The sequence below is a fragment of the Stegastes partitus genome, unplaced genomic scaffold (assembly GCF_000690725.1).
Source record: "Stegastes partitus isolate 25-593 unplaced genomic scaffold, Stegastes_partitus-1.0.2 Scaffold968, whole genome shotgun sequence".
NCBI classification, from domain to species: Eukaryota; Metazoa; Chordata; class Actinopteri; family Pomacentridae; genus Stegastes; species Stegastes partitus.
The window spans coordinates 127,715-198,544 of NW_007578699.1; the positions used below are offsets into that span (position 1 = coordinate 127,715).

General features: G+C 42.8%; 5 protein-coding genes across 14 annotated transcripts in view; 2 read left to right on the forward strand and 3 right to left on the reverse strand.

Moving 5' to 3' along the window:
• Positions 1-7,455: 7,455 nt before the first annotated feature.
• On the forward strand, positions 7,456-12,344 carry LOC103366713 (G-protein coupled receptor 55). Its single transcript, XM_008294517.1, has 3 exons — positions 7,456-7,489; positions 8,417-9,152; positions 10,296-12,344. The coding sequence occupies exons 1-3, from the start codon at positions 7,485-7,487 to the stop codon at positions 10,500-10,502; spliced, it is 948 nt and encodes a 315-aa protein (XP_008292739.1). The 5' UTR covers positions 7,456-7,484; the 3' UTR covers positions 10,503-12,344.
• Positions 12,345-12,855: 511 nt separating this feature from the next.
• Positions 12,856-19,210, reverse strand: itm2cb (integral membrane protein 2Cb). The gene is made up of 6 exons (XM_008294516.1): positions 17,819-19,210; positions 15,606-15,743; positions 15,295-15,486; positions 15,086-15,196; positions 14,770-14,920; positions 12,856-14,077 (listed from the first exon to the last, which is right to left on the reverse strand). The coding sequence occupies exons 1-6, from the start codon at positions 17,903-17,905 to the stop codon at positions 13,986-13,988; spliced, it is 771 nt and encodes a 256-aa protein (XP_008292738.1). The 5' UTR covers positions 17,906-19,210; the 3' UTR covers positions 12,856-13,985.
• Positions 19,211-19,986: 776 nt separating this feature from the next.
• LOC103366710 (transcription cofactor HES-6-like) lies at positions 19,987-21,988 on the forward strand. The gene is made up of 4 exons (XM_008294515.1): positions 19,987-20,383; positions 20,476-20,562; positions 20,672-20,753; positions 21,082-21,988. Exons 1-4 carry the CDS (start codon positions 20,309-20,311, stop codon positions 21,483-21,485), a joined length of 648 nt encoding a protein of 215 aa, XP_008292737.1. The 5' UTR covers positions 19,987-20,308; the 3' UTR covers positions 21,486-21,988.
• A 1,991-nt stretch (positions 21,989-23,979) lies between these two features.
• On the reverse strand, positions 23,980-57,834 carry per2 (period circadian clock 2). 10 transcript variants are annotated; one of them, XM_008294505.1, is made up of 24 exons: positions 57,690-57,834; positions 49,157-49,705; positions 40,878-40,970; positions 40,583-40,737; positions 39,881-40,002; positions 39,550-39,751; positions 38,471-38,522; positions 37,726-37,931; positions 37,416-37,494; positions 37,189-37,295; positions 36,949-37,102; positions 36,727-36,841; positions 36,395-36,544; positions 35,828-35,918; positions 35,516-35,696; positions 34,929-35,053; positions 34,553-34,759; positions 32,288-32,551; positions 30,567-31,474; positions 30,050-30,166; positions 28,915-29,125; positions 28,216-28,423; positions 26,278-26,428; positions 23,980-26,194 (listed from the first exon to the last, which is right to left on the reverse strand). In XM_008294505.1, exons 2-24 carry the CDS (start codon positions 49,603-49,605, stop codon positions 25,997-25,999), a joined length of 4,545 nt encoding a protein of 1,514 aa, XP_008292727.1. In that variant the 5' UTR covers positions 49,606-49,705; positions 57,690-57,834; the 3' UTR covers positions 23,980-25,996. The 10 variants fall into 10 exon arrangements, with proteins under 10 accessions (XP_008292727.1, XP_008292736.1, XP_008292731.1 ...); XM_008294514.1 differs by having other exon boundaries at positions 28,297-28,423; positions 35,516-35,693; positions 37,789-37,931; positions 49,157-49,722; XM_008294509.1 differs by having other exon boundaries at positions 35,516-35,693; positions 37,789-37,931; positions 49,157-49,722.
• Positions 57,835-69,668: 11,834 nt separating this feature from the next.
• LOC103366714 (solute carrier family 12 member 9-like) overlaps positions 69,669-70,830 on the reverse strand; it is an 8,895-nt gene continuing 7,733 nt past the window's right edge. Inside the window, exons 13-14 of the mRNA XM_008294518.1 lie at positions 70,718-70,830; positions 69,669-70,600 (exon numbers count right to left, since the gene is read on the reverse strand). The exon at positions 70,718-70,830 is cut by the window's right edge and continues 34 nt beyond it. Coding sequence (XP_008292740.1) covers positions 69,669-70,600; positions 70,718-70,830 — 1,045 coding nt within the window. The remainder of the gene's footprint in view (positions 70,601-70,717) is intronic.

Genomic DNA, 70,830 nt, shown 5'->3' on the forward strand with positions numbered 1-70,830 from the left:
AAGTATTTAATAGTTGAAATAGTTAAAGTAATAAACAATTAAAATATTTAGCTAAGTAATGGATGAACAGTGGAACTAAGCAGATGATTTTGCTAAAAGTAATGGATAAGGAGTTAAAATATTTAGCTATCTGTAAATAAATAAATTAAATAGCTAAAAAAAAATCAATATGCTGTTGAAATATTTAGCTAAAAGTGATGGATACACAGTTGAAATAATTAATTAATGCATAAATAGCTTAAAATACCTAAAAAGAAATACTGGCGATAGTTCGCTAAAGCCTACGCTAGCTTGGTGTTATAGTTAGCTAAAACTGAATAAACAGTAGATAGTTACATAAAATAAGAGCTAATTAGTTGTAATAACAAAAAAAAAAAATGTTTAAGCAGTTGAAATAGTTCACTAAAATCAAAGATAATTAGTTAAAATAGCTAATAGCCATGAAGAACTCGCTGAAATAATTAGTTAACATGGATAAACAACTGAAAAAGCTAAAAAATAATGTATGAACAGAATATTCAGCTAAAAGTGACGGATGAATGGTTGAAATAACGAAAAATAATAAATGTAATGGATAAACAGTCAAAATAGCAAAAAAAAGAAAACATCAAATAAGAGCTAACTAGTTGTAATGGCCAAAAAAAATAGTGGTAAAGCAGTTTAAATACTACAACCATAGATAATTAGTTCAAATAGCTCATAGTAAAGAATAACCAGCTGAAATAATGAGTTAGCATGGATAAACACCTGAAAAAGCTAAAAACAAGGTTAGAAAAATAAAATGAACGAGCAGTTAAAAAAGATTTTTTATTACATTTTTATTATTTTTTAAATGGATTAACAAAATATTTAGAAAATGAAGAATGAACACTTCAAATTGTTTCCTAATAGTAAAGAATAAAGGGTTCAAACTAACTGCATCACTTCAGCAGTATAAATGCAAACCTAAATAATAATAAAAGAGTATTTTCTGTGTATGAAACTATATTGTAATAATAATAATGATCAACTTTCACATAATTAACACACTTCATGATTCATTCGTGTCGTTTTTGGTCCATGAGCTCGTATGACAGAACCGTGGAGACATCATAGAGAGCCTTCATGTTTGTTTCTCGAAGCTTCAGTCATGTTAATTCCAATTGAGCAGAAATTACAAGCCTGAGTGAACCCCTCCTCATGGAAACAAACACCAACGGAAAACATCGTGTTATTATTTTTTGCCTTCTTATTAAATCAGGCTGTCCAGAAGGCACAGCCTTTTACACACAGGGACTATTTAATAAACAAGTTTGTTTGACATGCAGTGCCCAGCCGGTGCCTGGTTTGGGCCTGGCTGGTTGTTACTGGTTGCAGCCTGCCGCCCTGCGTGACCGCACAAGCTGCCTTTTGTGCCCTCGGCTGAAGGCCTCATTGATGGCTGAGCTGGCGGCGGGCCTGGGCCTCCAAACCTGCAGCCAGCTACAGAACAGGAAGCGGCGCACGGCTCCGAGTCAACACAGCGGTATCAAAATACTCACATCAGAAGTGCGTATCAGGACCGAGGCGATAGCACATCTGACACGCTGATTTTTCACATTTGATGGTTTCGTCCCACGCTCTGGTTTGAGTCCCTCTGTCACCTTGTCTCTGCTCTGGTGGAGGCTGTACATGATGCTTCTTCAATAATGACACAGCAGAGAAAAGATTCACTGAAGGCATCAGAGGCGACAGAGTCAACACGTAGCCGAGCGTAAATATGTTTGGATTAGGGTTTTGTCGGTATGCGTAGCGCTGAGGATCGGATAAGTGAATTAGTGAGCGTCTGAATGGGTGGGCTTGTGCACCAACGGTTTGTTTTTTCAGGAGAGACGACGATCAGATTTTTCCCTCCTGTTCCTCTAAAGAAAAAAGTCTTGCAGCTGTTCAGTCACCAGAAAAACCACAATCACAAGAAGATTTAGACTCTTCTGGGCTCGAGTTAGGAAAAAAAAAGAAAAAAGGCAGCCCAGAGAGACACCTTGTTTCTCTGGCTGCCGCAGAGGTGTGAAAAGTCTCATGCTCACAGCAGAGGAATGTCCAACGAGGACAATTTGGGATGGAAAGAGAAGAGCCTTTTATGCACCGTCAGCAAATCGCCGCCATCTCCTGTTTGTTTGTTTGCTCTGTTTGAAGTTCGGTCGAGTGCCTTGTGGAAAAGAGGAACATGTTGAGAGGCTACCAGCAGCTCAAACGGACAAAATGTTCATCCTCCACAAAGGCATCCTTATGCCCCGGAGCCGAGCTGTTTGACCCGGCGAGACAAGAGCGGGGCTGTTGGAGCGGCTACAGAAGGGCCCATGCATGCAGCCCGGAGGCCTCGGCGTCCACAGAAAAGGCAAACAGGCCCATTAGCGAAGCCTGGTCACTGACACGGCTGTTCTAGGAAAACGCACGGTGAGCCGACACTTCGAGATTAAAGTCTGTTTCTTTGTCCTGCCGCAGAGACAGCCAGGGACAACCAGGACACCATGTCCGGAGAGCCGCCCAGCGACGTCACCACCAGAGTCCCCTTCCGGGACATGACGGAGCAGTCCTTCACCTACGACTACGAGGACGCCACGCACTCCAACGCTCTGGACGAGGAGGGTAAAAGTTCCTCCCGCCAATCCAGTTCACGCAAACACCAGTTTTGAACGCTTAAAATATTGTAAAAATAGTGACTAGTGAGCACACAGTTGAAATGTTTAGCTGAAAGGAATGGATCAGCAGTGGAACGAGCTGAAAAAAAACAATGATGTACCTGGAAGTAGTGGATAAAAAGTTGAACTATTGGGGCGCCTCTATAGCTCACCTGGTTGAGCTGGTGTCCCATGTACAGGTCATGAGTTCAAATCCCGCTCATGACCCTTTCCCACATGTCTTCTCCCCTACTTTCCAGTCTCTCTCTGACTAAAACTATCCAACAAAGGCCAAAAAAGTAACTTAAAAAAAAAAAAGTTGAAATATTTAGCTATCTGTGATCAATAAATAAATGAAATAGCTAAAAAATAATCAATACGCTGTTGAAGTATTGAGCTAAAAGTGATGGATACACAGTGGAAATACTTCATTAATGCATAAACAGCTTTAAATACCTAAAAAGTACTGGCTAAAGCCTACACTAGCTCGGTGTTATAGTGAGCTGAAACTGAATAAACAGTAGAGATAGTGATGTAAAATAAGAGCTGGCTAGTTGTAAAAGCAAAAAATAGCAACGTCACCACCAGAGTGCCCTTACAAGACATGACGGAGCAGTCCTTCACCTACGAGGACACTCCAACGCTTTGGACGAGGAGGGTCAAAGCTCCTCCCGCCAATCGAGTTCACGCTCTATCAGATTATTAAACCTACAGTCGTCCTCCAATTTATTACATTAAAGAAAATCCAAAACTCACAACAGTCACTCGAATAACCAGAAACTGAAAAAAGTAGTAATAAATTTTAAAAAGTTGCCAATTGCTAAAATTTGCTTTTGAATTGTGGTTGAAAAGAATTATTTTTTCTTTTAATGGCAAATGAGAGCATGTTGCTGATGAGCAGTGAAATCCAAACACCTGTCAACAGGTGCAGGAGTCTGACTGAGAGTTACAGGAAACACCTGATGATGGCAGTGATTGGCTCAAAGGGTTGTTCATTAGTTCACGGGTCCCATCATGCTTGGTTTTTAAAAAAATATTTCTATTGAACCACAATTCAAAAGCAATGTCATGATTTTCATTACATTTTTACTTTATTGTTACTTTTGTCAATTTCAACTTCTTCCAGCTGATTTTTTTTCCCTCTTCCATGTCTTGCAGGAGTCCTGGGGCCGGGCGCCATCACAGCCATCGTCATAGCGGTCTTCCTGGGAGCGTCCGTCCTCATCGCCCTCATCTGCATCGCGCTCCAGAAGTTCACCGCCTCCTAGAGCGGACACGTCCCGTTTTGTGTGTTCGTGTGTGTGCATGTGTGTGTGTGTGTGCATGTGTGCGTGTGTGTGTGTTTGTACAGCACGAGTGTCTGCGTGTTCGTCTTGAGCCCCGAGTGTAAATCCGTCAGCTCTAAACTTGCCCGCTCGTCTGTCTTTCAAAGCCGTCTGTGTGTTTTTTTGTTGCTTTGCTGTAGATGCTGAACACTGTGGCAGGTCCCCTTCACTGACTCTTTAGTAAACACTCACGTCGTTGCTCCACTCGTTAGAAACTGGCTGGTTCCTCCAGTGCACTCGTAGCTGTTCTAATGTTGCTTTGTTTTGCAAGATCTCGCGTGCATGCTTTGGGAAATGCTCACAAGTTTTGAAGTTTGTATTACGCCATTAACAAACATTTGTAGAGTCAAAATAAGAAGAGAACTTTTTTTTTTTTTTTCTTCAATGAATGTAAACAGCAGCAGGGTTATTTGTACCTGCAGACCAAACATGAAGGTAGAAGCTTGGACGAATGTGTGTTTGCACTCAGTTCAGTGTTTTTTCTTTTTTTTTTTTTTTTTTTAGCAGCTTTTCTGTTTTGTTCTGGCCCTTCAGCCATACAGCTGCATGTTGCCATGGTAACGTCACTCGTCCAGTTTAAGTTGAACAAATAAATAAATCCGATGCCAAACAGCCGTGACTACTGTGTGGTTTTCAGCACATGATTACGTTGTCAGCAGGAATATTCCTACACAGTTTCCTTTTTTTTATTTTATTCTTACACCATCTTCTTATTCTTTGTTAATCAGCAGAGAAGCAGTTCATGGCATACAGTCTGTAGTCCATCCATCCATCATCTATACACCGCTTGATCCTCACTAGGGGCTTGAGTCTGTCCCAGCTGACTCAGGGAGAAGGCAGGTTCACCTGGACAGGTCACCAGTCTATCACAGGGCTACACTTAGAGACAGACAACCAAGCACACTCACATTCACACCTACGGACAATTTAGAATCACCAATTAACCTCAGCATGTTTTTGCAAGGTGGCGCAGTTGGTTAGCACTGTTGCCTCGCAGCAAAAAGGTTGCTGGCTTGTGTCCTGGTGAGGACACCTGGGATCTTTTTGCGTGGAGTCTCCATGTTCTCCCCGTGCAGCGTGGGTTCTCTCCGGGTTCTCCAGCTTCCTCCCACAAGGTCCAAAAACATGTTGAGGTTAATTGGTGATTCTAAATTGTCCGTAGGTGTGAATGTGAGTGTGCTTGGTTGTCTGTCTCTAAGTGTAGCCCTGTGATAGACTGGTTACCTGTCCAGGTGAACCTGCCTTCACCCTGAGTCAGCTGGGATAGGCTCCAGCCCCCCATGACCCTAGTGAGGATTAAGCGGTGTATAGATAATGGATGGATGTGTTTGGACCATGTGGGAGGAAGCTGGAGAACCTGGAGAGAACCCACACTGCATGGGGAGAACATGCAAACTCCAGGGGTGTCCTCACCGGGACACGAACCAGCGACCTTCTTGCTGCGAGGCGACGGTGCTAACCACCGAGCCACCTGCAGCCCTGGTCTAGTCTAGTCTAGACTCATACAAGTGATACATAATTAACTGAACATATGCAGCGTATTTTACCAAAAGATGCACAACATGCAGTAAATTTGCATCCAAACATAATCACTTTTTAAAAAAAATTTATTTATTCTGTTGCTGTTCTGGTAATTGAGACACAATAAGAGCAATTCGTGTGTCTTAAATCACTAAAACTACCCTGACATGAAAGCAGACCAGTGTTCAGAGACAGCTGACACACTTCCTACCCAACAGTAGGTGGCAGTGTGACTGGCAGCTTTATTTGCATTTACAGAAAAAAACCTTTTCTTTTCCCAGAAGTGAAAGTAACATTTCTCTCTAAGGTGGCCTTAGACTCCTCTGAGTCATTCCAATAGAACAATATTTGTCTGGAGGGGTAAGTTCGAACCGTTAAGTCCTACAGCTGATGAAACGCAAGATTCTGTAAAGTCATCTCAGCACCTGAAAGCAGGAAACCCTCAAACATTAATCACAGTCTAAATCTGCTTCTGCAGCTTCTCACAGCCTTGAGAACACCCACCTTAAAGTCGGGCTTCAGGCTTCCTATCAGTCCCAGAATCTGCACTAATAGCAGCACCAGCACAGAAATCAGTGTTGGACTCGTCGTGCTTTATTAGCGGATGCAGACCTAAATATCTAAACCCTGATAACTCACAGACACATGAGGTCACATGGTCTGTTTTCATGCACGTTTCAACACCAAAACACATGCTGCATATTAAAAATAGTCCCGTCTGACAGCAGTTTAGTGAGCTTACATTCACGAGGTGCAGAAAACAACCTCATGAGTGACTTGGTGTTTTTATTATTTTTATTTTTTACGCTGATGGAAATTCCACTCTGAGGAAATCTAAACCACACTTAGAAACACTCACCGCTCTCAGAAGCCTGTTGCACTGCAGTTTCCTCAATTTGATGTCATTTTACTTGGTTTTTTTTTCTCTCGTTTGAAAGTTCGGCTTGTTACTCTTTCACCCAATGCTCATGTTGTGGCCCTCGGTGAGGCTGCACTGGTGTGTAGGTCAGGAGGTCGGTGCACCGCTTTGGTGACGCATCTTGACAAGCGTCGAATGGATTCGGATTACATTTTGCACAGACAGTCGCAGCGTCCAAGGGGATGAATCCTACCGAATCGGATGACTTTTTCTCGAGGTTGGTGGTTTTTAAAGTGTAACGTCTCATTAAACTATTGGACAGACTTCCATGAAAGTTAAAACTGACCACAGACGGTGTGTAAAGACGTTCATGTTCCTCTCAAGTTCAAGTTCACGATCCGTTCCATAACAAGTCTACCACCACAATCAGGCCAACGGTTAGGAACGTTGGTTTAAAACCACAAACCTTCTCACACCACCATCAGCCGTAGCTGTACTTAGTGTTTGGTGTTCGTTAGCAGGTGCTGGCATGCCAAAACAGCATGCTGGTATCACATTTAGCTCAAAGTACCGTCTATTCTTCTGCACTCAAAGGCTTTACAAAAGCATTTATCTGCGACAACCCCGATTCAGCCAAAGATAGCAAAATTATACCTGCCACAATCCCTCAGAAGCCAGCGTCTTTATCTGGTTTTGTGCAACCAGCAGCTAAAAAGTCAATAATACTCAGTTTATAATGAGACAAGACTCAGGAAAGCAGCAGACCATTGATTTCTAGAAGGAATCAGCCAATCATTTCAGTGAAATTCCTCTCCAGCACAACAACGGTTCTTATCACTGTGTTTTTATTACTGTTGATTTCCTTCTGATGTTTCCACAAACAAATGGAAAAATCTACCGTTCCGGCCGTTTGCGTCCATCACCCGAGTGTCACGTATCGGAGTGGAGCAAAAACCTGCTGGACGAGTTCACCTCTGCTTTGATTTTAAGCAACTATAAGGCACATCTGAGCACACACGCATGATGTGTGGCATTACTCAGGAAGTGGTGATGAAACAACAAAGGTAGAAAAGCAGAAGTGCGTCTGGCACAGTGCAGACAGTCAGACAGAAACACTGAAAATTCAGCAGCGAGACGGGCATGAGGTAAGAGCACGGCGAGATTTCACGGATTTGCACCGTTTATAATTTATTATATATACCTGATAGTAAAAGCGTGTAAAGCTGCATGTTTGTAGTGTTGCAATGAAATGTTGAGTGCAGCTATTTTGTTTAAACGTTTAAACTTAGAACTCCTTGCAAGTGGTAAGATGCAAGTACGGACTAAGTATAAAGACATTAAAAAATAGCCACTACTTTCTGTTTTATAGGGTGTGAGAAGTCACGTCTGTTGTCTGCAGCACAACACTTACAGCCTCCACCTGGTTTATGTCACTTGTCTTGATATCTTCTCAGACTTACGTTGCTCAGGAATTTATTTTGGTTGCTTCAGATTAGTCATCGCTCAGTGCTTCCACCTGAGATGATTCAGCTCTGTTTCAATAAAAAAAAAAAAACAGATTGAGAACAGACTTTTGTTTGTGTTGAATTCAAAATGGGTGAATTGGAAAAGTTAAACAGGCGACTGTGTTCAAATATACTGACAGTGAGAACACGCACTGCTGCATCTAAATCAGACCTGATGAAGGAAGAGATGAGATCAGGTTGTTTCCGTTCCAGTCCTGGTGATTGTCATGTACATTAAGGGCCCAGACTGATCACCGGCTACGTCAGCCTGGACCTCATTCACCTTTACTTTTTACCGCCAATGTAATTTTGGAGTTGTAATATTCAGAAAGTTCTCATGATGTCTTTGACTTTTAAACCAGAAACAAAAAAACGTTCTCAGCGTCTGTACCCACGCAACTGAGAGGTTTCAGGTGGCTGGGTGCAGCGCCGTATCATACACATGTTTCTGTGTGGGAACAAACGGTGATGACAGGAAAGGCTCATTCATTTCACAGACATGTCTCAAAGTTAAACTTGAAAATCCTGGCAGAGCTGCTGAAATCAAATCAAACTGTTTCCCTGCAGTGGCATCATGACAAGCAACTGCTCCTTTGAGGAGGTGGACCACCTGATGAGGTATCTGGAGCTGGTCATCTACATGCCCATATTCCTCCTCGGCCTGCTGCTCAACGTCGCCGCGCTCTTAGTCTTCTGCTTCTTTCTGCGGAAGTGGACCGAGTCCACGATCTACATGACCAGCTTGGCTCTGATGGACCTGCTCCTCCTCTTCCCTCTTCCCTTCAAGATGCACGCCACCAATCACCTCTGGCCCGTCGAACTCCAAACCCTCTGCTCGGTCCTGGAGAGCCTGTATTTTGTGGGGATATACGGCAGCATTTACACCATCATGTGCATAGCTGTGGATAGATGGGTGGCCATCTGTCACCCGTTCAAAGCCAAGCAGCTGCGATCACCCAAAGCGGCCCGGGTGACCTGCGTGGGGGTCTGGGCTCTGGTGCTGGCGGTGATCTCTCCAACCACCTACCGGTTCAGGCAGGACAGCGACAGGGACTTCCACTGCTTCCACAGCTTTTCTCAGAAAGGCTGGAGCCCTCCGTTGATCATCAGTCTGGAGGTGTTTGGCTTCCTGCTGCCCGCCCTGGTGCTGATTTACTGCTCAGCTCAGACCATCTGGGCTCTCCGGCAGTCGGGCCAGCGCAGCGCCCAGAGCCGGGCCTGTGTGAAGATCATCTACAGCGGCCTGAGCGCCTTCCTGCTGCCTTTCACCCCGAGCCACCTCGGCATCCTCCTGCAATTCCTGGTGAGAAAAAGTTTGTTTAAGTTATTTATTTTTTAATTCAGGGAAATTGCTCTGAAACAGATGAAGATTGTCACCTTTCAATTTCCTAACCTCCTTCTCGTCCACTGGGTTTCATTCACAAATTAAATATATTCAAGATTAAAATCAATCTGACACGTAACAAGCAGGGACTGAAAAATAAAAATTGTGATTCAGTTTAAAAGAAAATTACTCACATGGTTTAGCTCTTGATGATTCATGAGAAAAAGAAAAAAAAAAGTGAAATTGCTGTCAGAAGTAATTGCTTTTTAAAATGAACTCCAACGAATGACTACGCTCTAGATTGGGTCTAGATTTTAGAAATACTGCTTTGTTGTGGATGATAGGATTATTTTTCTTTTCTCCGCCTGTTTTTGGTACGAGAACTGCAAACCAACCGACTTAAGGTTTTACTATTTTACAACATATTTATTAACCCTACTCAAGACTTTCATGCTGCCATACGTAGAAGGTCTGTTATTATTCATCACAGCCTTTTACACTACTTTACATAAATTTTCTGTTTCTATTTTTGGCTCCAAATGCTTGACAAATGTCCCTCTTTATATATATATATATATACACATACAAAATACAATCTTCAAAAATAAAAAAAAACAATACCTGTCACCTAAACCAAATGACCCCAAAAGTCCTGAACAGGGTTAAAACATTCAGTATCTCAAATTTTGTTGGTACAAATGTTTCATAAAGTGAAAGAAAAAGTGAGAGAATTCTTTATTTTACTTTTCATTTTAGTATCGTACTTGGCATCGGTGCCAGAAAAGAACACCCTCATAATAAATCCAACCAATCCAGACTTTTATTCACCAACATTGAATCCAAAACATAACAAATTACAGTTTAAACTCTTGCGTGTATTAACTCTGATACCAGCAGATATATTTGAATATTAATGATCTAATTCTGAAATCATACAAAAAAGTGTAACAAGCCGTAACGAGTAAACGTACGTCAAAAAAGCCGCGTGAGTAATTGCAGTATAACAGCTCAAACTGCTGCGTCACGTCTGGTGTCGCAGGAAGATTTTAAAGATTGAGATTCTCGCACAAGTTGAGAAGATGGTGAACTAATGCCTCTGTGTGTAACCTCACGTACTCGCAGGTGCATCAGGGGGTGATTCAGGACTGCGGCGCCAAGACCAGGATCAGCCTGTTCATACAGGTGGCCATGTGTCTGTCCAACATCACCTGCTGTCTGGACGCTCTGTGCTACTACTTCATCGCCCACGAGGTGAGGAGCACCAAACACAGCTTCAGGATGTCAGTGATGAGCCAAAGAAGAGCCACCAACAGCACCTCAGAGGTCTGAGAAAACATGATTCATGGTAGTATACGATTTGACCCCAGAGGACTTCTGGTAGCGAAAACAAGAGCTGGCATCCTGTTTTAGGGCACCACAAGAGCCAGAGCTGTTTCATGATGCTAATGAGCAAATGTGGCATGCACTAAGACGAGCAGGTGGAAATGAAGCAGGTCAGAGTGCAATCTCAATTAACCGCTGAGCTCAGACTCTCAGGCTATGTGATGTTGTTGAGCAGCAGGAAGCCTGTAGGCATCTCTGTAACCTCAAAGAGCTCTGATATCCAAAAAGTAAGCTGCAAACAAAAAAGTCCACCACCGAGCCACACAGTGACATGTTCCTCAAATGACTTACGGGAGATTGCTCTCAGATCACCGAGTCCTGGAAACTGACGATGAGAGATAAAGTGACCTGTGAAAACCTGAGCGGGCAGCTCGTCGCACAGCTTCGTCGATCATATTCTCAAGAAGTTAAAGATGTACAGAAGGAGCTGTTAGCATTCTGTAGCTCTGGTGAAAGACGACAAGAACAACGTACACCTGGGAAATTATCATATTAAATGTATGATTAGTTAAGACACAACCAATGTGGTAATAATTATGGGTTTTATTTATCGACACATGAAGCATTTCTAATGAATAAAATACAGATTTACTTAATAGCCAACTTCAAATAAGTACAGAATAAATAAATTAAACTTACAGATTGTTTCAAATATTAATGAACACATTTCCTTCTTATGAATAAATCTTGATCTGTGAATCACATTGACACCAACCAAGGACCTTTAAACACATAAATGTAATTATTATGACTTCATGAATTATAATTAGTAACTTAACAAAACAATACTTAAAACATTTTTCAAACTTAACACTCAACATTTGGTTCATCTGCAGATTTTAACAAAAATTTATTACTTATAACAGAAGTTGACAAAATATTAACTGTAAATATTACATCAGATTTACATTAAGTAATAAATTCTGGGTACTTATGTTTGTTTTTGGGAGAATTTAACACAGAGAAAAGCTGTATTTATGTAGCCACCCTATAAATCATTCACTGAGTAAATCCTGATTTTACATGTTGTCTTGGACTTGTTCATGCAAAATTAAACAATATTCAGGATTATACTTAACATACTTCTAATAATTGTTTAAGCTAGTTTTGCAGTTTAATGGATGCAAACTGACTGCAGGTCTTGTAAATGACATGTTGTTGCTCGTGACATATGTAAATATTATGTACATATAATTCATCTTCCATCTGAAATGTTCAGAGTTTTGTTTTTTAAACTGTAGAATTAAATGTGCAATAATGTTTTTTTATATATTGTTATCAGCCAGTTGTTACTGTTAGTCAGCCTGCGTGCTTCAAAGCCTGTTCGTGTGTTGACGGGGGATTCATGTGAAGTCACACCTAAACGAAGAGTTGTGAAGCGCACGAACCTTCATCAGCCGTGTGTGCTCCTAACGTTTTGGTAACAGCAGAAGGTGTTGCTGAGCATTAATGCTGTTCTTATTGAACGCAGTAATCAATGACGAGCTGTTTTCTTCAACCGGAAACAAGACGTGAAACTATCGTGTGTTTTTCTTGCATTACTTGAGTCTCGCTACTTTCATTTTGCACAAGTATCGTCTTTGTTGACTTTCAGTCTTATGTGTTTGTCCTCGATTCTGTTTTATTTGTCCATTATTGCATTTTCTGTTTCTTTCTTTTTTTTTAGTAATATATTTTAAGCCAAAGTTGTCTCTGTGAAGCCACTGAACCCACACAGTGCGCAGGTGTTTTTTCTGTTCTTTTTGGTCTGCAATAAATGTAAGACAAACAAAAGGTCTGTCAAATAAGTATTCATCAGAGAAAAGAGCCTGAGTGATTTTGCTGAGTCACTAGAGATTTGTTGCCTTCTTGTTCCATGCACTTCACCTTCATGTTTTAAAATTTAAAGTTCAATTTAAACTCTAACATGACACACTGACTGACTTACTTTATTAAAACGTCGTCACTACCTTTAGTTTTGTAAGCACATCTTCCTGTTCACTTTTCAAAGGAAATTTAACCAACCACATGAGGTTCGTCTTGTGAAGTAATTTACCACAAAGACGCTGAAGCGGTGTCTTCTGTAGAAAAATCCTCCACAGACACTTAGCAAACAAATTTAAATATTCAGAGAACCTAAACTGATAAAAGCTGTTTGTTCCATTGACACGACAACGTGGTCCCGCTTCCTCTGCTGCCTCTTCACAGTGATCACACGTTGTCACTGTTGTTCAGACAATCTCTAATTAGCCAAACCCGTAATTTACAGCCTGATTATGTGTATGCTTCGCTGAAACTGAAAAACATTCAGAAGACAAAGAAAGTTTGATCGTTTATTCTTAAAGCAGCAAGATATTACAAGAAAATCGACTGTACAGCGAAATAAAGTATCCGAGACGATGAAATGTGAGCACATATCACGGATCTCTCTCAACAGAGACTGATTTGCTCCGGGTCGTACGTTAGAAAGACACCCCGAAGCTCTCTTAAAGTGGGACGAGTCGACGTTGTGGAGATTCTAATGCCAAAATAGGAAGGAATGGGAAGTGGCTAAGAGCTAAAGACAACAGGCAAATCTGAGTGAAGAAGAAGAAGAAGGAAGAGCAAGACAAAATGGTCCTTTGATATCATCTACAGTAAGTGATCTAAACTATAAAGCATTCCTTATAAATATTTCATACATCCTTAACCCTAAGCAAAGCGACACTGACTACAGACTTTGGTTCCTTCTGTCCCTCTACAGCACTGCTGCTACTGGTTACAGTCTAAAGCCATTTAAATCCAAGGAGTAGGAAAGTGTGATACCAAAGGAAATAAGAGGCAAACCATAAAGACATGATCGTCCACAAAACAAGTCGATTTCAGATAAAAATCTATGCGTGTAACAATATGAAATTAAAAAGAAAATCAGTTTACAGTATATATTGCTTAGGAACAATCAGTTATATACACACCATTCATTAATGATAGAAACCAGCAAAGAAACATCTTAACTACATGAGGTATGTTTTGCCATTTTCTGACATTCGAACAAAATAAAACAACAACCAAGAAACAAATATTAACAAGAGTGCACGGTGCAAGCAGCGTCCAAGTATCTTTACCATCAGTGCACTGGGTAACTAAAAAAAAATAAAATACACAGACGAGTCTTAACTCAAGTCCTCTGATGTAAATGTCACAAACTGACCTACATTAACATCTTCTGCACAACATGACAAGCTACAGATATATCCAAACACATCGAGAACGCTTTGAATAGAAAAGACAGGAACGTCGTACATGAACAGAGCATTTTCAAGTTGAGACAGAAAACAAAACGAAAAACCAAAAACTGAAACTAATGGACGAGTACTTGCTCTTAAAGTGCAGTTAAAACGCCTAAGGAATTCAAGAGGTATGGTTTGAAATTGGCTTCAGTGTTGGATGGCTGTGATTTCCGCCGCTCATTTAGAACCTGTCGCAGATGACGGTCTCGACCACAAAAGTGTTCTCAAAGTGACGGATGCTGTGACACTTCTTCGTCTCACGCCTCTCGATACCTGGAAGGGAAGAAGACGCATTTAGAAAAATCTGTTCAGTACTGAAAGTGGAGCTTTGTTCATATTGCTTCTGCTGCTGCCATGCCTACAGCATCCATTCTGAATCAGCAGTGGTGATCCCCACAAATCACATCCATATATGTACGCAGGGGAAGTTTGTTGCATCATTTCTGAAGCGCTCGCGCCAATCAAAGGCAGCGACGACAGAGGTATCACTCATGCGCATCACTGCCTCCTCCACAGTGTGTGGATGTGTCCACTGCACTACAAGTGAGTCACACAGCAGGAAGCTCCCAGGCTGTGCCCACACAAACACACACACACACACACACACAAACATGATAATCAGGCTGCCGGGCTGTTAATGGAGTATTTTACACTGCAGACACGCCGTCTGCAACGCTCACAAGGAAGCCCCTATTTGGTTCTGGTTGTATTTGCTCTCTGTATACGGTCACTCTCGCTCCGCTCCTACACACCGAATGTGAACACTGGAATCCCTGTGACTCAGTGGAGGAACATTTTTCCTCCACAGATACAGAGAGATCACAGTGACCCAGCACATGTCACATGACTCAGCGCTTCACAAGAGTCGGTGTGGAAGACGGGCGATAAATGGCGGAAGTGACCTGGCGCACGCCGCTCAGTTTTTGACACTTCAAGTAGATCGGAAAGCGGATGTGAGAACTCACGTTGGCGCTGGTTGCGACGTCTGAGGCGGTAGGTTTCTTTGCCGTAGCAGAGCCGGTGGATGAAGGGGCCCAGCTGCCTCATGTTCCTCACCCGCCCTGTCACCACCATCTCCTCCTGGACGATGTAGGTCTGAGGAAGGTATGTCCCTCTCTGTGGCAAAGAGACACACATGAATCACTCGGTCAGTTTTGTCTGTGGGAGGAACGCCGCCGACAGAGAGATGGGAACACGCTGTCCTTCGCTCTGTCGGAAGGCCATCTATCTCTCACGGTGCTTCTGCAACTACCTCACCAGCAAACGTATCGAGTGTCTCACCTTGACATTGACAAGCAGCTCCCACAGGTTTCGCGGAGGCATCACCAAGGTTGTGTTCAGCTCAGTGATGTAGCATTTGTCCAAGGCAATGTCATGATAGGCGGTGAGGCCCTGCAATAAAGAAAGAAAGAAACAATCGTAAGCCACGACGGAACATTTCAACAAGAAACTGGAACGAGAGGAAACCATGTGAATAGAAAAATGCCTACCCTCTGAAAATCGTGGATGATATCAGCAGGGTCGCTGCCTCCGAAATGTGGCACAGGTACGCTGATCTGCTCGTAGTTGTCGTCAAGGTAGATGCCGACATTCTCCTCGAGTTCTTGCCGCCCCCTCAGAGGAGCGTACACTGAGTCCTCGTAGATAACCCGGCAATGGAACAAGCTGTCCTCTGGGATTTGCTGTTGGGACACAACAGAGCTGAGTTAGCAAGTGAGGTCTACTTCAGGTTGTTTTTTTCTTTCTGCAACCAGCAAGTTCAAGATGTAATATATTAAAAAAAGAAGTAGGGTTAGCTAACCTGAGGTATAAAGTAGTAGCGATAGATGTAGATAGAGGCCAGGACCAGTCCTGACATGAAAACCACCAGGCCAAAGGTGAGGCAGCACAGGCCAGTTGGGAAAGGCTTCTTGGACCTGACAGGAGGAACCAGCTGCTCCTGTAAAGACAAAAGTAGGGACTGGTTACAAGGCTGGTCGAGGAAAACAGGATTGTATTTTGCGTTGTCAAAATGTGCAAAGTTTTATTGTCGGTTCCAGTGAAAACCTAAACTTGTCAAATAATAGAAGATCTGTGCCAAGTGGTGCACCCAAGAAAAGTTGATTTTAGTTTAATGAAGCGCTGCAAGTGAATCTGTAAAATAAGGATGTCAGCTGAATCTAACTCTGAAGCTGCACTGAAGAAAATCTGAAAGAAATGTGGATAAAAGAGCTTGAATATTAGCTTCCAGTTCCAAGACACAGTATCAGTGGATGTATTGTCCTCTCACATGCTTTCCTATACTAAGTCCAAATTGTAACAGAGCTAATTCTGACAGAAGGCGGTTGCCAAATTGCTAGTCAGGCGAGGAGATCTGGTAGACGTAGGATGGACTGGAATGAGGTACGCCAGATGCCCACCCACAGTCTCTCAGTCAATCTGCTGCCTCTCCTTACTACTGTTGCTATGGAGAGCGGAAGCAGGGAGAACAGACTGTGCCAGGCTCTGACGAAGATGCTGGCACGTGGCCGTCTGGGTCTATTCTTAGAGGCCTACTTCCACACTCCATATTTGCAGATATTGAGTCTTAGCTCCCTCAGTGGGAGCATAAACGAGGACAATTGCGTGGAGCAGGAGCCCCTCAGCAGAGGCGGACGTATTAATAGATCCACACACATTGGCTCTGACGCCTAGACTCCCAGCGCAGCCCGTCTAAATCCACACTACCTTTGACATCCTTCGTTTGACGTAACAAACAAGTAATTGCAGAAGCGGTGGACGCGTCATCGAGCGGTATTCACACAGTACAGTACAGTGTGTTGGGAAATAAAGGATGAGGCTTCGACAGCAGGCGGACATCCACTGTGTGTCAGACATCTAATTATGCTATCTCTTGGGAAGCTGTCCAGAGAGGAGGCTAAGAAAAGCTGCACCTTATGTGACAGTTAACTCAGGTTTAGGCTATTCTATAATCCCAACTCAGAAATAGCGTGATCACAATCAGTAAGGGCCAATTTCAATATCTATTTTAAAGCACTTTTTTTCCCATTCTATTCAAAACACTGTAATACCAGTAAACAACGTCATTTGAGAAGTGAAACCTGAAGGACTGATCTGCAATGTTGCAGAGCTGCACACAACAAGATGTTCAGCCCCATTCTGACCTCTTTGATCTTTTATGTGAAGTCAAATATGAGATTTTCCACCAGATTTACACACGTAAATGCAGAAAATTATAACAAAGCTAGATTTGTGCTCATTACAGATGCTGACTTTTTTTCTACAGCTAATTTTGAGAGGGCGTAAAAGGCTAAGCTGTCTTTAGATAATGCCCACTGTTTTTATTCAACACACAGTAATCCTGGATTACCACTCATTTGCTCCCCAGCGCTGCCTGCAGGATCCACGTGGCCTAACACCTCGTGACATTACTGAGTGGTGCAGTATCTGACTGCTGAGCTGTTCTCTCATTTCCACAATATTTTTTTTTTTAAAAATTAATAAAAAAAAAAACAGAGACTAATTGGACACTTATAGTAAGATAGAAGCTCTGGTTACACACATGCATACTTTATGAAGCACTTAAAGTCATGGTGTCACACTGTGCTCTACACACACAGGACTGCCATCTGCAGTGTGTGTCCACACAAGGTGACGTAATGTCAACATCCCCCGGCTGGGATGCAGCGCTGGGTCTCTCCCCTTGTTACTGCTCCACTACTGCACAATAAAACTTTTCTTTGCAGTCAGAAACAGCGTCTTTTAGTGACTGCAAATGCAAGATAATAAACTGCTGTCCAAGTGGTGTTACACTAAATAAAAAACATAAATGCATGAGTATTAAAGCATATTTACATACACGAGTGTTTGCATTATCTCTTTTAAATCATGGAGCAAAGTGGCATCACGATGCAAAGAAAAACACATCAAGACTAAACACGATCATCTCTGCAGAAGGAGCACCGGCTGCTACACTGAGAGTCAAGAACAAACACCACAGCGTGAAACAAAGAAGGACAAAGTGCGCAAACTCACGTGAGCCTGAGGTATAATGATCTTGTCCGCATCGTTGTCTTTTTCGGGCTTCTGCGCCGACACTGGCTGGAAAGTGATCTTCACCATGTTTGTTTGGTCACTGTCTGTTTGCTTTGCTCTCCTATCTGATTCAGTGCGCTGCTTTCATCCACCGGACCCGGGAAGATTATATAGCGGCGGATCGGTGTCGCCCCCGGTGCTCGGTGACGACACAAGAGCGTTTTCTCTGACGAACGAGCGCTGTGTGGGACTTCGCCTCGCCGATTTCAAAGTAAGAGTCCGTGCCGGTCTTAAACTTTCAGACCTCATATAAAATGCATAATTCATGTTCTTATTATCTATTAAATAAATCACCATGGATTTTTTTCATCTGTTTTGGTCGAAAACTACGAATTATATCTCCCCTTTGTGGATATTAGACTACTTACTGCCCTTATTTTGAAGGCAAGTGCCCTATATGGTAGTGCATTCCGTATTTTATTTAAAGCTGAATCTCTGTCAACCAACACGTTCATCCGGAAATGTTTCAAATTGGCTACTATACTGCAAGATACTTGCAAGAAAGTCATGAATAGGTCACTACTACTGAGCAGTAGTAGCAGCAGCAATATTCATTTATAGTCCACTTATTTATGGGCTCCTCATGGCATGCAGTGCAGACAGTGTTTCACTACAGAACATTGTGTACTATGAAGTGTGTGTGCCTTGCTTGGAGTATTTAATGTATACTATAATGTAATGCAGTGTAATTTAGCCTTTGTGTAGTGTAAACTGTGAATGAGCCTTAAAGCTGATGTAAAATAGGTTCCTCCATGTGGTTACTCTGGATGAGATTCTCTTTCTGACCACCACATCCTATAAATTATCCTAAATGATTCTAAATTTGGTCCACTTGTGTGTTTGTTGTACACTATGCAGGGACGACAAACAAAGCAATCTGGCCTGGAAAGCAGCTAAACTCCATCACAGACTGCATTTCCTGAAATAAAAATCTTTACCATGTCCAACATGCGTCACAGGCCCACCAGTGTATGTACCGATGCAATCGCCGGATTCGTCCCTCCTGTTCAGGAGCTTGTCCTGTTTACATTAAAACTTTGTACATCCTCTGTTCAGCCAATTTTCTGTGGCCTTGGACAATGTGTTCTGAGCAGGCATAATGATGAAGTGGGGCGTACAAAACTAATTTATCAAAGTTGTCTTGGATCTTCCACACATATCACAATTTTTACCCTTTTGATTATTTACCATCATTACATGAAGCTTATGTGATTATATATTTCTACCTGCATGTTAAACATATGGGCCTACACTTGATTATTATTTTATTTTTTTACAAAGTGGAGTTTTAAGGCTACAAAAGATGCAAATATATTTTTTAAAAAATCACTTAACAAAAAAGGTCTAACATTATAAATTATTTATAAATCAAATGGTATAATGGTTAAATGTGAATATCATTTTTTCTCAGCCAGTTTATCACCTGTGCAACCAAACAAATACAACTGCAAAGCAAGCTACATGTACTCGTACACACTGTATGTGACATACGCACATTAGCAACACATGCAAATTAACACACAGCTCCCCTCACCATATGTGATTAATCACGAGAGCGTCCATGTGACTCAGTAAGGACATAAGCCATGCAGCATGTTAAATTTGAACAGTTCAGGAAATTTGAGGTGATGCTAACAAATAAAATAACGCCCTTCTGTAAAGCTCTACTTACAAATTCCACCACAAAAGAGTAAAATCCAAATGGATTAACCACTTTATTCTGTTATTCAGTGCCAGCACTGTTTTAAGGCTTAGAGGCTCCAGGCTCTTTACACATGAGAGTAATATACTTGACAAATGGCTCATATCACCCAATTCACATTAGCTCTTTTTTGGATCTGTGGTCGTGTCCTGATGGTTCACAATCAAGCAAGAGCTGGGCCAAAATAACAAATGATCTAATGTGAGAATTGGCTGAAAATGTGGCCTGTTGAATACTCTTTTAAAATGCAGTACTCAGAGGTGTAGTATTAAAGAGAAGATGCTGAAACGCTATTTATTGGGCAAGGGGAGCTTGCTGGCTATTTTTAGTTTCTTCTGCTAAGTGATTCAGCTACAAGGAGGTGGTGACATTAAACAGGACAACTGTTGGATCATGGTTTGCACGTGTATTTGTGCATCTAGATCACTGGCTGTATGAACTAACACTGTTTGATCTGGCTTCACACAGAAGTTGGGAAAAAAAAGCTAACATGAGGGTTGAGGGGGGGGTACGAGCATTGCGCGCCCTCGATACCTCGCAGGCAGTTGACCCATTCACATGTAAATGAGGCGACGTATATACCCAGTACTGCGGCATTAACAGCCCATTCTCTGGCTGGGATCACCCGGCCATCTGTCCCCCCGACGGGCTCTAACGGCTGTCTGTATTTACACACCGACCTCCTGTCCAGCGGGCTCCTGGCATCGCTTGGGTTAAACTGCAGCAACATGGCCCCCATCCGCAACAACACAACCGGAGTGGACAGAGGTGATAGCTGCGGTGGGATCACATCTGACAGAAAGGTACAGGCCGAAGTTAGCATGTTGATACCAACACTCGAGCGTTTCTTTAAAACTGACCACTCCATTGTTCTTACTGTTTTTTTTCTGGGCAGATGAGGAAACCTCTGGTCGAGAAGAAACGAAGGGCTCGCATCAATGAAAGTTTACAAGAACTCAGAGTTCTCATAGCGGACGCCGAGGTAAGATCATTCGTTTTATGTCGTTTTTTTTTTTTTTAAACTCTACCGACACGTCTTGTTTTAGCTAAGTTAGCTAGTGTTGCTTGTGGTTTTATGTCTCTTACCGCAGTTACAATCAAAAATGGAGAACGCCGAAGTGCTGGAGATGACAGTGAAACAAGTGGAGAGCATCTTACAAAACCGGGCTCAAGGTAAAAACTGTATTTTAGACCTTTTGTTTTATATTTACTCGAGAATACGCCATTGAGCTAAAGTTCGACAACTGTTGACTTAGCAATAAACTTGACAGCAGCAGTACAAAGTCATCTCATTCTTCCGCTGAACAATATAGTTCTCCGGACGCTCGCTTACTCATTAATTTATTGCGGTTAGCGGATTAATATTCTAATCGACTGCGCTTGAGGCCACAGGTGCGCTTCGACCGCGGCTCAGCCAATCAGAGCGGAGAGTCGGAGCAGCCGCGCGTCGGTTGGTCGAATGTTACAAACTTTGTGTCTCACGGTCGCTTCCCATCCGCAGAAGTGGACGCCGTGAACCGGGAGGCCTGCGAGCGGTTCGCCGCCGGCTACATCCAGTGTATGCACGACGTCCACACGTTTCTGTCAAGCTGTCCGGGAATAGACCCGACAGTGGCCGCGGAGCTGCTGAACCACCTCCTGGAGAGCATGCCCCTCAACGACGAGGACCGCCTCCAGGTCATGCTCCCGGACGCCGTGGCAGACTTGTCCGGCTCTAACAGCACTTGGTCCCCGTGTGAGAGCATAGTGTCCCCGTCCCCCTCCAGCACCTCCACCGATGACCTCTCCTCTGACCTGGATGAGACGGAGTCAGATCAGAGCCAGGTTTCTTCCTCAGAGGAGGCGGACAGCCAGGACGTGCTGCCCTGCTTGACCTCCTCCAAGTCGGTGTGGAGGCCCTGGTAGCAGCATGGTTTAGATCAACCAGCTGGATGGGGTGTGTTAGGATGCTGTGTGGGATAGGCTTCAGTACATGACAGAACACTGCTGAGATGGCAGCTTTGGAAACTTGTTAAAATGCATCTGAGAAGCTCTTCTTTAAAAAAAAATATCATTAAACTACAGTTAAACGTATTTAATGACTAAAATATGTAATTAAGTCACTTTTGCAGAGGACGGGGACCTGTATGGTCTGTATTTGGAGATGTGTTGGCCTGGTGTGGGCCTGCCTTCAGTGAAGGGCGTAAAATGCATGTGTAAATATGTACTTGTTGAATATAACTGGGCTGTACAGAAAATAGCTGTCCCACCACAAATGCATTGTTAGTTCTTTGTAAATTATTTCCTATTTAGGATGTCTTTTTTTTTTTTTTAAATAATGTATTTATTCATGTCAAGTGACTGTTAGTAGGCTACCTCGTCTGATTTGTCCTAAATTTCAACTTTTCAATAAATATCTTTTCAACTAATAACTAGTTTTACATTCTATTTGTGCAGGAGACGCTTTAAAAAAAGGAAAAAAAAGACCCATTTCACACACAAGGATCCCACTAACCACCCACTCACGGCTGTTTCCAAGATATTAGTTATTACTCTGCAATTGTGGGCCATTTGTGTGCACTCTCTCTCTCTCCAAGATCCCTTAGCACATCGTAGGCATTTGTGAGGTGTGAAATGAGTAATCCACTCACTCCTTATATAGGCCTGCTGTAGAACTTGACAAATGGGTTTTATAACTCTACTGGAGTTCAGCTTTTTGGTGTTTTCAAATAGCATTTGCACATATCATGACTCTGGGCTCTTAACCAAGGAAGGCAGAGTAATAGAGCATCATTTTATTGTGTTGTATTATATTGGGAAACAATGTGCAGTACTCCGCTGGATTGTTTTGCCAGATAGTAAGTGCACTTGACTGTGTGTACCTGTATAAATATACACATTTTGCCCCTTGTAAAGTCTATTTATATTATCTTTTTAGCAGCAGGATAGGCTCAGGAGTGTCATGCTAATTCACTTTCAAAGCCCGTGTCTGCATTCTCAGCAGACACGACTTCTGCGACCCCGGTGAGATCCACAGACACTGTTCTGCCTCTGCACTGTCAGCTCCTTACAGCCGCAAATGAATAAGAAAAGACGGCAATTCTTAATCTAGCTCTAGTCAAATGTCCCCTCTTGTGTTCCTGTGATGTCCACGCAAAGTGTCACTTCTTACACTGTCCATGGTATTAACACCCACCACCACAACCCACCTACTTAGAGGGACTTCTAGTGCAAATGACAGGAAAAAGATTAATACAGTGAGCTTTGGATAATAGTAGTTTGTCCTTCCTATTTAGCATATACAGTGCAGGGAAGTGATTAAGCCCTCAAGATACTTTGATTTATCTTTACTCTTTAAGGGGAACACACTGTACTTTTTCTGACAGCTGCTTCAAAATGTGCCATCAACATAAAATATGAGTGATTATTATGTAGAAAACTGACCTGAGTGTTTCCATTTTATGCTTTAACAGGCCACTTCTGCTTTATGGTGTTTACACAGTGCACTTTAAAGCCATTTATTGGTGCAAAATGCATCAGATGCATCAATATTGTTAATAAAAAGAGAGAAAGAAGTCAACCCAGGATGATGAACTTGATTCACTGCGCTTATATGCGCCTCTGCGCGGTGATCAGACCGGATTTGCGGGTCCAGAAGTGTAAATGACCGCTGCAGGAGGCCAGCGTGTCACTTTTCTCACCTCGTCCTCTCCGTGTAGTGATTCTGAAGGTGTGAACGGTGGAGGGAAGCAGCGCAGCTTTGATCAGGAGGATCACTCCGTCTGCAGAGAAGTCACAGCTTTGTCTGACAGAAAGCCATTTGCATGACGAAGGTGAAAGTCATGACTTCAGGACAGAAGTTTGGGCGTGTTTCATCATTTACACATGTATTACATTAACTCTTACTGCATTATGATTTATTTAACCCCCTCTAGTGGCCATGCGTAAACTTTAAACGTGACATCCAAAGCCGCATTCTCCAGAGTGATATTAAAGCAAAGGAGTAGTCGATTCCCCCCCAGAGCCCAGCATTAATGTGATTAACTCGCTTGTTACTTCCAAATTTACTAACATCCTTTATCCTTGGGTTCAATTTGACCTCAGCAATTTAAACCTCCAGAAAATATCATAACTAAAATTGTTACCCAAGTTTGTGGAAATATCCCTTTAAATGAAACTGAAAACACATGTTAATGACTTATTTAGAGATGTTAAACATTGAATGGGGTCAAAGCCACCCCGAAGATAATAGGAGGGTTAATCTTTCATCCAGCCCACAAAATCAAATGTGTATTTTGTTATCATATAGCTGCTGAGTCCAGATTTGCGCTGCGCATCGCTGCTGCGCAAACCAGCGCGCAACTGTCAAACCTCGACCTTCAGCAGGTAACGAATATAAAAACATCACGACACACTTCACTGCAAATCAGGCAACATTTTATTCTGAGAAAAAAATAAACATAATAGAATAATCTGCATCAAAAAAATAAAATAAAGAGAAAAATTAAATTAAATAAAAGGTGCATTTAGCCAGATGTCTGTTCAAATAGCAGAAAGACAAATGACAAATTCAGGAAATGTTCAAGTCGCCCAGAAGGAGTTCTGTTTCGTCTCAAATTACAGCATGAACTTCAAAGTGAAGGAAATCTCACTGCACAGCCACTTGGCATCTGTCTCAGCTGCTTTACACCCGTGCAATAACCCTAAAGTCAGTCTGAAGTGAGCACACGTTTGTTCTGAATGGTAATGAGCTTCAGTCATGACGCTCCTCTCCATATTCATCAGACCAGTTTACAACAGGGGAAAACATCAACACTCTCCTCCCACCACAAACAGCACGCAGCTCTGCTCCGCTCCAGTCTGAGCTGGGCATTGTCCTAATGCTGATTATGCAAATCACATTTTCAAAATAGTATATACAGTAAATGGTCCTCTGTTTGCTTATCAAGCTGGATTTTTTTTTATGTGTCATAAATTAAAAACAACCTGTTTATACAGAAACAGTTATTGCATGTAAAAATATACAAGCTATGCTTTGAGTGAAAGACTTTTACAAACATGAACACAAGCATTGAAATACAGTTCCTTACAATGAGAGGAAGAAATAAAAGTCAGTGCAGCTGAAGAAAAAAACAACAAAACGCTGCATTTTGTTATAAGAACAGTGAAAATGTAAAGCTGCATTATGGTAACATGTTATAGAGGCAGAGGGGGAAAAACTTTAAGTGACATAAATTCTCTGACATGACCACAGACCCAGTACACGCTGCACCTGACGGTCTTGTTTCCTCAGTGCTGCCTCAGATGTTTGCACCACCTCCATCGTGTGTTGGGATCAGTAATGTATGCACTTAAGAATTTCCATTTTTTTGCTACATTACTGCATTTAAGAGGGCACCTTTTCCTCTACTACTAGTTGGGGTTAACTTACTGTCATTGATGACATTACACTGCTGCTTACGTGTCACCACATAAATAATAATTCAGTATATGACCCACTATAGTGTTCTGAAATGGGCCTTTCTGCATAGTGAGATAAAAGTGCTTTCAGTACCTAAACCTGAATATTTTTGAATGAATTACATCCACTTGTAATGGGAGCGTTCCTATATTGTGTTTACTTAAGTAAAACAGTGGCTGTGAATCACAGGTGTTGATGGAGGTGGTGAAAAGCTCCAGCCATTGTCGCTGCTCGCTGCTGCGTATGGGAGCCCGTTTGTGTTTCAGTCCTGGTGACTTTACACGGGGAGTCTCATTCACGTTTTTCCTCTCCATCCACTGCAGCCCACAAAGTGCACTTGTGCTCATTTGGTGCTTGATGCGTACGAATGCCAGGAGCGACTGAAACTGATCTGTCTATCACCTTCAGCAACCTGCACCTGTTTCAACCACACGCTGACGTACCATGGCGTAGCCATCACCAAGGAAACGTCACCAAAATAAGGAATTCATTCATTAACCACGACAGTTAGAACACCACTGAGCCACTTCCTGGCGTGTAAATAGAGCAGCCTCCACCACGCTGACGCAACTTTGACCTGGACTCGGCTGTCTGGTGCATGAGCACATGTTGTATTTCCCTTAACCAGTGCGTAAAACACTTTTTCAGTGCCACACATTGCTACAAACAGAGAATAAACAAATGCAGTCATAGAGCCCCCAAACAACAAAACAATCCTGCCTGCTGTACATTATGATTAAAATAAAACGTAGTTTGATGACCACTACATATATATATATAAATATACATATACATATATTCACATTCTACAAAAGTCTGACTTTTAAGCCGTTTTTTTTCTGGTATATAACTTATAAAACAGCCCAACAGAAACAGTAAGAGCCCGTCTAGTGCAGGTCCCTCGGCGAAGGTCGCTCTTCACAGTTCTTCAGTCCAACAGGCTGGGTAACGAGTCACTCTGACAATGTTTAGCAGTTTATTGGCTCGGTGATTGTGTCTGGAGGCTGGAGCCTGGACAAAGCTGGTGGCAGGAGGTGTTTGAAGGCTGTTCTGTGGGCCTCTGCTGGCAGCCGACTTCTTCTGTCTCTGTGTCACCGAGGTCCAGGTCTGGCTGATCCTCCACTGCTGCTGCTGCTGCAGTTGCCTCTGAGATGTTGTCACAGCAGGAGCACATCTGGAAAACAGAGACAGGTGTAAACGTGGCTTTCAGGTGAGAGGAGCCACGTTTGTTGAGCTGGTCTGGGTACCGGACTGTACCTTGACGTCTATGGCCTTGGGTAAACCTCCCTTCTTGATCCAGGGGTGGACCGCGATCAGCTCCTTCTTCTGCTCCTCTGAAAAGCGCGGCTGGTTCTTCTGCATCAGCCTCAGCTTCTCTCTGTCCTCCCTGAGAACTCTCTGGATGTCCCTGCAGACACAAGCAAACGCACAAGCACGACCATGTTCAGTTACAGTCGTATTTAACAAGTGTTCTGATGTCACAAGAGTCCAAAAAGGTTCACACAGTTTAAATGTTGGAAAGTAATAACAACAAAGCTTCTTGTAATTAGCTCGATCCACTGAAGTGTTTTTACAGCAACCTGCTTCATTACATTTCTAAAAACATAAATCCCTGTTGACCGACAGTCATCCAGCAACAGTTATGTCTGCGTTACTGTGATGGTGCCATCTAGTGGCCAAAAATCTAACCACAACCGTCTCGCTCGGCGCGTGTGTCTGACATGGATTCCTGTTTCGATTTACACATTAACCACAACTGACAATATTGCGTGCCGTCTCTCAACGAGACAGCGCAACTGGAAGGAAACAGATTATCAAAACATTCAGTTCCACAGTTAGCTTCTTTTTTTTTTTTTTTGCAGGTTTCCCAGTAACAGCACTTTGACGTGTGTGTGTGCAGGCAGGAGGTAGAAAACAGTCAAGTGCATTGCTGAGAACTCAAGTAAGAGGAGCTTCTTTACTGGATACTGTAGGTAGACGTACTGAGGATGATTTGGCATTTGTAATGTCTTATATCCAGTGACACGTAGAAAAAAAAACAGTCAGTTGGCCTCCAGTGGTGTGGTTTTCATTTGAAGTTGTTGAACTCACTCTTGTCTGATCACATAAGTGGATTTTAACAAGTTCATGAATATTAATCTCTAGAAACTTGTGAGGAAAAAAAAAGCTGGATTTGTGTTTTAACTGCTTTGATAAAATTGACACTAAGTCAACAAAAAATCATGCTTTCTGCATCCACATGTGATGTAAATTTCATCATCCATCCAAGTCCCCAAGGCTCTGCAAAGATCTGCATGCAGCCTAAAATGTGTGACGGCACAGACTGTCCACGCTGCAAGCATGCTGACTGTGCATGAAACAAATCCAACTTGAAACAAATGTTCGTTTTGACGACAGGCTTTATGAGGCGAATCTGCGTCATCCACACCTTTTATAATCCATCATTAAAAGTAATTGCGATTGCAGTTGCACTCGTGGCTGCTGGACTTTGGAACTGCTTTGATCTGGAGATGCTTTCTATCAACGTCACCCAAACTAAGCGGAGGGTTTTAAATTCTCCAGAGATCCTATGTTACGTCCATGCTCTGTGCTTTACACACTTCAGGAATAATCATACTGCACATACGGTGCAACCAACTGCTGTATCCTGTAAAAAGTGCAAAGTCACAGCCGTTTAGAAACGTCCACTGGAACCAAGGGGGGTGTTCAGTGTAGGATATGAGGAGCAATGCTGCGTACTTATTGTAGAACAAACAGAGCTGTCTCCACATTGCTCTGCACAAGCGATGAATTGGCTCTTTATTTGGATGAGGAAGATTCAGTTTGCTATTTAGTGATAACTGAAATACAACTGCATAATATTAGTTATCTGGAGTCAGTGATTTTCTGCTGTGTTGTGGAAAAACAAGTTTACTTCCTAAATTAAAAAAAAAATATTTGTTGACCAAGTTGTTGCCTTCAGATACGACCAGATCCTGACACCTGGGAGGCTTTTGTCTCCTGGCTGCACACACATACTCTGTAATCTACAAACAGGAAACCGTTCTAATATGGAGGAGTAGCGTACAGTTTCCCTCAATGTACGCTCACCCTTTGGCTTCCACAAGAAACAAAAAGTTGATAAGCTACCCAACCACAGTGTCTACAGGGCCTCTATCCTACTCCTCACTGGCTGCGCCCTGTCCTCCGACTTACCGCGAGGGCAGCTGATAGGTCATCATGACCTTGTCATCTGTGTTGGCCATGAGCAGCCACAGCGGGTCCTGCAGTACATACTTGATGAAGTGTTCGTTCTGCTCCATCTCCACCGGGCCTCCTTCGCTGCTGCACGAGTGTCCTTTGACCTTCTGGCTGTTCTGAGATGAGTCCACGCTGCCAAAGTATTTACTACTGTTGTTGCTTCCTAAGAACAGCCAGAGAGCAGAGCATTAGAAGTTTGGTACAAAGATTTACTTCTTTTTTTACTACAGAACTTTGAAGAACCAAAATCACGTGTCAGCGGTTGTACATGATAAAAGATGCTTTTCTACATGGCACAGCAGCTTATGCACATACTGCTGGGGATGAACATGTATGCACACATTCCCTGATACTTATGTACCCCTGTACTGTAAAACAATAAGTAACTTCTTCAACCCATAACACAAATGAAAAATGTGAATATCCAACAAGGATTCCTCCTCTAATTCCCGACTCTATGTTGTGATAATAAACAAACAATCCAAACAACCAGAAATCAAACATTTAAATGAGAACACAGCTGACTCTGTTCACTTTGGTGTTCTCTCTTTCTCCACACTTCTACCTGCGTTCACTTTTCCCGTCTATTTACGCCTGAAGATGAGAGAAATTCAGCGTACAACATCCACAAGACGATGAAACTTGCGTGCAGACCTGTTCCGCTGCCCGATGTGCCACTCGCTGAGGCTCCGCTGCCCGACGTCCTGCTCTTAGACGTCCCGCTGGCCGACGTTCCGCAGCCGTTCGACCCGGAGCCCATGGACCCCGAGGTGGCTGAGCAGGAGTCTTCTTGGAGGAGGATGTCCAACATGTCGCTGGATAAAGAGTTGGCATCGCTGTTGTTGCCGTCGCCGCGTGAGCTTGTCTGCAAAAACACAAAGATTAAAGCGATAAGAGAGGAGCTTGACTACACAGCGATGGCCTCCATGTGTTGTTTTTAAAAATACAGGCAGGTGTAGCATCGCTGGCTGTTTTGCATCCTGCCTCTGAATTTATAGACACAACTGGGAGGATGTTTTTGCTTGGTCATGAAAAATGTCCATTTCAGAAATCACTTGGTCCTCAGTAACACAACAACCAATTTAATTAGATGCATGATCCTAACACTTCATGCCGATTTACAAAAGAGAAAAAAATCACTAAATTCATAAACATTTGCAATATATTTAGAAATATATTTGGGAAAACTCAGCACAGAAGCAGAACTATCACTTCCCCACTTTTGATGCTGAAAAAGGTTTCCACTAATAAAGTTATCTGCATGGTTCAAGCATTGGAGGACCTGCATGCAAAATCAGAGAGTATGTGCAGTGGCAAAATGAGAAAGTAAAACATTTGAACTGACTGCATTTATGTATTCTGTACATTTGTCTTAAAGTATGATCAGATCTTTATCTAAGTAACATCTACAAACAAACGCGGTCCATTTTAACTGATGGCACACAAACCGTTGCATTTGTCTGTACTTAGATGAAGATCAAATCACATTTCACAACCGATTAAAAGAAGAAAACATCCAGAGACTGTACGGATGCTCACACACGTGGGATAATAACTTAATACACCACTTGTTTCCAGGTTACATTACGACTCTTCAAAGTTTCATGCTTTATTTAAACCCAACATCAATCCTGGAAATACTTTCTTCTGGACAGACAAGAGCGGTGAAGGTTAAAATATAAATCATAGGTCATGAAAAGGAAAAAAAACAAGAAGCTGTTACAGTTGACATGGAATTGGGGAGGAATGGGATTTGAAAAGTGTAGTGGTTTTCTGATGATTCGCCTACCTCTTTGCTGCCAGCCCTCAGCCTAGAGCACACTTTATCCCAAGACAAACGCTCACAGACACAGGGTGTGCCCCCGAAATACAAGGGTCCAGGTGGACCAAGGAGACTGAGAGATGGCTAAAGGGTGTAAGGGATAATAACATCATGTGTTAACACCCTGGGCCACATTTCATCTGAGGAGTCTTGATTGACTTGTCTTTACACATTGCATATCAATACAATGGCAAAAAACTGTATATTCTGGATGAATCACTGTGACAATGGCATCACATCCCATAAGGCTGGGAGACATATGATTGCAGGTCTCGGGGGGAGCATGCCACAGCCTATTTAAGGTGCTTTAAACACCCCACAGTGGAGGAGTTCAGAGAGGCACTGACATTTTATCCAGACACTTTAAGAAGCTTACACGTAAAAATAATTAGTCAGGCAGTGGGAGACTTTGGGGGGGAGGGGAAGGGATTAACAAAACAAACAAACAAAAAAGCAAACAAAAGGAGATTATTTCCTTGTTTACCTGTTTCAGCTCTCTCTCCTTTGCTTGGTTGCCACTTGCTCCTTTTTCCCTTTCCGTCGTGTTATTGGCTTGTCCTCCAGAGGAGAGCGCCGTGCTGTCCTGCCGGTCCACAGACAGCTCCAGCTCCAGCAGGTTGAGAGGTGAGCTGCAGCGAGACTGGAACAGAGGCGGGGACGTCGGGCCTCCAGCGCCTCCAGACTGTGGTGTTGAAGAGCGAGACTGACCCTCCACAGGGGGCTTTGGGGTTTCCGTGGACGGAGGAAAGTAGAATGATGGAGCTATAAAGCCCGTTTGAGAAGTGAACTGGTTTGGGGAGTTAAACTGATTCTGACCGCTGAAGGAAGGCAGAGATGTGAAAGTGCCTTGGCCTGGAAAGGCAGCCTGACCGAAAGGCTGTGCTTGGGCGGGGAAGCCCCCAGTCTCTGCGTGGAACACCGGCTGTGGTGGAGGAGGCCCGGGGCCCATTAGAGGGTACAGGTAGTTGGGCAACACTAGAGCCACAATGGGGGTGACCATGGAGGAAGCGTAGGGAGCCGCTTGGATGGATGGCGGGCAGGGAGGTGCTTGGACACCCTGACTGCCCCCAAAGCCTTGTAGAGGGGCATCTGTGTGGTGAGCTATGGTGTCAGGTCTGGGGTAAACCTGGAGGGGGTATCCTGACACCATGGCAGGATAGGCCATGGGGAAAGTGGACTGTGAGGTATCGGAGGTCGACCAGGAGGTTTGGTTAAGGCCGTGGTTTAGCAGAGGAGGCCGCGGCTGCTGCTGTCTGTGATGGGACCCTGTGCTGTCCGAGGACTCGATCTGCTTTGCCCGCTTTGACTTGGTCTTCTTGTTCCGCGTGCCTCGCCGCGTGGTCGGCTGTGCAGCCGGCGCTTCCTGTTTGCCGGGCCGAGCAGCAGGTGCAGCTGAAAGGTCCAGGAGATAAAACAAAACTAATTGAGTGACTCGTGAACATGAATTAAGTGGGATTATTGTTACTTAGAGTCAAGTATGAGTAGACAATAAGAGAGCACGAGAAACATTTCAACTTAGTTTGGAGCTACATTCGTAGTTTTGACCAACAGTTATGAAAATACTGTACTCATCAAAGTCATTTATGAGACCTGGGAATGTGGCAATATCACTGCAATAAAGTCTGACCAGAAGGCTCTTTAAGTATTGGTCTGGACCCTCCGTTACACAGTTAACAATAGAAGAGGATAAAGAATATTCTTCTGCTACACCTATCTGTATGAATATATTTCTAAACTTTGCTTCCAAAAAAACAGGAATATTTTAACGTCTTCGGATTGGTTTCAGTTCAAATGGAGGAAATTTGGAGGGAGAACGTATTTTTGTTGATGATGCTTTAACTGCTCAGCACTAACAGACATGTTAATGATCTAAAACAAGAGTCTTATATCAAAAATAGCTGGAAAATGTTCATCCAAGCTGCTTAATTTGGAGATAAATCTGTGATGTCTGTGTGCACATATCGATGGCATACATGTGAGATTAAAGAAAGTTTGTTATATTCATCTTCACTTTCCAAAATAATCCCGACTAATTAACTGTCTGCCAGCTGTGTGTGTTTTTAGTGACGTTGCCATGTCCCCAGATCTCACAAATTAGTCTGGTGAGTCCAAAGTTAAAATTAGAGCTTTAACTAATGGCCGAAAATTGTACAAACAAATAGAATTGTGCTTCCTATATGCTGGTCAGTATGGTGTTGGTGTTACCATCGCTGGTGATCAGCCCCCTCTGGCGCTCAAGGTACTGTGAGCAGTTTGCTTTGATGGATGTGAGTCCACGAAGCTCCCTAAAGCGACACAGGAAGGCCTGCTCCTCCTTCTGCGTGTGGGCGGCCAAAACCTGCTTAGTCAGCCCTAGTTTCTTGTACGACTCCCTCTCCTGACTGGGAGGTAAAACTGCATGGGGGGGAACCCCGGGGGTCTGGCTGGGTTCTGCCGTCTCCCCTGCACCTGGTACATCCTCTATGATCTCTGCACAAACAACAGCGAGAAAACAGCGTCAACAGGGCGGCAAGCAATGAAACGTGAGGTTTAATCATGTGATGAGGAGAAAAGCAATGTCAGGTAAACACTGTGGTGGCTCGGGTTAACATAATGGATAACGTAAAAACTAGTGCTGCACGATATTAAAATCTCCGACCGATACAGATACTTCTAATATCGCCGATAACCAATATTACCGATATTCAATTTTTGTTAACACTAAAAAAAGAGTATAAGTAAGCACTTTGAGAAAATGAAAACTATTCAGAAGAAGCCCAATTAGACCACATAGTCTTTTTCTATTACGTAACAAAAGTAAAACATATTTAAACATATCTTAACATGTTTAACGTTCATATAAGTAAAAACATCTGTGAAACTGCAGCAATATCAAATGTACAGACGAAGGTGCTAATGTTAGGCAATTGTCGGTTTTTCACATCAGCTAAATTTGTTCATCAGACTGATACCGATATATCAGAAAAAAACACTAATATCGGCCGATACCGACATGGTCGCTGATATATCGTGCATCCCTAGTAAAAACACTTTATTATAAAAAGGAAGGAAGCTTTTAAAAAGTGTCACTAGTGGGAACCACTATCAGTCCCCAGTGGCTGAATGACACTGCAGTGGAACACAACAGTTATATATCTATACACAGTATACAAAAGAAGTGAGTATGCTCCTGTGCAATATCACTTAAATGTAAAATTATTCTAAGTTGTTTCGCCTCACAGCTATTCTAAGTTGCACAGTAGAGTATTTGCTCTCATGCAGCCCCACATCATCCCCCTCCCATCTCCATACTCTACTGGGGGGGACGATGCACTCACTGTGGAAGTCCTGAGCAGCAAACCTGCTAAACCCCATCTGAGCTGAACAAACTTATCCTGGTCTCATAGGAGATAACCAGGCTCATGCCATTAGACTGTTTGGAAACTACTTGTACTCGTTGCACTGAATTGCCTGTATTTTCTTTCTGAAGTATCTGCTTTTGAATGTTCATGAGAGCAAATAATTTACTTGTCAGCTTAGAAATGTTGCAAGAGAGGATCCTGAATCATTTGGCATTTAGGTAATATTCCACAGGAGTCTACTCACTTCTATTGTCTACTGTACATTGTACTCGCTTGGGCTGGAGTCTGACTCACTCACTGGCTGAAATGATTACTACAGTGCCTACAGTGTTTTATATTTGTACTTAATTTGCATCAATTTGTAAGAAGCTTTTTGTTCTTTCCGTTAATCGTTGTCAGAAAGCTTAAACAACGCACCGAGGTACAAAGCTGTGAAACAATAGAACACTTGAGAGTTAGCCGCTGATTAAAAAGCAGTTTGTGCACACTGTGTATCAGAGCAGCCACTGATCAAGCTTCCCCGACACCTACTACTTTTGCTGATGCTCGCTACGTCATGTTAGGCAATGAATACGCACATGCAACACAGGATAAACATGTATCAGCTACGTAAGACTTGGCTTATTATTATCATCACTAGATTACCATCATCATCACTTGTTGTTTTAAGTTAAGAAATGTTCTACAAACTGCCAGATGAAGTGAGAGAAGCGCTTCCACTGATGCAGTGCGCCTCCTTGGCGATGACAGACTTCCAGCGTTAGCTCGGATGGGACCCGAAAATGGGTTTGAGATATTTACCTCAGTGAATATTTTTCAGATATTCAAAATGTAGCACAGCGAACAAAGCGTGTGAATAATACTAATCTGATTCTTGCAAATCTTCAGCTGACTGAGCAGGAGGATTTTTTTAACACCTTGCTGCTGATTTGGTGCAACCTGGTGATGTGCTGACGTGGCCAATATCTGTTCATAGAAATGTTGCTTCTTAAATAAATGAATAAGCCAAACAGTGTGTCTCTTGTGGTCCTTAAAAAAATAAATAATCTAAAAACCTGAGTGTCGTGTTTCAGTATGTACAGATAGAGGAAATCTGGTTGGAGATAAATACGTCTTCACTCCATTGTACCTGACTCGGGTTGAGGTTTCTTGTCCCCGACATGCACTATGGTGCTGCTGTAGCTACACTGGCTGGTTATGGACACCACACTTTCTGGTTTGTTTGGTACAGGGAGGGGCAGCGAAGTGCCCACTACCGCTGTGGCTGCGTCACTGGACTTTTTGTCTTGATCATCCAAAGCAGAGAGAGCGGACTGATCCTTCAACAAGGTTGGTTCTGCCAAAGAGAACAGAGAACAAGAGCTACTAACAGGCATTTCAGAGTCCTCAGAGAGAAGCTTAAAGCGAAGGGCGTGAATGCCGTAGAAAGCCATAGCTTTGTATGACAAGGTAACAATAAGCGTCTGGTATCCTTATATCACATGAGCTGCCGTAACGCCACATACCTTCGGACACCTGCATGCTGTTGGGTCCTTTCTGTTTGTCCTCGTCCGAGTTGGAGGACCCGGTGTTGGAGGAGGACTGACACTTCCTCTTCATGGTGATGGGAACATTACAGCTGTTTAAGTACCTGCAGGAGTCATCGAACACAGCACGGTGATCAGTTTCTGCTTTTTTTTTTTTTTTTTTTTTTTTTTTTTTTTTTTTTACCATCAGGTATTATTCAATGGGTATTTGCAAAAGTAAGAAGCACCACAAAACATGCTTTTTCAGGGGAAACTTCCTCTTAAGGCCAATTTAAAGGAAAATCTAAACATTTTGTTGTCAGTAAACACAGAATATGAATATGTCCACTTGGTATGAAAGCATTAAGTTTGAGAACTGTCTTGATAAAATTCTGTTTCAGAGCACTGGCTGGAAAGCTCATTGCAGTTTAGATGTTTCTGTAATCAATATAAGCCTTTTTTTTTGCAGCATTTTGACTGGTTTCTTTAGGTTTGTGTCGACCACAGTTACTACAAGTCACATTGCCAATAAAATGTAAAGGCTGCATCGGATGAACCGGACTCAAGGCGTACATCCATCTCTGTACCTGATAACACTGTCCAGACAGCTGATCTGCTGATAGGAGTACACAGTCTGATCATTGAAGGACAGGTCCTCCTGTAAAGAGGCTCGACTCTCCTCCATAGGTGAGCCGGCTTCCCTCCAGCTGAGATGGGCGGCCGAGTCTTTGGGTCGCACCACCGCTAGACTCTTTGGTACAGACTCTACTGGAGAGAAGTCAGGGGGTTAGTGTCTGAGAGCAGAGAAGAAATGTCCCATTTTTTTCCACAACAACTGAACGAGTCGCAAAACGACACGTGAAAATAAAAACACGAGGATAATTGTGAGGTGAACTTACTGCCGCTGCCTTTCTTGTTGTCTAGTTTGGCTGTCTGCTGCTCCTGGCTCTTCTGAAGATGAATTCCTTTACAGATTTCCTGAAAAGTTCGCTGTTAAAAAGGAGACACAAGAGTCGATTTAACATCTGTTAAAGGAGCCTGACATGATCATGACAGAGCGATCTGCAACAAGCTGGAACAAGTTTGTTTTGGTCACATAAACTTTGCTGAATATAAATGACAACTCAATTATTCTGGATGGCAAAATGATTGAGCAAAAATTAGGTCTAGCATAGAGTGTTTGTTTTAACCATATCATCCAGTTAAAGTAGGTCCCTGTGTGCAAGAACTAACTGCCCCCAAAGGTGCAAATCTGTAAAAACCAGCCTCTTGTTACTCATTCAGTATTCCTCAAAAGCTGACTCAGCAGCCTAGCAGTAAACTGAGGTTTCGGTTGCTTTGTAATCGTCCTCATTTTGCATCGTCACTGTTGAGTCATGTGACGGCCGCACAGAGAAAGAGCGCGCCATGGATACGCTTGTTTTGGTTCCAACGTGGAAACCGCCCGAGTATTCGGGTTCACTCACAGGTCGGGCTTTGCCGCTCGCTTTCTCTTCCTCCTGCTGCATCTTGGTCTCGTTGCCGTTGTTCAGGCTTTCGCTAGAAGACGTGATGCCCAGAAGGTGGTCGTTGCTGTTCAGGCTGCCGTGGCCACTGGAGCCACTGTTATGAACCGGCTGGTTGTAGAAAAAGAGAGAAAGAGATTACAAAGGGCGCAGAGGATGTAGAACTGCTTAAAGTAGATAGATGAATAGATCTCATGTGTTTGGTCTAAAGGTTCCTTTTTCTTCCACCCCGTTTTCTAAATACATTCATTCCTTTGATTGATTTAATCATTTCTATGATTCTCCTCTCTCACCTGTAACAGGAGTCGATGAATCTGCTCAGTAATCTCCTGGATGTCAGAGTCCATGGACTTCATCTCCTTGGCAGCGGAGGCCGGGGCCACAAAGACGTCTTCATTCACGGGGCCCCTGGTAGAAAAACACATCAGCATGTTGACGTACAGCAAACAGCTTCAAAACCTGACAAACAAAAGAACAACTTCGCTTTCATTAGATGGCACAGGACTGATACTCACATTCGGACTTTGTGTCTTCCGATAACAAAGGAGACCTTGCGGCTCCAGGGGTTGACAAAACTGGACCAGCTGGTGTCTAAGATGATGTATTCTCCGTTTCGTGCACAGAACCGGATGGATGAGTGGTCAAACGGCTGTCCTGCGCACTGAAGAACTGCAGAAGATGTCAAAAGAACATAGTCAGATCGTGCCGGGGACGGACGCAGGACATTCTTTCCCCATTTCATTCTGTGGACTCACTCTTTCTGTGAATGGCCAGCATGATTGGACGGTCGTTGGGATGCAGGTGGAGGAGGACCGGGGTGCCAATAAGGTCCTGGGGGAGGTAGCCGAGGAGGGGTACCGCCCTGTAGCAAAACATCAAACACAAATTGTTCTATCCATGTAAAGTTCAGGGATGTCTGTGCAAATATTCCATTTCTTTTTTTTTTTTTTTTAGCTTAGCACTAAAAGCCTTCGTGGCATACCTCTCGTCTACATCCTGGAACACACAGCTGGGCGTGTGCGTGGTGGTGAAGATGCGCTTGTCTGTTGGAATCCTCGGTGCTGCAAGGAAATAAATTAAAAAACAGAATTACTCATTTGTCCAAAATAGAACTGGGGCTGGTCTCTTTTGAAAAGTCATGGTTTAATTACATTTCAACACACAACATCTTCTTTGAATTCATAATATTTTTCCGCAAAGATTCGACTGTACAGATTTTGCTAGCCAGGAGTTATCAGTGAAAACATTGCCTTAAACAAAAACATGCATCGATAAGCACACTTAACATTTACCATTTGCTGTGATTTGTGTCTGATTCATAATTTGTCCTTCCAAACCTGCAGTCAGATCCTCACCATCATAACCCGAGTGAACTCTCTCAGCCAGGAGGAGGCAGCAGAACTGGTCTTCAGCGTGAACCGTGTCCTGGACCTTCATCCGGTAAGGCGTCATGCGGAATGGATAGTACTGCCGGTCGCCTTGACACTCCTTACCGCCGCTGGAAAATTAATTACAAGAAGAGTTTACTAAATCAGAGGAAGCCAGTACAAAATACTCCCAATTAAAGTGAACATATTTTCAGCTTGTGAACACATGGGGGTGCTGTGCAGCTATCTGTCCATCCATATATGTGAGCAAATAAACAAATGTTGGTGTGAACATTTTCAAAATTCTAGTCTTCTGTTTGGAGTTTAAGTCTTAAACTGACTCTGTCATCACATATGAGGTCTTAAACTTTAAGACCTCATATGTGATGACAGATCAGGTGATTACTAAGAGACCTAATGACTGGAATTAAAAAATTAATAAAGCTAATGGAGCTTCCTAACTAATGCAATATGCGTTTTTAATGTGTAAATGCGCCTGACTGTCTATATGTATAACACCGGCCCGGAAAAAGCATCTGATTACAGTTTCTACGCTTATGATGTCACAAGCTAATTGAAAAGCATCCAGACTGGAATGAAAGCATGAATAAAAACTACAAACAGGTACGAGCAGCAGATGGCCCGACGTCGTGTTTGAACCAACACCCACCTGATCCGGCAGAAAAAGGATTTCTCCTGCATGCAGTCAGGCGGGGATGACTCTGAAATGGGAAAAGGGATGTTTTAATTCAAAAGCAACAGGACCCGGCCAAATGGCAGTCGGTGTCTCGGCTCCCGCAGGCGGACGACGTTTGATTAATTCCATCAAAAAAACATGGTTTAGAAGCGCGGCGCTGCACTTACATGCGATGAATTTAAACAGAGTCAGGCTCTTGATTTGATACGCTAACCAAAATATTTCGAGTCAAATAGGGGACAAATAAAATAAATAAAGACAGCATGGGTCTGATGTGTAGAAAAAGGCAAAAGACACAGTGGTCAATTTGGACGTTATCACTTAAACTGGAGGTACAAACTGACCCCTGTAAAATAAAATAAAACTATTTCATTATCTGAATTCAGACTGTGCTTTGGAGTATTGTACATTTTGTTTGTCTGTGAACCCCACTCAGTAACCCATTGTACTTTCCTAATTACGCTTTAGCAGCCGGGACAGGTCAGTCCATCCTCTCCAGCTCAGTTGAAAACATCATTTTCAGAGGAGAAGGTCAGGTCAACTTGAACAAAATGCACCGTGATGATAGCTGGTTGTGTTTCGCTGTCTTGTACATACAATCCAAGACTCTCAAGTAGTAATTTCTGCATATTGTACACAGTGTCCTATGCATGCACATGACTTCAAAGAACACTTAAAGACAAGATATTCTTATCAACTTTGAGGTTTTGCGGTGCCGGCAGCAGCTGGTAGCAGCTTGATGTCTTCCCTGATTCTACACATCATTCCTACTCAGCTGGTCTCCATATTGCAACCGTTATTTCTGTCTACTCTGCACCTACTGAATAGCTGGCTGTGCTGCAGGATAAACCCCTTCTGGGTGTTTTTATTTTTGTTTCTTATTTGAATTAAGGATCTAAGTGTACAGAGCGTTGTTTGTTTTAGAGACAAATTCAGGATTTTAAGCGTTATGATTAAAATCAGCTTCACTTGTCAGTCTCATAAGCGCAATCATGGTCAAAGACGTCCTTGAAGTTATAACTGAAACTGTGTTAGCCGTGCGATTTCTGTACCTGCTCCGGTGCACATGCTCCAGGAGGGCAGGCGGTAAGGCGTTGTGAAGCTGTAGAACACACTGACGTCCTGCGGCGTCAGGAACTCCACAAACTTGGAGTTCTTGAACACATCTCGTTTGCAGTTGAGGATGGAGGCTGCCTGGTCGGAGATGTAGACTATCCTTCCCGTGATGAGTGACACTGCGACAGCGAAAATGTCCTGTAGGAGACAAAATCCAAATTGCAGGATGATTAACAAAACTTGTCCCCGATTGCTCAAATTTGATTTAAACATCAGTGAACTGTAATTTTATAGCAGCAGTATTTCAAAGCTCATTTAATATCTCACATTGTTTTTGAGGGTGTACTCAGACGTGATGCTGTCGATTTCCTCTATCGTATAAGAAGACACATCCAGGCCTGAAGGCTGACTGTCATTGATCATCAGCAGCTGGTAATACTCCTCATTGGCTGCAAAAAAAGGAAGAAACGAATACAGGATAATCTCATTAAAATACAATGCAGAAAAACAGAAAGCAACAACAATGATGACGCAGAGTAGGATGAATACATAGATGACTTCACGACTCAGACCGATGTCACAGACATTTTTTAGTGATGAAAAACGTCTCAGCGCTCCACTGAAGTGCGTCACGTTCTGCACGAACCAAACTGGACGCTGCACTGTTGAACCGCTCCACGCCCATTTACAGCTGTAACCATTTAGACGGGGCTAATTCAAGCACACACAAACCGCTACTCGCAGGACAGCCAAGAAAAATGTTCCCTCCTGCTCAATGTTAAGTCTCTTTTTTTTTTTTTTTTTTTGGGCTTTTACGCTTCCTGAATACCACAGTAAAGGCATTTTTGTGAAAGAAATAATAGTTCCATTCATACATTCACTAATGAATGTGGAGTAAAATATTAAAGTCCCAAAAATATCTGCTCGGGAAAACGAACGGAGCAGAAAAACAGGCAGCATCTTCGTAGAGGCTGGTAATGGCACACGAGGCGGAGAAAGATGAGGATGATGTTTTAATGCATTACACACCTTCCACCTGCTTCACACAGCGAAGGGCGTACTTGAGCGTGTTCAGCGTGGTGGACTTGTTATTGTGTCTTTTCTCAGCGGGCAGGTGAAGCTTCAGCTCCTTCAGCGTTTTGATCACCTCCTTCTGGGTCTTTGCTTTGGCGGACTCCTCACTACTGCAGGTCGGACAAACATGTGCACAGCAGCACGTCGGTTATTGCAAGAAGGAAAACAATCCCACAAAAAGCAATTAAGTAAAGGAAACAGTAGCTCATTAATGATGTAATATTGTGAGATGTGCTCCTGATGCACTAACCTGCAGCCGCTGGTTGAAGGGTTGTCCTGCTCCGAGCTCAGCAGACTGAAGGCGTTCGAGCTGCTCGGAGGAGACGGACTGTGGGAGTTCGAACTGTGTTGGGGGGAAGAAAAAAAAAACCATACTGATTGAGCATCACCAAAACAAAAAAAAAATTACCTAAATTACAGCAAAGGTAAACACACAGAGAGAGGAGAGCACTGACTCTAAATCAGTCGGCCTAATTTTAAGCCCTGTCTCGTTAAATTAAACAGCAGCAGTAGACTGATTGGGGACACAATGTTGACATCAGTTTCTTCTTCTTCTTTTTTTTTTTTTTCCCTCTGAAGCACCATTTTCACATGTTTCATACATGCATCTGAGGTGCTCAAGTTACCTAATAATAAAAGAACAAGTATGGTCAATCTCACCATATGGGGTGTTATTAAGTTGAGCTATAAAAAGATTAGCGGCTTTCTGCTTTTGTGGAAGTAAATGAGGAACAGTGTTCATGCAGCTTCACATCTCGTTTGGTGGCTGGGCTACAAAAGAAACGTCATTCCAAATCTGAGGTTGGTCTCACCACCTTGAGGACCTATTGTGCATCTGCAGGTCCGGGAGCGCGCAGCAGGAGGGCGCCGATAAAGCAAGAATTAGAGGGCAAAAAACACAACCGGGAGCACAAGACTCTGGAGCTGCTCTCCTGGTGCCCTCAGACGGTTAATGCATCATTGACAAAGCTGTTTTTTGTCTGACCCGTTGTTGCCGACCTGCGGTGCCCCAGAACGAAATTGCACAATTTTACACTCTAGCTCAAATGGCGTCGAGAAGAAAATCGCTAACTGTGCATCATTAGTTCAGTTTTTCTCGTGAGTCGTTCCATCTCTCCCATCAGTCTGCTCTTAAATCAAGAAACAAAGCAATGGAAAGTGAGCCCTCGTCTTCTTTGCGGCGAATGCTTTCTATTCATTTTGCTCATTTTCAAGCAGACTTTTCCAAATTTGTTAAAACATAATGACTCAACATTATAAAAATATTAACATCTATTGGGTGAAAATTCATTTTACAACTAAATAGTAGCTGTTTAATGGAGCTCACGGTTCATTTCTTCTGTATCTAACAAACCCCGGCCCTCCTCGGCGTCGGGGTTCTGGGTTGTCACGATAACTTTGCGGTGTCACGATAACCACCGCCGTGACAACCGCTCATTAACACACGACCGAAACTCCGAGGTTGCACTGACCATCTTGTTTCAGACCTCTTAGAAGGTTTTTGGAAAAAGCTCTGATTTTGAGTTCATATTTTTTCCTGTAGGTACATCAGGCTCGTGTAGAAAGCTGCGTGCACTTGAAGAGTATTTGTGTGTGATCCAAGGTGTTAACCCACAAGCTTACCGCCGCACTAGCACAGTGAAACCAACGGCCTTCAGAGACACTGACTCACTGTAATACAGCTTACTATGTATAACAGGCTTACCTGGACAAGAATAGAAGACACCTGTACAAATAGCCTCTCCGAGCACAGATGGGTCTCTAATTCGATTAAATATAGCCCTCGGTGCTCAAAAGCGCAACAGCTGGTTTTAGACTGCGAGACTTAGAAACAGTTTATCACAGCAGGCTAATTGACAAATTGGGAGTAAATCTGTGTGCAACCCTCCGTGGACACCGAAACAGATCGCTCAAGGTCTATTTTCAGGTTCTACTTCGTGCAAGTTGGCGTTCCCAAGAGACATACATCTTAAAGAGTGTTTGAAGAACAAGAGCGGTGTTCAAATTCTAGTATTGAGTAGGTCCCACTCTTGCTGCCAAAACAGCCACGGGACATTTGGAGGTGTATTGTTTAGTCAAATTTGGAGGTAAGTAAGGACGCACTCGGGCTCTTTGTCGTGTTCCTCGAGCAGTTCAACAGGCACATTGTTTAGGCGCATGTCAAAGTAACATCTGCACGAACGCCAGGATCCAACGTTTCCCAGCGTAACGTTGCACTAGATGATCCCTGTTATCCACTTCACCTGTTTTAATGTTGGCTGATTTGCTGGGATTTTAAGTTTGCTGATGAGCTACTCACAGCTGCAAGAAGTGCAAATAAATTTCACATAGCGATCCAGAAATGTCTCAGAAAAGCTTTAAACACTTAAACTGGAGAAGTCTGACTGAGAGGGACATCTGAGTTTGGCTAATGAAGGTCAGGCCACGGATCGTCTCGCTGGTGCAAAACAATAAGGTTCAGTTTTTACATACAAAAACATCAAAAACAGACAATAGCAAGCAGTGAATGAAGTATTCAGATTTTTTTACATTTATTACATTTGCTTACTTTATCAGAAAAACATAAAAACATTTGAAACGGCACGAGTAAAATGGAAATTTAAAGTGTGAAGTAACTTGTAACACAAGCTATGAATGAAATAAACTAAAGTAAAGATAGATGTGTGTCTTTAAAAAGTCCAGTAAAGATGTAAAGTAACAGAAAACACTCACGTAAAACACAAAACTGCATTATTTAATTGTATTATGAGTGTATTAGTTGCACGTATTGTGACAGGCTACATGTGGATGATGCCGCTTTACGCTGACACCTGAACAACACTCTTTAAAACCAAGACTAATTTTATAGTGATGTACAATCATTTTGTTTAAATAAAACACTGAAATTACATTTAATGTTTAATCAGAGAGCTATTAAACAATCTGATTAATTGGGGGCATATTCGGGGGGTCTTCAGAGCCATCCTGATGAATGAGAAACTAGTTAATTCTCTTTTTTTCTTAATTCAAACACATCTTTCTGAAGAAGAAGTTGAACTTAAATCTGGAAACCGTCTCTCAAAGTCACACACATACAAGATGCAGGCGGCTTCACGGAGCTGACTGTGTGTTTGTAGTCCACTGCACTGCATTAACCGACAAGCTTAACTAAAGTCTATTAACAGCTGTCTGAGAAAGTGACTCACCTGAACTACAACTGAAGCTCCCGGCTTACCCGGCTAAGAATAGGAACATTTATACAAATAGCCTCTCTAGTCACAATTAGGTATTTAAGTCTCCTAAATATAACCTTCAGTGCTAAAGAATGCAACAGCTGGGTTTAGACGGGACAGTCTGAGCATCTATTAGTGCTGAATCGACTCTTTTGCAGCGCGGTGGTAGGTCCGGGAAACATGTCACAGAAAGAGACGCTCAGTAAGTTTCTGTTTTAGTCTGTGCAGAAGAGGAAGATCGGAGCAAGGTGGTCCGGGTTAATTAGAAACCTTTCACTGACAGGCGTTATGTTTAAACAGACGTGGATAACACGGGGAATCGACTGCATATAAACAAGGCCAAGAGGACCTCCAGCGGCTTTAAAACCGGCCTGATTTTCCACTCTGCACGATGACTATCAATGAACTGCACAACTATCATTAGATTCTACTTTTCTTTTACAGGAAAGACTGATTAGGAAGCACCATGTTTGTTTTTCCTTTTTTTTTTTGCCAAACTCTTGACATTGAGAATAAAATAAAGCATTTGTGAGTGTAAACGTTTCTGACTCGGCCGTGAACTTGTGGAATCTGTGTAATTTAGCTTATGACTCCACAGTGCAGCTGGAGTCGGCGTGTGCAGGATGTGGTCAAGCCACATAAAAGCACTAATTTGTGAAAATCAGCAGCACTGAAGAGACCCTGACTCAGATACGACACGTTACTATAACAGGCTTACATGAATTAGTATTACAGCGTTATTAAACTCCTGTCCAAGCGTGACCTAATTCTTTATCAGTAATGTTTGGAGTGCTGCTCAACCGATTTTCAGGTCTGGTCACAAATTCTGGGCAGATTTAAAAGCCCTTCTCTATCGAGCTTTTTGCTTTTTGAGGGTGATTGTCTTGATGGGAAAAAAATGGTAAAGTCACATTTCTGCAGCAGGTCTTTAATCCAGACTTGTCTGTATTTTACCAGGTCCGGTCTTCTCGGAGTTGGGCTGTTTGGGAATGCAGCCCAAAGCGGGTGGTAAACTCCATCTAAGGCTAAATACCGGCTTCTTCTACATTTATCGGCCTTCCTGGCACGCATTAAAAAAAACAATCCTCCCAGCATGGTGCGTTCACCAGAACGCTTCCAGGTGGGGATGATGGAATTCTGGTTTCATGCAGAGTTTGGTTGATGCTAAATATAGCATTCAGCACGATGGCAAGAAAAAAAGTCTATAATATTGGACTTTCTTTAATTGTCATTGCAGAGTTATGTGGCTCGGTGCACTTAGAAATGAGAAGTCCGGCGCCTGGATAGCTCAGCGGGTCGGGCGGGTGACCCACGTACAGGGGCTATAGTCCCCAACGCAGTGGCCGCGGTTCGATTCCAGCCAGTGGTTCATTTGCTGCATGTCATTCCCCCACTCTCCTCCCCATGTTTCACTGTCAACTATCATTAAAGGTGGAAAAGCCTAAAAATAAATCTTAAAATAAGAAAAGTAGGTTCAAAAAGAACAGAGACAAAATTGGGAATGTATATGTCAAATAATAAAAAGGTAAAAAAAAAAAAATGGTAGAAAATATAAATGAAAGAAACTCTGTATAGGCTATGTAAGAATTAAACCTATTTAAAATAGAATATTTACAATATATTGCACATGTTTGTTATTGTTGTTGTATTGCAGTGAATCAGTCCAACATCCTCCCACATACAAAATTTATTAGACCACCTGTCTAATTTGTTAAGCACTGTATATATATTTATAGACCATCCAACATCATGAAGGATTTAATTCACACTCAGCTCTCGGCGTTTTTTTGAACAGGAATGAGGAATTTCAAATTAAATCTATCTTTTTATACCCAAATTTAAGCCTAATCAAGCATAACATTGAACCACTAAAACTAAATTTTCTGTTCAGAAATGCAAGTAAACAGCTATAATTTGGCATCTTAACCAAGAAATACTCAAGTGCTTTACTGTTTTTTGTAAAACAGTTAATCTGAAAACTCATGGATAACAATAATTGTTATATTTTAGCTTTAAAAATATCATTTGGGTTAAAGAGCTTCTACATGCTGGTGCATTAACCATCACAGAAACATGAGACATGATTCAGGGCAGCTAACCTCACATTGGGTGGTGGTCTAATAAATTAGCTAAGCGCTGTATATACAGTTAGTTTTCCACTTCTCACATATGATTGCGTCTTTCCTCAATGCACCACCGTCTGTCTCCTGCTCAAGCCAACAGCAGCTTTTGTCAGGCTACTGATTGGGCTCTAGGGTTATATCACCACCTCTTCACTCCTATTGTGTTAGCAGGAAAAACCCAGACCACAAAAACGCCCGCCTATTTGTGGACTTGGCCTAAATATCCATAATCTCTGTGATCCAGTGTTATAAAACATGAGACAGTTTTTATTTTATTACTGCTTCCAGAGAACTTTCCTCCTAATGTTTCTACTAAACACATGACAGTCAATAGAAAAGACTGACTAAAAAAATCCACCACACTGCACCTTTTAAACAAGCTTTTGGACGGACTGAGAAAGAAGAAATAATTTGAGCGACAGGTGGGAAAGTTAAAAAAGTGTGAAAATGTCTGAATGTGGAAGTCGCGGTTTGCAAAAAAAATGAGTACAAAAGGTTGGAAGTTCAGCTGAGTGGAGGGAGTGGTGAGCAGGCCAGAGGGACAACAGAGGGAATTAGAGAAACAAAGTTGGAAGCTGAAGTCATTCCGTCAGCACACGACTGTGGGAGCAGGAAGAAGGAGTGGCTCGCAAAAAAAATAATCAGGATCCAGAGGCCGGAGCTGAGGCGAGACGGGCACGGCCGAGAGTGAAAGAGCACCGACGTCAGAGCGCGTAACTCCACCCTGTGACAAACACACACAAACATGGTGCGTTGCCGTGGCGATAACAAGGAGATGGAGTGCGTGACACAACCCATCTGGCATTAAGAGAAAGACGGTCTCTTGCCTCCCAGCTGACATCAATTCAGTTTTCCAACCGGGAGCTGCAGTCATTTTACTTTTTTTTTCCGCCCGCCCAGGCCGTCTCCCGGGCAGAGGGCATTGTGTCTGCGCTTATTTTCGATCTCGCTGTCGTCACATTTGGACAATTTGGGGGGGAATTTTGGCGATGCTTGTGAATCATTCGTATTCCTTCTTCTGTAATGGAGTTTAAACGCTGCACAACTGCGAAGGATCTGACACATGGCTAGGAGTTCAGTTTAAAATGATATTTATTCCAAGATCAGGCAAGTAAAATCTGTTTGCTAGAGTCAAGCTTTTAGAATCTGAAACAATCTGACTGTAGACAAACATTAACCCTCATTTAAAGTTATGAATTCCCCCCGACAGTGCCATAAAAAGGAGCGACAACTTTTTGTGACGCACACTGCAGCGGATTTGGCAGCTCTGTGCACCGTGCCCAAGGTCAAGTTAAAACATGTGACCTAGAAGTGCACCATAGTGAATTTTTGCCAATATGTTGATATGGTCCAGCTCATGTATGCACATATTTCTTTCCACCGAACCGCAGAGAACATCAGATCTCCGCTGCAGTGGAATTAACGTGCCTCTCTTGTCGTGATGGTACGTGGGCAGCTGCAGACATAAAATAAGAAAACTGCTCACATTTGAAACGTGCCAGATTTATTTTGATTTATTGGATTTATTTAAATCCTCTGACGTCAGAGGATCAACTGTGAAAAAAGGCGGATTTATACTAGTTTTTACTGATTATCTGCCAATTATTTTCTAAATTATTATCACATATTTTCGTATTAACAGTAAAAGATTCAAAGATAATAGGAATGCTGTCACACTTGACGTGAAAAAAAACAGAAACTCTTCATATATGAGAAGTGGGACAAGTGGTGTTGACTTTTTTTTTCACTCTTACAGTCAAATCCCAACCTCTCAGCATCTTACCACAAGTGTCTGGTCATGTATTAGGGTTTAGTGCAGTTTTTGAACTGGCTTACGGTAAATGTAACTAGTACTATGATTGCATCAGACCCAAACCGGATGTTTTTTGCCCTACATGCAGATCAGATAGTGTTTACAGTGTTTCAGGGTTTCATCAAGCTGGGTTTCATACGAGCAAGACTACAAACTGTCAAAAGCAACCACCAACTGCTGCGACCAGAAACAAAACCTGACTCACTCGTACCGCGATGTGAGCTGGCAGCAGATCTGGTTCAGGCAGCGATAGCACGAGTGCGGTAAAAGTGAATGATGTCAAATTAATCCTCATTTGGACAAAAGTCCCAAAGTAAACCGCTACCGGATGTCCGACGGGCAGTTTTTCCTTTCACGTCATTCGGAAGAAGAGCTCAGCTGGCAGGAAGAGTGTCATTGAAGATGAAATTACCATTTAAAAGCTATTATTTAAATCAGTCTTTTTGTTTGGGAAACACTCACGGTCGGAGAAAAGCGGGTTAATTTATGCGCAGCGTCGACGCACTTTAGGGCCAAGAGCTCGGTGGCCATCAGCTGAAGCCTTGGTTCGCTCATTTACAGACAAACACATCAGATAGCCGCATTCATCATGAAGAGAACGTGACGGTACAGGGAATCGTTTCTCGTTTTTTTATGTCAATAAAATGCCGCTCTACATGAACATGCCAAGGTTCGCCACGAGGACGACCACAATCCTGTATTATTTGTTCAAACAAAAACGCTGTTGTTCCCTTAAAAGTTTTGCAAAATTCCAGTTTCAGAATTGTCATTTTAATGGCACCAAACTTTTTTTTCCCCTCCTCAGGGACATTTATCGTCCTAATTTGTGAGCCACGACTGCTGCCGTTTGGATTTAATTACTGTTTCTATCCCGTCTGTTGACCTACTGACGGATGCCAAAAATGTATTGCTACAGCGCCAACTTCAAAGCATACGTGGAGCTGAATAGCTGTGTGGCGAAATCGACAAAGTTAATATTACGAGTAGGCGACGACAGTGCGTAGCTTGCACAACAGCTTTCGTGACAGCCAAGTAAAGTGTGTAAGCACTTCCTGTTTGCAAGATTAAACTTTGGTTTAATATCTGTTGCTGCTGGCTGCTCATTCCGCCTGTCGTCCTCAACAGAGTTTTGGAAATGTTTGGTTCAGGAGAGTTTCATCTTTCTATCTAATCTAACGCCTAGATATTTAGTCATCAGAGTGGGTCAGAGTGTTCTGACCAGACTGGATACAGGGAAGGATTCCTGCACAATACAGGTGTTATTATTGCAAACAACCTGAGTAAACCTCTCTCTCTCTTTTCTTTACACTCACAATCGTGGTAAATGTGTCGGGGAAAACGCAGGCGGGCGTACTAATGGATTTGTCATTCTTCCACTGACCTCTTATTGCTCTCAGAAGACTCCAGCAGCGCCGAGTCCTTGCTGTTGCCGTTGGAGCTGCCCACCGACTCGTGGCTGTGGCTCTCGTTCCCGTGACTCTCGTTGCCGTGGCTTTCATTGCCGTGCGACTCGGTTCCGCTCCCGCTGGACCCGCTGCTCTTCATCTCCACATCCTCCTCGGGGAGCGATGGGGAGCGGGCGTTCTTGCGAAGGTTGTGTGGCGAGGCGGGAGGGTCCTGACCGCTGCTGTCGCTGCCCTCCGAAGCGAGGCCTAGGTCGGGCCCGGCCTGGCTGTAGCCACCCATGCGGTGCAGCTGTGCCATGGAGCTGCACCCTGAAGCCCCCCTGGGGATGGAGCCGCACGAGGTGGACGCTCTGCACCCTGAGGTGCCATCCTGGTCCTCCAGCACTGGGAAGCAATAGGGCTTGGAGTCTGAGTCTTCTGACATCAGGAGGAGCTCGACCCTGGGCTTGTTCCAGGTTAGTTAATTAGATGATGAGAGAACGCAATCACCCCATCTTCACCAGGGTGACGCCAGAGGGAACTAACTAGGAGGCGGACTGATCTGTGAAGACAAGAAGATTAGACACGTTAGGAACGAAGCATCGCTTGTCCAATGAAAGCAATGCACATTTTAGATATTTAGAAATGTGAGCTAGCACATAGACTAAAAAATTTTTAAAAATCCAGTGAAAAAAAAAGAAAAAGTAAAAATCAGCAGCGCAGGTGCCACAAAAAGGTAAAAAAAAAAAAAAAAAAAAAAGCAACAATGATGGCACAGATTACAAAAGAGCAAACGACTATTTACTGATTGCAATACAAAAAAGAAAGGTGTAGTTTTATGGTTAAACATTATTTACAGTTTAGGTCTGTTTTTTATGGTTACAATGTGAATGAATACTTTTTTTTTATTATCTGTAATTTAATGAAATAGGATGAATGTGTAAACTTGTAAACAGTAAATTGTTCAAAAAATTACAGTTAAAAACAACTTACTCAAAGAAAAACTGCTCTGCCAACTATAAAGGCATGCATTGATCTGAGTTCAGAATCAAAATCAACTTTTTGGCCAAGTTTGCAAACAAGGAATTTGACTCTGGTGAATCTTAGCCTTCTGTATTAGAAAAAAACTAGAATAAAATAGGAGTAAGAACAATATTAATATTCATTACAATGCAGGGACAACAAAACGCTGCACAGATCGACCAACAGGACGGCCGACTTAAACAAATCAGGTCAAGTAAGTATTAAACTTTTAATACTGACATGCACTGAAACCAATAGTTGCCTGGATGGCAGGTAGCTAATCTAAATGTCAGCATTTTAAAAAGGTCAGCAGTGAGTCAAAAAACATGTGACGTGCATTCAATTAGTCAAAATATGCAAAAACACCAGTGTTGATCTTAAACACGAGGACGCGCTCATACATTTGCACACACAGACACACGTGTAAACAGACTCATACATACGCATAACGCCGAAAAAAATCCCCGTGAGGCATAAATCAATGCTGCACCGATCAGGCTTCAAAATGGTTTCTTTTGTCTGGTGGGATATCAGAGCGTTTCGAGGGTTTAACCCCTGGCCTGTGAAGAGCCCCGCAGATGCCTCTCTGATGTACAGTGAAAAGGCTCTCTGGTACAGACAGGGTGGCCTTTAAGAGCAGCGGGTCGGTCCCATCTGAGCCCTCCGACCCTTTGAAAGCATCGCTCACACTGGGACACATAAAACACTCGACTGTGTTTATCTGAATGCCACCTCAGGTTGCCAGCCGACCGTGTGGAACTTTGCCCTGTTCTCCGCGGCCTCAAGCAGGCGTGCGATGCGGCGAGAAGGGCTTCAGACGCCCTGACTGGTGTAAAACCAGCACCATAGATAACGATGTTATATAAATGCCAGAATTTCTAAACAGTGTCGAGTGGAAATTCCTCGGATTACGCGGAGTGACAAATGCCAGATTTTCCCTGGACAGTGGTGTGTTTGGAGTGAAGTCAAGAAAAACTGGTTAGTAACCACGGCCAGAATTAGAAACTAAAACTTTTTGTGAAGGGATCACTCAGGAATGCAGCTCAGAAATACCACACATGGGTATTCGTAACTTTGGGTAATGACAAAGTACGGGAAAATGGAGAGGGAGAATTTGAAAAGCAAATGCTGTTAGATAAGAGCCCCATGGAGCTGTAGTTCAAGACTACAAGGTTGAGATGAAAAGGTAGAACTCAGTTGCCTCGGGTCATAATGATATAGAATTATACTAATGATACCGTAGTGATGTAATGTTAGCCTTTGTATGACTGTCTCTGTGTGAAGTCCTTCTTTGTTTTAGCCTTTGTAGCAACAAGTTCAGTTAATGTTCATTTACATTTGAACCCAGTGATGCAAAAATTTGTCGAGCCTCGTAATTGCAGTAATACTTGAGATTTAGAGCGCAGTCAAATAAAACAATATCGCCCACATCATCCTGTCTCCGGGCAACAAGTCGAGGTCAAAGTGAACCGGCTTCTTTCCACTCGGCACCGCAATGGAAAATGTCTGTTTTCTGTTCTGGCTGAGGACGCACAAGTCTACAACCTCCTCAGTTCACCTGAGCTTCATAGGAATGTGTGCTTAGTCTCAAGTATCAAGTTCATTTCTGCCTCAAGCCCGTGCATGTAAGAGCATTTTTTTAACGTAGGTTTTCTGTTGAGTGACGCTCGTGCTTGTTGTCTGTTCATCTGCTGATGAGCCGTTGAAAGCTGAGTTTGATTATGTGTTTTTTTTTTTCGGCCTTTCAAGTAAAGAGAAGGGCGAGAGAAGTGTGGGGAAGGACATGCTCAGCCCCTATACATGGGTCGGACTGGATTAGTCCCTATACATGGGTCGGACTGGATCAACCCCTATACATGGGTCGGACTCAATCAGCCCGCATTCATGGGTCGGACTCGATCAGCCCTGATACGTGGGTCGGACTCGATCAGCCCTGATACGTGGGTCGGACTCAATCAGCCCCTTGAGTGGGTTGGACTCGATCAGCCCCTATACATGGGTCGGACCTGATCAGCCCCTATCAGCCCCTATACATGGGTCGGACTCAATCAGCCCTGATACGTGGGTCGGACTCAATCAGCCCATTGAGTGGGTCGGACCTGATCAGCCTCTATACGTGGGTCGGACTCGATCAGCCCTGATACGTGGGTCGGACTCAATCAGCCCATTGAGTGGGTCGGACTCGATCAACCCCTACACATGGGTCGGACTCGATCAACCCTGATACATGGGTCAGACTCAATCAACCCCTATACATGGGTCGCCTGCTCAACCTGTTGAGCTAGCGGGGCGCCCGAAGGGGCACCAACAAGTCCACATGTTTTATGTTGTCTCTCCTTATTCAGGAATATCTGAAGCATTATTAAACAACAGATTTATCGTCGTTGAGCTTCTCAGCGCACACGATCTCTGCAGTAATGAGAAACTTTTATTGCCGCTGCAGCTGGTGTCATCTGGAAATCATAGTGGTCCCTGAATAACACAACACAACTCCACGGTCATTACGTTGACAAACCTTTGTGGTAAATGGCAGCAGTGGGGCTGAATAATTCATCAATTTTAAATTGAAAATTGAAGTAATGGAATGATCAAATCTCAAGGGCTCCAACGTAGGATATAAGTTATGTAGCCCGTCTGACCCAGCTTTTAAACCGTTGTGTGATTGTTTTTACAAATTCGACCACCCTCCATGAGGGACAGTCATGCCTTTGATTGTGTCTCAAGCAGTAATGTTAAGTCACATGTTTAACTCTAATACACATGATATACTGAACGTGTACTTCACTTTGATATTGCAAATCAAACCGCAGTAACTGAAAACTACAATTACATATTTTACCCAAACGGTTTACCCATGGACAGTAGTTTTTACATTAATAATTAACAAATCTGTTGAACTTTTCTGAGGCCAGTTCACAATCACTAGTCTGCTTATCACTGACCTGCTCCAGAGAAGGCTTATTTTCTATGTCCGTGCTGCTGTGTGAACTGGGTCAACATACAGCCAAATGACAAGACAGCACCGGGGTCTTGATAATTTGAACATGAGCAGTAAGTTTGGTAATGACCTGTTGTCTGTTGTGCAGCACTTGAACTCAGCTCTGTGGTTACGTTATTATTCTGCAAGGCAAAGTGCAGACAGAGCCTTTGATATTACTCACCCAACACTCTGTGCATAGTGCACATTCTGTAAAAACTGCTAAGCAGGGCTTTTTTTGCTGCACAGAAGACTTTGGGCAGGTGGCGCTGCAGAAGCAACAAGTGTGACTCAAAGTTTAATCCAGAGTTGAAGAGCTGGCCAAGTCCAGGAGTTCACACTAGTTTCCAGCTACCTCTCGGTCATTCACCTCATTAGGTCATTATCGTGTCAAACCTGTTGGCTCAACACCAGCAGACAATCAGGAAGGGAAAAAAGGAGGGAGGGAGTAGAGCAGCACGGGAGACGGAGGGGAGGAAGACATAAACCTGGACTCTACAGTCAGATAGTGAGTAGATAGAGGCATGTGAGGCAAATTAGAGAGGGCAAGTATAAGATAGAATTCCTCCACTATCAGAAAAAACTTTTGGCGCCATTCTTAATCGAAATGGCTAAAGTACTAATATTGTCATGAAATTAAAGAAAAAAAACAAAAAACTCATCCCCATCTGGGTGAAACGCATCAACTGTCTCCAACCTACACACCTTCTGCAATCAAATTTAACATCTACTGGTTGAACTTAATTAAAAGAGAAGGAGCCAATTAAACAAATAAGACACAAGGTAAGAAAAAGAAAACAGGATGTTTATACAGCTGCAAAAGCATCGGCGTGCTCTATAGGACATAGTGCATGACATTCGGGTGCTAAAAATAAACAATCAAATATTTACTCTGACACAACTTTGAGATTATTTATCGTACAGAACTTCTTGATTTCTATGTTTACAGAAACAGAAAACTCACTCTAATTTCCACTTGCTTAAAAGACAACCAGTGAGAAACCATCAACAAAAAGGATAAAACAAAAAGTAATATCAGTGCTTTATGCTGAGAATTTACTCTCTGCAAACCACCTGTTTACTCTTGCTGATAGGAGCCTATAAATATCCCCTCCATCCCTGCAGCGACGGTTACCTGCGGCTAATTCAGCATCTGTCATTATTCTTTCTGTCCGTCCCATCGTTAACAAAATCTAATCTTCCTCCTTAGCTACAGCAGAGAAGGAAGCGGATGAGAGTAACGTGGATGTCTTGTGTGGCCACCGGGGAACCGATCATCGTTTCAAGCTGAGCTCGCAGCCGCCGCGACGCGCCCTCGTCCCTCACGTGACATTACAGCCGAGTCCCTTGTCAGTCATCAACTTTCACTGACTTTACATAATGGAAAAACGCAGGCCGTGACACCGTTAGACGTCATCAAGGCTTTTCTTGTCAGACTGCACAATGTGGAAGCGAGTATAAGGACCAGGTGGCTAACAAGGCAAGATGAGGAAAAATAACACAATTACAGGTTGTATTTTACACTTTACGGACCCTTTTAATGCAATTAAAGTGTCATTCTGCACGACTGGGAACATGTTGCTTGCTTGACATTTCTTAACCTCTGGAGACTTTGAGAGATCATTTAAAAGGAAATCAATTTTTCAAGGTAAAAGGACAAAACAGTCAATTAAGACATGGCTTAAAGACATTATGTTGAAGATGCAATCAAGGTGAGGAATAACAATTTGATTACATTTGTTTTGGGTTTTTTTTAAGGTCTAGTCAGCCACCCACTGTTTTCCTAGACGGGTGAAAAGCAGCTCAGCCTTATTTTCGAACTTGCTGCTAACCTTAATCAGTGCTCCCAGAAATAGTCAAATCTAAGTGGTGTAGTAATGTCAGGTAGGAACTCAGCTTCCCACTGACTGTTTCCTGTACAGCACATTTATTGTTTAGAGACTGAAAACTCTTCCATTCACAGCTTAAAAGAAACCAATAAGAGGGGGAATAAAAGGACAAAAACCCAGCATGGTGGATAGAAATTATGGGAAGAAACACTAGATTTTGTATTCAGCTTTGTTGATATTTAAAACAGTTTCCTCCCTCTGTGATAATTTTTCATGTCAGCATATTCATGCTTTCAAAATACTCATTCCAACCACATCACACAGCCACCACAGCCAAGAACATGCTAGGCTTGAAACTCAAAGGGAGTCCGTGGGTTGTAGTTTTGGAAAACAACTCTAGCTCAAGCTGCAACTTCATTTCAATTTCATTCAGAAGCCTGACCAATATAGGATTTTTCTGGAGCCATTGCAGATTGTGAAGAGCAAAAAATTCTACTATTGATATACCAGCTCATATTGCTTATATATATATTAGGACAATATTACTTTTGCACAGTCTAATTTTGCACATTGGTACCTATTTATTTATCTTGTTTTTATTTTATATTGTATATTTTCTTTTGTATTTTATGTGTGCCTTCAATGTCGGGGTTGTCTGTGTTTTTCTTTTAATGTAGCTGCTGTAACAAGTAATTTCCTGCAATGGATCAATAAAGGAACTATCCTATCCTATCCTATTGAGAAGGGGAAATGATAAGTCTACTGTTTATTAATTTCCAAGCAATATATTCTACAAACTAGTGAGAATCTTACTGTGGAAACACTGCTTAACTCTGCACCCCTGTCTGCTCAACTGTACTCTGCTACATGTGCTGCAGACGGCTCTGACAGTAGCAGTGCACTCTGCTAGACAAACTGTGTGATGACACCATTTCTAAATCACTCCAAGCATCTTTTTCTGCATAATGCTTTGCACAAAAAGCTTTTCTCATTGGCACCATATCAGATAACATATATACCACAACACCAATACATCTGTGACAGGCCAACATCGCTCACTAGCTCTGTTTTATTCTCATTTGCATGAACCAAAATAAAACAATATACAGGTAGATGTGCCAAAAACAAATCAGATTGCTCAATTGCTGCTGATTGCTAAACTTAGAACCAAATCTATAAAAGGATTTTCTTTGCTTGTTTTGGCAAATCCGACCCTCAACATGCAATCTGGTGTGTATTCAGTCGTTGTTGCGCATTTTGATGAGCTGTTCATGTTCCTCCTTTAGCGCTATTTCTTAATAGTGTTATGAATACCTGTGTGTTTGCAAATGTCATCCCTAACAACCAACCCTTTGGCAAAAAGTGCAGCGAGTTCTCTCACATGCCGACATGACTGAAGTTGTTTCTTCTTTCGTTGACCTACATCCGTCTTCGATGGCATCTTAAATAGTCCACGTAAATCGGTGCACACTTGCCTCTACACACTGCACCGCACCTACCAACAACACTATCCATTTTTGTCTGCAGCTGCTGAACCACCAGAGGTCAGCAAGAAACTCCACACAGAGCTGCAGGCTGACAGGACAAGATATTCAAACACAAGCTGCTGCACAGGTGCTTTGTCAACCTCCCAGTTAAAAAAACAAAACAAAACATGTTAGTTTAAGAGAAACCGCAAGTCCAATCCTTGAATAAAGTTTGCCTGGCAGTCAGAAGGAGAGTCATTTGCAAGCTCCTCTCCTCCTCTTGTGCTGTAGGAGGGGGAAATTTGTATGGTTGCCAACCTTTCCACTGATTGCAGCAGAACGATAAACAGGCCTAAGTGACTTGTCTCTTGCCAGTTCTACGTGCGTCAGGCATCCTTTTTCCTCCCCCTGGAGTCACAAGGAGTAGCTGAATATGGACACATCATACTTCTCCACCCACAATGCATGTTTTACACACAGGACTGTTTTTTGTAAATCAAACTCCAGTTTTCAAAGCTAAATTCTGAATCACATTTTTTTCTCTGAATGGGTTTTATGCTCTTCTAGGAAAACTTAAAGCCAGCTGTCACTTAATTATCTTGACAATTTTCCTTTAAATTACAGAACACAGGCATCAAGCAAACAGTAGTAAGTTTCAATATCATTGCATAATGTGACACAGCAAGTTCTAATGAATGAAAGCCTTCACATCCCCCCCTTGACTCCACATGAGGATAAAGCGCATCTCTCATATTCTCCATGTGAACTTCTGCCATGTGCGGCTGCTGCAGTAGACTCTTTATGTAAGGCGTTATGTCTGAGTTTTCCTATGGCACCGACACCACAAAGCACGTCCACAATGCGCCATATGAGACTCTGACATCCCCACCTCAGTCACACTGTCGGCTCAGCTCTATTTATTCCGCTGCTTAGCGATATCTACCGGTTTGGCTGCATAACGCATCCACGCTCCTTATGTAAAGTTCCCGTGAGCGGCTGCCTTTCAGCTTCCCCCCCGCTAATAACAAGGTTATTCCCTCACGAGGGGACCCCGGTTCCCGCCGTCCTGTGGGCTGGGCCGCTGTAGTCTACTGACCGAGGCTGACCCTCACGTTTGCGCAGTTATGCAACTTTCACGCCTCGCATTCACAAAGTGTGTTACATATCCACAGCCAACTTCACCGTCGCACGCATTTTGTAACACAGCGCAATACACAAGAGAAGCTCTACTAACCTCACAGCAAGCGATCCTCTCCTGGTCTCCGTTAAAGAAAAGCTTTGCTGCTCTTCAAGGTTGGATAACTAGCACAGATATGGAACAGAAGCCGTCGGTCCTGCGCCGCCCTGATAGACTGCTTTCCGCCGCTCTGGTTTCCTCACTCACCGGGACTCTGCCCTGGATCTCCAGTGCAGGCTGTGACCTCATTTCGGGCTCCTCCCCCCTGCTCTACGCCCATTGGCCCTGGGAGCTGTCCCTCTCGACGTCACTCTGCTGCAAGCCAATCAGCCGTGCCCGCCCCCACGAGGGCGTTTCCAGCGACTGCCGCACCGCGCTGCGATTGGCCCAGCGCGCTGTCAGTTCTTTTACATAAGTATGTCAAAGCTTTCACGTGGAAACCCACGGCTGCTGCCGGCGTGAGAGAGGCGAGAGCAAATCACTACGACGCAGCTGCCGGTGAATGAAGCCGCGGAGATGGTTGGCTCGCAGCGGCTCAGCACGGCCGAGTGTTATCTAAACGGTTATACAAGGGTGTGTGTGTGGCCAATGTGGGTGAACTGCTGGCTGCGCAGTGACTGGGCACGTAAGAATGAAAGTTCCTTGACTCTCCCAAAAAATGTGATATAATTCAAGGTGTCTTTGATCGGGGGAGTTATCTAATTTGCAGCCATACTTATGTAAAGTGCAGTTATGTTGTCGCAGCGTTTTATTTACAGTTGGAGAGCATATATTGTAATAATAAAGCACGATGCACTAAAGTGAGGATGCTTTTGATTGTGGTGCAATGACATATATATCAAATCAAATCAAGTTTATCGTCATTTTGCTGTACATGCACAGTAGCAAAGGCAAGATGAGACAGCGTTTCTTCAGGATCCAAAAACTTAAAGCAATATATATTATATTATATTATATTATATTATATTATATTATATTATATTATTTATATTTACATTTATCACCTAGGTTCATACAAAATACAATAAGCAGAAAACACCTAAATTCAAACAATATTTTAATGTCAATGCCATTTGTCTTTGGTACAGTTACACAAGTTTTACTCTGTTTGGCTGTTGGGTTCTTTCATCATCAGTTCTGTCTATTTATATAATCCCATATGACTGTATCATATTGAGATCATGGCTCTGTGCAGGTCACACTATCTCTTGCAGAACTCTGTCTTGCTTGTGGCTGAAGATAGTTCTTTACGACTCTGCTTTATTTTGGGGGTCACTGTCACACTGTGCACCACCTGATGGTACTGTGATGGACAAAGGTTTGGAGCAGAAGGTACAAAACAGACTGTACTTTCATAAAATGCTCCTTGATGTTCAGTGGCGACCGCTTTATTTGCACAGCTGTAGGGGATGTTTCTGAATTATGTCCTTCTGAGGAGTCACTCAGAAGTCAAACTGTCCCCCTAGTGGCTGCATTTAGATCCATCTTGTGCTCAAATCACAAGACATGAATTTATCTCTTGCTTTTTGGTAAGTGGTACCAACACCTTTTACCCCAATTACACAGTTTGGAATTTATCAGTCTGACATATTTCTAGTCAACAAATGTTGTGGTTGAGTGTATACTCGCACTGTGATGTGATTTCTTTCTGTATTGTCTTTGTAATACCGTATTAAATGCTACCTGAGGACCACTGCCAAGTCTGCAATGTGTAGCGATGGAGTAGCTGCTGCAGCAAGCATTTTTGTTGTTGTTATTCTGATTGTGACTAAGCACTCTGTGTTTACTCAGCTAAAACCAGGGCAATTTTTCACAGAGCCACTTCCCACATTCTCATTTTGGGGGCCTGTTGACTCACTGTGGGCCTTTTGTTTTTACTGTCTTTGTAGGTCGACACCTCCAATGCAATGAATTTCAGCCCTGTGGTTGATAGTGAGAGCTCAAAATAGAGCAAACAGTAGGTTTAATTGATTTTATCAGTATGTTTTTCTTGGTTTTGTTCACATTTCCATATAAACAATGCATAACTGTCTAGAGATAACAGTATTTGGAAGACATACGGGTCTTTGTCTGTATTCATGGGCAGCGACAACAATCTATTTTTCTGCTGATGTGTGAATTTAGATTAGAAGGTGATGAGCAAACATTTGTATACACAGAAACAGTTCTTCATGACGAAGCAAACTAAAGACCGTTCCAGCCAACTTTTAAACCTGTATAATTTAGTGCCAGTTAGAAGCAATTTCAATACATTAAAGTGAAACAATCACTTATCCCATTCAGAGTTGTGAGAAGCTGCAGCTTATCCCAGCTCGGCCTGGACAGGTTACTGGTCTATCACAGGGATAAAACACATGTTACACGAACACAAACAGGCAGTTTGGAGTCTCCCAGTTATTCTGCATTACAGGAGCAGCTGCAGGAAACCCAGACACACACATGCAATGCACCTTTCCACACAGGGAGGTCCTGCGGCTGGGTGGGTGGCTTCAAACCCAGCAGACACTGAACCACCAACATGCAGTGAGACAAAATATTTAAAGTGTTTCTATAGCACCTTTTAAAAATAAAGAAATTAGACTGCACATGTAGTGGTGCCCGTATAAGACACGATAAAGAAAAAAAAGTGGCTTTTTTCAGTCTGTATCCAGCCACACTTGTTTCCATTCCAACACACTAAGAAAGAATAAACAACACACACACTACTGACCTCTGCCTACACATTTATCGAGCTGCTCTGACACCGTCTTGCCATCTGCACTGAGCCGAGACAATTTGCATTAACCGAATGTCAAGGCGAGGTGATTAATGGAAAGCTGTAAGAAATTATCATTCCATAATTATCACAAGCTATTTCTTTTCATCAGTCTGTAAATATGATAATTCCCCATGCTGTTATAAATGGGAAAAAAAGCCAAGGAGAAAGTTGTGACCCTTCATTTACACAGACGGTTTAAAAATGTTTACAATTGGATTGATTAGAGCACAAAAGTCCAAATCAAACAACATACTGTATACATATAAAGTAAAAGTGTATGTAAATGATCAGTCATTTGCAATTTACTTGTTTCCTTCTTTATCGCTTAATCAACAGTAACCATAGTAAATAAGCCCGAAAAACGCTGATTCCGTTATCGTTAAGTTCCTCATTTTCTAGGCCCAGTGCGATCTGTATTTGCCCAGAAAAACAAGTTTGCAGATGAGGAACGGAGCACCAGATGGCAGAGAGAACGAGCCAGTCTCGACTTGTGCTGCGTGCCTTCCTTGTGTTGTGCATCAGGCGACGCCAATGCAAAGAGGAAAGGTGAGAAAGCGGGTGAGCAAGCGCGCCCAACATGTGTAGCCCCCAAAAACAAGACGGATGTACGTATGTCTCTGGTGCTATAACCCGTGTCTGCTTCCACGTTTATGTACGGCAAATATGGAGACGGATTGAGTCGTGTTTGAAAATATAGAGTGTGTATACAGAGGAAGGTGTGCAGACAGGCATATGGATGTATAAATGTATATTGATTTGCCTCTTAGGATGGGCTCATTGGAAGCATCTCCATTTAATACATACTGTATACACTACTGCTACTAAAGTAAAATATTCCTCATTACGATGCGTTTTTTTTAAATTCTTTCGACAAATTCAGGCAAATGAAAGTGAGGTCATGTCAATCGCACAGAGAGGGCATCTGCTAATAGCTACCAGTGAGTCTTTTCTGTGGGTTGTTATTGCTTTCCAAAGTGAAGCACGGTGCTTTTAACAGAAGTCATGACATCTTGCAGAAATACTGCACACACTGATGTATGAGAAAGGCTCATTCTGCGAGCTGAGATACTGTACCGGAATGGAAACGTGCAGAGTGAAGCACGAGTTCTTTTATTTTTCTTTAGCTACTAACACACTAGAACCAGCCCTAAGTGTTTCAAAAAAAATCTACCAACTTAACATAAAATGAATGTTTTCAGTGCTGCAGAGAAGCCTCAAAACCTTAAACCACACTTAATCCATCCCTACGTAACCAGTGACGCACGCATCCTAATATGTCACTGAACTAGGATTAATAATATCCATGTAAACCACGGAGGGGCTGACAAACATGATGAGACATCGTGACGCAACATAAGCATTTCCCTTCTTTGGTGCCTGAAAGTAAAAGTGTGAGAGTGACGCAAATCAGCCCGGCAGTCCGTTATCGAGGCCTCCATGAAAACAAGGGCATCCCCGGTGTGAGTGGGTGGAGCGAGGCAGCTACCATACATGATCATCCTTATCATGTGTGCCTCGCAAGTTGGTCGCACCGAACGCTGTCATGACTGTGGGATTAAAGCGACAAGTAAGACACTGATAAAAGTCTGGAAAACAATGTTCGACACTGACGCTCAGCCTGGAGCTGCATGAGTAATAGGAGTTAAAAGTGTTGTAGCCGAGCCTGCAGGGTACTGAGCCCCACTTTCATGTGTCACAAAATATTTATGAACGACATTGAGCTGGCAGTTTATTAAATACAAAAGTAAATCTCAAACTAATGCAGTCTAACACAGCAATAAATTCTCTCTCCATTAAGGTTGTTTAGTTTTTATTTAAACCGTCTTAGAGAGTGTTTATTCAACTTCAGTGGTCATTTTGGAGGCTGCAGTGTGTGGTGCTGTTGGACTTTACTCCATTGTGAGATGTGTTTCTGGTATTTAGTCAACCATTGTTGGTAAAAATGGGATGGACACAGTGATAGAATCACAGTACAGTTCAGCAGCAGAGACAGCAGCCTTGAAAATGAAAGTTCTATGAATATAATAACCTTCATGAGGAGTGATACGAGACACTGTTGTGTTAGACTGCATCAGTTTTAGTTAGGTGTAACTAATAAACTGCCAACTGAGTGCATGTGCGTAAATCACCACATTCTGCGTGCAATTACAGCGGCGTTATATGGTATTTAATTGTCAAACAAAAGCAGTGTTTAACTTGAAAGCCCACACAAAAGGGCAAACATGCACTAAGGCTGTCAGTCTGTCTATTGTGCTCCTCACCAGGGTGCTACTATTGTGCAAAATTATCCCTAAGTGCTTAATACGGGGCCATATGCAGACACAGCCTGCGTCAAAAATGAATCAGTTCGTTCTTTGGATTGTGGCCTCTCTGCCAGATGTAACTGAAATCTGTTGTTTTTAAGGTGTCCTGCTATTGACCTGAAAAAACAGAGCGAGCACACGTGCTCCTTTGAGTCATTTACTGTACATTACTTCGGAGGAATGTCTGCGAACGTGAGCGAAGGCAAGTCTCTTTTTCCAGGCAGAACACCGCGAAGCTGGCGTCCCAATTCACAGCAATGATTATACGTTGAGCATTGAGATCTAAACATAAATTCCATGGTGCGCGGTTAAATCTGTGCGCTACCATTACCCCACAAATAGCCTGATATATCAAGGTTGTGCGTGCAAGTAGGAGGAAGAAGCGTACACTCCCACAGGATAAAATAGTCTGCTGCCATCCTCCCACTCTGACAGCAAGTAGTGCTATTTCCACAGTAACAGTAGTTTGAACTACGTCACTAGTGCAGATCCAGGGAGCAGAGGCAGATGATGTGGGACAACTTCACATCAGGTTACATACAGTGTATCAGCAGCACAATGGGATGGACCGCTGCCAGCTCCCACTCTTTCTATTTTTCCATTTCAGCGCTCCGCAGGCTTGAGGAAAAATGCAGCTGACAGTTTATCAGAAAGCTGCAGATGTGTCTTTTCAGAGCCTTAATGATGACTAAACTGTGGAAAAGTTGACAGATAAGGACATTAAGGAAAGCTTACTGCTACGTGATTTGACAACACTAAGATCAAGCTTCGTGATACGAGTGATTCATTGTTGACGGCACCAGACATAACAACAACAAAAACAGTAACTTACATTTAAGTATCACGGAGATCTGGACACTTAAACAGAGTTCAAGTATTACGTGCCTGGTTTTCAATTCTACGTGCATCACACTCCTCCCTTTTCCAAAACACTGTTGGTAGATTAATGGCAGTTGGCAAATTTGACATTTTGAGCCACATACTGCTGCTCAGAGAACAAACATACCATAATGCCACATGACAAAGTGACTCAAACACAGCGAGCGGTGTTTCCGTCTTGCATCCCCTGAGCAATACTGAATAAAACACTGGGATCATTATTAGAGTGCTAAAAGGATGTTATGCAGAGACGCCGAGTTTGTTTTCGCTCATTAATAAGGCCGAGCATATAACAAGCCTATGGCACATTACTGGTTGTACAGTAACAGAAAGCTTTTCAATGTGAAAAGCTCCGGAAATGAAGCCAACAGGGAGATGAGCAGACTTTCCGAAATCCAAGGCAACAGATTTTTAGAACAGAAAATGTCAAAAGATCACGTCATCCCCGCGCCAACATATGCGCAGCTCCGAGCATGTTTTCCCACACAAATCTTACTTTCTGTTTTTGTCAGTCGCCTTGTTGCCACCGTATCTGGTCTCATCAGCATAATGTTAATTAGTGTTGTTTTTATAACTTCTGTGAAGTCTGTGCATTTTATAGGTTTGGTTTCATTTGAATTCAGTTTAAATATTTGTAAAGAAGATGCTGTACAGTGCTTAACAAATATATTTGACCACCTATCCAATTAGACCATCCAGCATCATGAAGTGCTTTAATGCACACTCAGATCTCCACGTTTTACCTTTTTGAACAGGAATGAGGAATTTCAAAGTGAATTCACCTTTTTATACCCAAATCTGATCAGACACACTGAGACATCAGAAATTAATCAAGCATAATATTAAACCACGAAAACTTTCTGTTCAGGAATGCAAGTAAATAACTACAATTTGACATCTTAATGAAGAAATAATAATGTGCTTTACAATTTTTTCATTTTCTTGTTAAAACAGTAAATTTGAAAATTCATAGACAACAATAATTATATTTTTTCATTAAATATATCATTGTGATCTTAGTCCGTGGGTTGAACTAGTGATTAATGAGAAAAAAGGATGGAAAAAAATAAACAAAAAATTTAAAAATTTAAAAATTTAAAAAATGGAAAAATTCCTAAATAGTTAAGAATTTATGGTACCACTTTGCCGAGATGTTCACTATTGTCACTATTTACTTACTATTACTATTTTTTGTTTTATTTTATTTATTTGCTTTTGTACTGTATTCAAAAACAATGCTGACAGATTGATGTGATGTGGAGATTATATGTATAAGTATTTCGCATTGTAAAGCTTCAAATATGAATAAAATATTTTGTTAAAAAAAAAAAATATCATTGTGGTTGAAGAGCTTCTACATACTGGTGTAATAACCATTACACAAACAAAAGAAATGAATTTGGTAATTACCAATGCTGTTAATTTAGTGCATAAATCTCACATTGGGTGGTTGTCTAGTAAATTTGTTAAGCACTGTATGTTAGATGCATGGAGACAAAAAAAAAATCTCTTTGGCTTAAAAGACATTTTCAGGTTTATCCATTCATTTAGGTGGCTTGAGTCTATCCCAGTTGACAGGTACACCCTGAACGGGTCGCCACGAAGGGACAAACAACTATGCAGATTCGAGCTCACACCTACAGCAAATGAAGAATCACCAACTAACCTAACAGGCATGTCTTTGGACTGCAAACTCTGCAAACTCCACACAGAATCCAGCAGGTTCAAGATCTGATGATGCTAAACGCTGCAGCACAGTGCTAACCATGTTACAGCTGCTCAGGAAACCCTGAACCATCGCTTATGGTTACGCTGCTACAGACTGCTGAAGGACTCCTCAATGACTCCTCTCCATACATTTTTGTGCCACAATTGCATATCACAAACGTTGGGCCTTGTTCTCCTGTAGTTTGTGTTTTGTCCTCTCTGCAGGCTGCAAAGCTACATGTTTCTGATCTGTGGTTACTCGCCACACTGACCTCCCTGGTGCTTATCTTTTTTCTATCTGCTATCGTTTTTTCTCTCCCCTTAACCCCAACAGGTCGAGGCAGACGGCCGCCCTCCCTGAGCCTGGTTCTGCTGGAGGTTTCTTTCTGTTAAAGGGGCATTTTTTTTCCTACTCTTGCCAAAGAGCTGCAAAAAAGGGATTTGTTGGGATTCTTTTTCCATTACTGTAAGACGTGACTTTAGTTGTGAATTGGCTCTACATAGATAAAGATGAATTGTGCTAAATTAATTAATTTCATCCACCAGAGCTGCCGAAGCCTGTTGGCAGCTGCCTCTGAAAGAGAATGTTCATTGACACGTTGTCCATTTTGCTGACGATAAAACACTTGCATTAGTGCCCACTCTGTATCAAGAGGGCACTAATCCCACTCATCCCTTTCAACGCAGACCAACTGTAAACACTACTCGACACACGTGCGAAGCTAAAAACCCCGCACAAGGATAACTCTTCATCCCACAGCCAATCAGTCGGAAGTGATTCAGTTCCTTGCGGGCACAGAGGAATCACCCTGAAACCGACATCCGTGGCAGCAGAGAGAACGTGGCCAGATTTTTTTTTTTGTGTGTGATCACAACAAAATTTCGCGTCGTGTAGGAAGCATGTAGGACCGCTGTTTATTGTGTTCCGTCCAATTGAGTTGAGCAAGACTGCAAGTTACTTTTGTGACTGTGAACGTGGTATCCCCTTATAGTGCTCGGAGCCCAGGCTGCCTCCGTCTGTGAACACACTCCCTCCCACATACAGTTTGTCAGTGACGTGTAGGCGGGTGTCAATACACTTTTATGAGAAATAACCAAGTCTGCCGCAAATGTGACGTATGCCACAGATGGCACTGTCTCTTCGTCACAAGATGCATCCTAGCTGTTGCCCACCGCGACGAAGCCTGCGTGCCAGTGAGAAAGTGCATCAGCCAGGTTATGTTTCATGCTAAACTGAACCAGTGACAGCTGATACATTAGACTGTACAAATGCATGTATGAAGGCTGGTATGAGGGGTACGGCCTGCCAACGTTATGTCAGCCAGAAAATCCAAATCTGTGCAGAGGTGGCAGGTCCGGGCGCTCACATGTTTGGGTGGCGCTGAGGTGTGGCGACCCCTTTTCCATCTTTAACCTGTTAATGTACGCAAACAGTAGATATTAGCGTCAACACGGGCATTAGGGGGTGACAAATAAGCAGCTGATGATTTATTGGAAAGCATTAGGTGCCATTTGGGAGATAATCTGATATCTTCCTATGTTAATAACGGCTAAAACCTAAAACCTAGAGCTCTATCTTAAGACATTCGCACAGCTGATTCAAAAGTCAGCTCCGATGGTGGCTGGTTGGGTTCGTCAAATGCCAAAAAACTCATTGTAATAAAAACAGTAAAAAAATAGTTGGTAGCACCGTTGCCTCGCAGCAAGAAGGTCGCCGGTTCACGTCCCGGTGAGGACACCTGGGATCTTTCTGCGTGGAGTTTGCATGTTCTCCCCGTGCAGCGTGGGTTCTCTCCGGGTTCTCCGGCTTCCTCCCACACAGTCCAAAAACATGTTGAGGTTAATTGGTGATTCTAAATTGTCCGTAGGTGTGAATGTGAGTGTGCTTGGTTGTCTGTCTCTAAGTGTGGCCCTGTGATAGACTGGTGACCTGTCCAGGGTGCCCCCTGTCTTCACCCTAAGTCAGCTGGGATAGGCTCCAGCCCCCGGTGACCCTGGTGAGGATTAAGCAGTGTATAGATGATGGATTGATGGATGTTACATTTTTCGTAGGTGATGTGAAGAAATCCTGAAGCTAAATTAAGATCTTATGTGCCACAGTGAACTGAATCATCCACCCAGGTTGTATTTTTAGTTAAAAACAATTCACACACCAGAAAATATCATCTGCTCTGTTTCATTATTCTTTTTCATCCAAGTGATGTCATGAGGGACCAACAAGGGACATCTTCACTGTTCACACTTCATTTTCTAAACCACTGCTGAGATATTTTTTTTGCAATGCTTTAATAGTTCAAAAGGATTTTTTCTCAGCATCTTGCTCTAAACTTCTTAAAAGGTCACACAGGAAGTGTGACCTGAATTCACCCACGGGTGTAAGCTCTTGGGGGTATAGGACGCCCCCCTTTTGTGACTCCAGCCTTCCTTTTGATCAATGATGTTTTCTAACCGCTACAAATATGGTAATCGGAAACGGAATATCTTCGTCAGCGACTACGAGCACCACTTCACACCTTGAACTACACTCCCGCTCGGCTCCTCATCTGTTGCTGATGATTATAAGTGCATTTCAAAGCACTCTGAAATGAAATGGTAGCCTGAGTAAATGTCATCAAATGCCATGTTGCATAAATTGGTTTGGATTATTTAGTCCTGAAGAGCTGTTTAAATCTCACCGATAAAAACGCTGTGTTTTCTAAACGTTACTTCGAATGGCCAGCAGTTTGCACCACATTAAAATTGATTGAGTGGAAATTAATCGCTTTGGCATATGGTGCTGTAAAAACTAGGTTACCCCCCATTCCAAAACACTGATAATGACTGCCTTGAATAAAAACTCACGTCTCAGCCATTTATATTCAATACTTCACACCATTTCATTTAGACAAAACCTCTTCCTGGATTTATCTGACAATGGACTAATGCAACATCCATTTAAAAAACATTGACTTCTCTTTTACAAGAATGTATCAGCATAGTCAAGGGCCATTGTTTTCAATATGCACAGTTGATAATCCTTTTCCTACATCAGCAGGTCTTCTCCCAGGCAGTCAATCGGAAGTGAGTCAGTCCTTCCATCTTTCCACTTGTTGGCTTATACATAAGTGATGAATAACACTCTACGTGCACTCACACCGTCAGAACAGTCACCATCTACAGGTACACTACCCCTCCGTTCTGATTTCCACATAAAGTGAAGTCTTTAAAAATGTGTAGATAAAAAAAAAACACAATGCTCTCCTTTACATCCTTGATGCCAATGCTCCTTGGATGGAGCTAAATCTCCCACCATCTGCGAACACATTCCCTCCCACATGCTGCTTGTCAGTGTAGGCGGGTGTCAACATTCTGTATAAACTCATGGAAATTTCTCTAACCAAAACGTGACATATGCCACAGATGGTGCTGGCTCTCCGTCAGCAGGTACAGTCTCGGCAATACCTTCTACACTATCGGTGTGTCAAATGATATACCGTCATTCAGGCAGTCTTCACTGCATTCTAACCAACATTCTCTAAGAATGCAACAGGTGAGATGTTGCTTTATTTGTCTGATGACAAACCACGTCATTGTACTTTTAAATCATTTTGTCCAACTCATGAAGCACAAACGCTTTGGAGACAACTACACACCAACATCCATCAGAGACTGAAGTTCTGTGTATTTCAGCACAATAGTTGGTCAGAAACGGGTCAAGCATGTGATGATGAGTCTGTGCTGAGTGAGCAGATTAGCCTACTTGTGCCAAAGCACACGTCAAATTTGTTAAGTGCCATTTGCATTTTACAGCATAGAAAGAGCCTCACAAAGGAAAACTTTCTACAAAAACAATCACAACCAGCACGATGCTGGGTATGTGCTGCCCTCTGCAGGCTTCAACAGGCATCATTCAAGGTGTAGCTCAGCCTTTATTAAACAGACCAAACCACACAGATGGATTAAATAACTACTTAGTAAAACACAACAGGCTGATTTTTATTCAATAACAACAGAACTTTGAGGGAATATGATTAATTTATTTTCCAATAAACATGTACAAAAAGTCACAACATTCAAGGGAGCACTCCATTGTGTTAACAGTATTTTCACAAATTCATGAAAAGCTAAACAAGAGCACGAGCCTAAGATACCATCTCTTATCTGCTTCTCTGTACATCACTCAAGTCTGATCTCTAAGTGATGACTAAATAGCCAAGTGTCCTAATAAGAGAAGCAAGAACTGTATAAATGCAAACTCTGTATTTAAGTCAAGCATAAAACTGAGGTTTTGTAGCGTCAGTGTTTTGTGTGATACTGTGATTGATATCTTAAACGTTGGACAGTTAAATCTAGTTAAATGACTAACACCAGATTATGGTTGTTGATGGATCAGGAGTTGTTTGTAAAGTTCTAAAGGTCAGTAGTGACCACAGGAGTGACTCCATGAACAAGTAATGTCGGGCCAAGGTCTCGACTCAACAGGTCCACCTGATGCAGGTAGGCATGGTAACGGCTTGTGTCTGCTGGAGGGCTCGGCAAATACAGGAAACGCACGGCTGGCTGAGGAGCACCATGTCCGCAAATCAGATTGTTGACAGCACAGATATACTGATCTGTGAGGTGAGAAGCATTGTTTGGAAACGTTTGGGTTCTATGTTCCTTCTCACCATCCTCATGTCTCTTTGTTCTCTCATTCTGTGCGGACTCCATCAGATTCCCTCTTCCTCCTCGTCTCTGCCAGTGCAGTGCCACCACATGGTCCCAAGGAACCATCTGCACTTGAGCTGCGATCCTCAGTTCCTTGAGCATCATCCGGAGCTTCTTCTCCTCCTCCTCTTCCTGCAAACTGCACCCAGCCTCCACACACAGGAAGAGGCGGAGTCTCGCCTGGTTCCAGGCTCGGGTCTCATGAAGTACGCAGGCCAGCTGCAGCAGGAACAATGAGCAGATGTCAACATAACCACGGCTGTCTGGCTGAAGCAGATTCAGAGGCCACACATCTATGAATGGCCCCGTCACCTTTCGGTGGCCTCCGATCTTTTTTCCAGACCCTAAGACTTCCTCCCGGTTGAATTGGTTAAAATAACGAGCCAGTGTCACATTCTTTCCCATTTTTACAGCATCGGCAATCACTGATACAAATTCCTCGGCGTCGAGGTCTTTGGGTCCCTCAGCGTCCCGTACACTAGGAAAGAAGAGGGAGCATTGCTCCTCAGGGTCTGTGGTTGAACAGACTGTCTCTAACCTTTGGGCTGCAGACAGGAGAATTTGACCTGGAAGGTGATCTTGAGGGGAGCAGTCATCATAGAAACCCAACACAAGGGTGTTCGGTCTCATCCCACCTGGATGCAAACAAGTGTAAGAAATGTGTGCTGTTAGGTTTGTAACTGTAAGACATAAGCACAGGTCAAGGATGGAAAACTGACCAGATCATGCAGCATTCAGATAAATCTGCCTACCAAAGCCTGAGATGAAAAGCAGATTCTGAACTCCGTGTCGGACAGAGTCAGCCAGGGTCAGGTTGACGAATGCCTTGATTTTTAAATGATCCACTAAAGACAGCCAGGCGTCG

What these genes read in the sequence shown, in the direction of transcription:
- itm2cb (XM_008294516.1), bottom strand. Translation starts at nt 17,905, where the DNA reads ATGGTGAAGATCACTTTCCAGCCAGTGTCGGCGCAGAAGCCCGAAAAA. An exon ending in TCATTATACCTCAGGCTCAC is followed by an intron (nt 15,744 to 17,818) that starts GTGAGTTTGCGC and finishes TTGTCTTTACAG; the next exon opens with GAGCAGCTGGTTCCTCCTGT. An exon ending in AGCTGCTTGTCAATGTCAAG is followed by an intron (nt 14,921 to 15,085) that starts GTGAGACACTCG and finishes TCTTTGCCACAG; the next exon opens with AGAGGGACATACCTTCCTCA.
- LOC103366710 (XM_008294515.1), top strand. Translation starts at nt 20,309, where the DNA reads ATGGCCCCCATCCGCAACAACACAACCGGAGTGGACAGAGGTGATAGC. An exon ending in GGATCACATCTGACAGAAAG is followed by an intron (nt 20,384 to 20,475) that starts GTACAGGCCGAA and finishes TTTTCTGGGCAG; the next exon opens with ATGAGGAAACCTCTGGTCGA. An exon ending in CTTACAAAACCGGGCTCAAG is followed by an intron (nt 20,754 to 21,081) that starts GTAAAAACTGTA and finishes TCCCATCCGCAG; the next exon opens with AAGTGGACGCCGTGAACCGG.
- LOC103366713 (XM_008294517.1), top strand. An exon ending in GCATCCTCCTGCAATTCCTG is followed by an intron (nt 9,153 to 10,295) that starts GTGAGAAAAAGT and finishes ACGTACTCGCAG; the next exon opens with GTGCATCAGGGGGTGATTCA.
- per2 (XM_008294505.1), bottom strand. Translation starts at nt 49,605, where the DNA reads ATGTCAGAAGACTCAGACTCCAAGCCCTATTGCTTCCCAGTGCTGGAG. An exon ending in CAGCATGCAGGTGTCCGAAG is followed by an intron (nt 34,760 to 34,928) that starts GTATGTGGCGTT and finishes TCTCTTTGGCAG; the next exon opens with AACCAACCTTGTTGAAGGAT. An exon ending in GAAACCTCAACCCGAGTCAG is followed by an intron (nt 32,552 to 34,552) that starts GTACAATGGAGT and finishes TTGTTTGTGCAG; the next exon opens with AGATCATAGAGGATGTACCA.